The following is a 72,089-nucleotide window of genomic DNA, read 5'->3' on the forward strand; positions in this document are numbered from 1 at the left end:
GGTTCTCTATGGACTTTACTCAACTATGGTTGCCATGGAAAGGATTGAACAATCAAATCAAGATAGATGCTTAGCCCAAATTGAAAAAAATGATCACAAATTATAATGCCCTGAATGAGATAGCATTCTTACAATAAAATTTGGGTTCATACAAAGTGATGGTATTGGATATGGTTCCAAACCATACACCTCAAGATTAAAATTAAGAACCTAAGATGTCAGTACCCAAAAATGAAACCATGACATAGTTCATAGATAGTATGGTGACTAATTTACAATGTTTAGGAGAAGAAGCTGACCCCAGCATCCTCCTTCTTTCGAGATTTTTTTGATTACACAAAGTTAGTCACTCTAAATTTGAATGTTCATCTTGTAAAGAAGCAGTTGCAATGGTATTGACTCACATGATGGAAAACAAGGATACAAAGACCTCAATAGATGAACTCACAGAAAGTCAAAAAAATTGGAACTCATCCCACCTTGTTGAAAAGATTGAAGAAGAAAGTGAAGATCTAAATGTATCATACAGTGATACCTCTTTAGATGGTGGAGGTTTGTCTTCTCCTCCTCTAGGGATGATCAAAGTCCAAAGAAGAAGATGATATGTGAAAGGTAAAGGATGGACTTTAGTAGTCATTCATCCTAAACCTAAAGTTGAGAAAATCAAAGAGCTAATAGAAGGAAATTCAAGATAAGAAAGAAAAACACACACTCCACCTATCTATAGGTTATGAAGGGGACTCATCAAGTCCTACACAAGGAAAGTTACAATGGGTTCCTAAGAAAAAATCATTCAAGGCTCAAGTGAAAGAAAAATTAAGGACAAATAAGCATTAAATTAGAAAACCTAAGGAAAATGCAATTTGGACACTCCACTTTGATGGTACCAGGTGCAAGATGGGAGTCGGTGCTGGTATCAAATTAATCAACCCAAAAAGTAGGTCTTTCTATGCCACATATTGATTGTAATTTAGATGTACCAACAATGGTGTAGAATATGAGGTGTTAATTTGAGGACTCCTCTTTGCACTCAAAAAGGGAGTCACAACTCTTAAAATTGAGGGGGATTCCCAACTAGTCATACGACAAGTAAAATCCATATATTCTTGCAACAACAAAAGATTACTTGCTTACAGGAAAAGGGTATGGGACATATTGGATGACTTTGAGACTTTAAACATCAAATCCATTCCAACGAGAAAGAACATGGTAGCGGATGCTCTTGCCATCTCAGCTAGTGCATTGCAACCAATTGAAAGAACCAAGGTGAAAATATTTTTAGTAGAATTGGTTGTTGTTCCCTCCATTCCTAACAATATCACCAATTTTTAGGTCTTCTAGGATGATCAACATATACTCAAGTTTATTACGTGCAGTCACCATTTTCAAGGACAAAAGGTTGATGATACACCTGATGACAAGCCTTAAAATGATGAGCTTGAGGATGAAGAAAAAATCCTTAATTTGAAAACCAACACCATTCCAAAAGGAATGGTTGAACTTAAATGCATCTTTGATCGTGATGAATTGGCACTCAATAGAAGGGAAACTCAAGAAAAGGGAATTGAAGAATGTGATTCATACAATTTGGGTACTGACGAAGAACCAAAAATGGTACAAATAGGGAAAGCATGTAACTAATAGGAAAATAAGGACATGCTCAAATTACTCATCGAGTATAAGGATGTCATTGCTTGGAGCTATGAAGAGTTAAAGACTTATGATCCTAAGATTATTACACATGACATCCCGTTGAAACTCGATGCAAAACCATTCTGACAAAGACAAAGACTGGTAAATCCTTTTATTGAACCATTGATCATGAAGGAAGTAAAAAAGTTACTAGATGCTAAGATCATATTTCCTATCCACCATTCCACATGGGTGGCCAATTTGGTTCCTGTGTGGAAGAAGTCAAGAGAGATTCATCTTTGTGTTGATTTTTGTAACTTCAATATAGCATCTCAGAAGGATAACTATGCTCTACCCTCACTCGATGAAGTATTGCAAATTGTTAATGGTTCAAAAATGATGTCATTCTTGGATGGTTACTTGGGATATAATCAGGTGATGGTTGATGAAGAAGATGAGCTAAAGATTACTTTCACAACCAAGTGGGGAACTTTTTCTTATAGAAGGATGCCTTTCAGATTGATTAATGTGGGGGCTACATTTCAATGAGCAATGGACGAAGCTTTCAAAGGATTGATAAAAAAGTGTATAGTCATCTACATCGATGACTTGACTATCTTTTCAAAAGATCAAAGTACACATATTGCTGATCTAAGGTAGGTATTCAATAGATGTCATAAATACAACATATCCCTCAATCCCAAGAAATGTTCATTTGGTGTTACTAAAAGCAAACTCCTAGGACATGTCATTTTCAAAGTCAAAATCTCCATTGATCTGGATAGAGTTGAGTCTATTTTGAAGTTAGCACCTCCACATAGTCAGAAGGAATTGAAGTCTTTATTCAAAAAAATAAAATTTGTGCAAAAATTTACAAGTGGATTTGCAGAGATAGTTTATGCCCTCAATGATTTACTCAAAAAGGGAGCTAAGAAAGAATGGGTACCAGAAATAAAGAAATCTTTTGAAGATATTAAGTTTGTCATTTCCACAGCCCTAGTTTGGTATGTCTAGATTATGAGTTACCTTTCAAGATCTATTCCTTTGCTTCCAAACACTCTTGTGCAAGGATCGTGACATAGAAAAGAGAGAAGGAAGATGAATGACCAACTACTTTTATGAGTTGTCCTTTGAAGAATGCAAAGTTAAAATATTCAAACCTTGATAAATAGTCCTTTGCATTGATCAAGGCAGTAAAGAAGTTATGTCACTACATACTCAGAAGTAAGGTGTATGCAATTGTACCTAATCTAGCAGTAAAGAGGCTTTTGATGTAGAATGAACTCGGTGAAAGGAGAGGAAAGTGGATGGCCATAATTCAAGAATTTGATCTCAAGATTAAATCTATGAGATTAGTTAGAGGTCAAGGATTGTTAAAAATGATAGTTGATAACCAAGATAGGAATGAAAAGGATTTCAAGTTTGATGATGAAACAGATGAAGATGATCAAAAGAAGATGGTTGTATCACAAGTTGATATTAACCAAGGTGTGGTAATAGATGTGTGGTACCAAGACATTGTTTATTATCTCTTACAAGACCAATGCCCCAAATGGATGAATAGTTCACAATGCAGGGGACTTAAGATGAAATGTGAGTCTTACATGTTACTTGATAACAAGTTGTATAAAAGAAACTATGAAGGGATCTATCTAAAATGCTTAGGACATGAAGAAGCTAAGGATGTCTTGGAACATTTCCATGACAAGTACGGTATAGGACATGGTTCAACAGAAGCAACAGCTCACATGATTCTAAGATTGGGTTACTTTTGGCCATTGATATTCAAGGATACTTTTGAACATGTGCACTCTTGTCATATATGCCAAACTAGTGCTAAAAAAGAGAGGCACCTAGCAATGCCATTACAATCAATAAATGAGGTGCACCCCTTCACAAAGTGGGGACTAAATTTGATTGGTCTAGTCAATCTACCATCATCAACTAAACATGCATTCATCCTTACGGCTACGGATTATTGTACATGATGGATGGAGGCAGAGACATTCAAAAATTGCACTGCTAAGGTGATGACCAACTCTCTAGAAGAACACATTGTTACTAAATTTGGAATGCCATTCGCCCTTGTGTGTGATAAAAAATATGCTTCCACATCTACATTCTTGACCCAATGGGAATTTGAAAATAAAGTCATTATCAAGTTCTCTTCAAATTACTACCCACAAGGAAATGGGGTAGTGGAATCTACAAACAAAAACTTAATCATAGTAATAAAATGATTGTTAAAGGAGAATCCTAGGGATTGGCATACACAACTAAAATATTCCTTGTGGACAGATCAAGTGAGAGTCAAAAATGCCTTGGGGACTTCTCCATATTTGCTTGTTTACGAACAAGAACTAGTATTCCCACTTAACCTCAAAAATCTAGTTTTGAAATTCATGAGTGGTTATGCTAAGGATGCTGATAAAGTTCAAATCAGATTGATGAATCTCCTGGAAATGGATGAGAAATGAACAGTTGCATTAGAGCATATGGCTAAACATCAAGTAATTTTAAAAATATGGTTCAACAAGAGGGCCACGATCAAATCATTCAAGATTTCTTACCTTGTTCTACTCTAGATAAGGCAAAAGAAAAGCCAGGCATTCATACCAAGTTTCAATGCTTGTAGATAGGCCCTTATCAAGTTGCAAAAATTATAAGAGAAAACACTTTTAGAATCAGTTCCTTACAGAGGGAATTTCTCCACTTGCCCATAAATGGGCAGTTTCTGAAGCATTACTTTGAAGCCTAGAAGATAAAAAAATAAAACAAAAATTAGTTAGATTTCATTTCTGCATTTAGCTTAGATTTTCATTCCTACAAGTGTATTTATTTTTTCAAGTGTGTTTGCTTTCATGTTGTACATTTGCTTTCATTCATGTGTTTCCTTTCAAAGTTGTGTCAATCCTAAAGGGGTAAGGTGTACTTGAGATTATCTCTTAAGATTTCACTAACCACTTCTTGGTTCCATTTTTTAGGAAGAGGTATTTCTTTGTCAAAACATTTAGATGATTATGTGTCTTATACCAACCAAGCAACGGATATTTCTTGTGGAAACAGGGGACTCTCAATTTGGAAATTAGAGACCTATACCACCAAATCAAGACTTTACAAATTTAAAGATTTGATTGTTTTAGGTGTTATTAAATTTAAAGTTGAAGATGACAAGAAATGATCTAAACTCTAACTAGTTCAAAATAGGAGGGGTCTTCTCGAAGGGTTATTGAAGATCATTGTTTGGCATGAAATTTTTCAAAGAGTTCTAAAAGAGGAATGCAAGGGATGTTCATAAGAGATTGAATCCAAGAAAAAACATAGATGTTCTGGCTACACAGTCTAAGCATAGTCAGGATATATAGAACAAAAAAAAAGGGGACAGTGTTAAGTCTAAAGGATTCTAAGATCTAAAAAGGCAAAAGATACATTCTAAAAATGAAGTATCTTGTATTCAAAGTATTGTTCCATCAAAAGTAACATGTTGAATGACATGGAGGGATTATTCAAAAGCCAAGAATTTAAAAGAATGTAGCATCCCACCAAGAGCCCTCGAACTAATTCTCTCATCTGGTCAAGTAATTGATTGATAAAAAGCCTTTGTGGAGATCTCGAACGAATGAGCTAGGAGGAGTGGAAGATTGTTTCAAGTTGTTAGAAAACTTTGATTGACTACATCCTAGCATGTCAAAAGGAAATAAATACACAATGTGCACACTGAGCTAGAAGGTTTTGAGTTCTAATATTTGGATTGAAGAGTCATCTGAAAGATGCTCGAGATGTTCACATTCTCGTTGGTGTTTGACACATGTTAAAGAGATGTTTTCTGATGAAGAAATGCCTTGATCATTTCTTCCTCTCTCTTTTTTGGGGCTATTTGTTATGGTATTCACAATGCATGCCCCATTCCTAGTCAGGAATTGGGACCCCCTACTTTTTTTGACTCTCAAACTCTTGATTCAAGAGTTAGAAGAAGAAAATTTGTCTATAAGTTTGCATCAAAAAAAAAATTGAAAAGTCAAAAGCATAAAAACATTGGAAATTTTGAAAAGGTTGAGATGCAAGTTTTAAAACTCATTAAAAAAAAAAATCCTCTCCCCTCCTCTTACCTATGTGCACGTGCATCAAGGTGTGGCATGCATTTTGTTTTATGCGCAATGAAGGGGAGGGCTATAAAACCCTCCCCCCCTTTTTTCCTTCATTTTCAAAGTGTTTGGAAGAGTGAGCAAGGTAACTCCCCCCCTCTCTCAGTGCCCATCTCCCAGATGCACCAGTGCACAGACCTGGCCATGCATTGGCCATGCGCATAGGTCGCACATGCTAGCTATGCACAGGCCTAGCCATGTGCACACTAGGCTCACCCACGATGAGTCACACACTTAGCTCGCACCCTCATGCATGTGCTTTCCTCAACGCATGCAAGGGGGTTTTTGTCTCCTTAATTTTTTTTAATTTTTTTTTAATTTTAAAAAAAAATAAAAATAATAAATAATAAATAAATAAAATAAAATAATTCAAAACAAAAAATAAATAAGTCCCTAATGGGGACGAGTTTTTTTTACATACGTCATTTTTTGTTATCCAATAACTGATTATATTTTATTTTTCTCGTGATGCGCAGCTAACATAATCAGATGGCATCCACATCTAAAGCACCAGTGAAACCAGTTGTGTTCAACTTCCAAGGCATACCCCCAAAGTTGGGATTACATGATGAGTACATTGAGATCAAAGATACTGACCTCGGACATATAGACTTGGGAGAATTCCTAAAATTTTGCAACAATCCAACCTAAAGGTCACCATTGGTTTCTACTTTGATCTGATCTGGATTAGTGAATGCAGCATCACATCCTATGTTAGTACAATCAACTAAATTGGTCATGACCTTGTCTCAACACTTCATTCCTGATGAAATGGTAGTTAAGAGTGTCACCAGAGAAGTGGTCTTAGATCTGCGACCTGATAACATCAAGAGGGTCTTCCATCTACCCAGAGCCAATTAATTCATCTAACTCTCCTATGAAGCAGCTAAAGGATGGTATAAATATCATCACCAAGAGGCCATCGACATCATACATTCATTGTACTTTATTGAGAAGCCAAATCAGGGAAAGACAATCAGTAAAGTGGATATGACTCAGGGATACATGAAAGATGACATTGGATACTCTATTATTCTCCTAAGCAGAGTCATGGGCTTACCAGCAGTAGGTCATCTTGCTCCATTCATAGTCAACTTCATTGATGCCATCAGACATGCAAAGATACCACTCGATTGCGCCACCACACTTATTGAAAACTTGTGTGATTAGCTGAGGATGGTAAAGGACAAGAAGAAGTTCTATATGACTTCTTATGTGGTGTACCTACTTGCAGCAAGGGCAACGAGCTATCCCAGGTTGTATAAGAAAGGCAGTATGTAGGACCCTAATTCTTGGCCATACATAGTCTATCCTCAATTGGTAAAGAAGAAACTCTCACCGCAAAGCAAAGAGTACGGGATTGTAAATGATGCCTTCATATTTTTCATCATCTAATTCATCGAGGGTGACTATGGGAAGAGATTTTCTAAGGAAGCCAAGGCACAAATCACAAGTCTTGGAGCATATTTCATCCATTTTAGGACATTTACTTATATTCAGGTATGTGATGCATCTATCAATCCAAAGAAGCTCTCGAGGTACCCAAGTGACAAGTTGGTCCTAATGGAAATATCTTGACAGATTGAGTTAGCTTATGAGAGGATCAAAAAACAACAGAGACCTTTTTGGGATTAGCCTTTTGTCATAGGAGCATATCAGGTGAAGAGAAAATAGGATATTTCAACATTTGAATGGGAATGGGAGAACTATCCTCTTGAAGAGTACAACTCTCCTCGACCATATTTTGACAATGTGGGCAAAGTGGAAAACCTAGTTGGGAAGGATTTCCATCATGAGAATGCCATTGAAGATCATTGGATGAATGCCACAAATGACTATGATGTCTACATTAGAGACTATTGTAAGATGACTTTGTATCTAGTAGAAAAGGCTCTCCATTTAACCACCCCTGATGAGATAAGACTATAGGACTCCAAGGAACTACTGGATCCCCTATTCAATATGGATAAATTTGTTGAGAGATCCATTCTAAATTTAGAAGATGATAGAGAAGAAGGAGATGACATTAATCATCAAGCTAGACATGTCATTTGAATGACAAAGAGTTGGATTAAGAAACCCTTTCCACTTGATCCAATTTCAAATATAGTGATCTTCCATGCACATGCTCACCCAGAAAGGGGTAAGGGAAGGAAAGTCACAGTTCTTATTTTCGTGCTCTAGTCTCCTATTAGGCCAGAGACAGTATACCAACTTGATTTCCTAGTAGGATATTATCACCCTCCTAAAAGGAAGGGAAAGAGGAAGAGAACCTCTCCTTAGAGGATTCAAATAGAATAGGTTATAGAACATGTGTCTTCTTGGCAGCATGAACAGAGCTCACAAGAATCCCAAGGTATTGGAGCCTCTCAAATCCAAGATGAACCTCAGTTGCCTCTTATTTTTCCAATCCAACCTAAAGAGGGAGAAATTCTAGAGGCCTCTATTCCTCCTATGCAAGAAGAGTCTGCTTCTCCTGTGGTTTCGAAGAGACAAAAGAGGATTGAGGTTAGGATGAACAAGAGGAAAAGATTCAATAAGAGATTAGTGCCTAATCCATCAGTTCCTAAAACCATTTTGGAGGAAGAAATAGAATTAGATGAGGAGGAGGAACAAGTTTCTCTATAAAGGAGAACTCGATCAAAAAAAGCCACAAAATTGGAGAGAAGGAAGAGTGCCATGAGTACCCTACCACCCACCCAAGTGGAACCTATAGAACTCTCTTCTTTGAAAGATGAAGTATAGTGATGGGTGAATGAGAAAAGGGAGCAAGGTGAATATGTTCTCTCCATCCTAGATTTTGATTTCATGCCAATGAGTATAGAGTTAGTTGAGGATAAAATTAGAGACACCCCTATAGGTGAACCCCAATAGCAAGACTGGATGCAGATGCCACCAGAGACATAGGGTCCTAATCTCACTCCTCCATCTCCACCATAGGTCATGGTGATAGATAAGGGTTTAGTAACACCTCCACCTCCAATTTTAGAAGAGGAACATGTTCAAAAGGAACAATCATTACAAGAGCAACCTGAACCAAGGGCTATCGATGAAGCATCAAAAGAGGCACAGGTAGTAGAATATGAACAACAACCTTATCAGGAAGTTGATGATTAAACTGCAGGATCTATAAAGACCAAGACTACAGAAGAAGAGTCCTCATAGTAGGAGACCCCAAACAAGAGTGATAAAGGGAAGGAGATAGTTGAACACACCCCTTCATCATCTAGAGCCAAGGTTTTAGGGAGACACATCACAAGGTGGTTCTAGAAAGAAATAATGAGAAGTGTCAGGTATCAATTTTGTGCTTTAGAGGATGACATTTGTGATATTGTAGAGATCCTAAACAAGCCTAAGTCTCCATTACATGATACAATGCCATTTGTGTCATCACTTCTGTATGCCTAAAATGTGAGCACACTTCTATGAATCATTATATTCAAGATTACTCAAGAATTTGGTCTCAAATGGTGACTCATAGCTCTCTAGTCATGGAGTGCAAGGGTTTTGCAATGGAGGCCCTCAGTTTGACCTAGTTCATGCCCATGCAAGTACACCATGAAATGAGAGATTCAAAGATCCAAAATGCATGCAAATGAAGATGAAAACTAATCTATATGATAACAATGCAAGAACAATGCAAAATCTAATCTATGAAAGCAAGATCTGATCTTATGAAAGAAAATATGACTCTAAACTAACATGCAAATGCAATGATAAAAGTCCATGATGAAAGTCATGGGTGCAAGAGAGACTGAGACAAGAAGATAGAAGTTCTCCACAAAAAGCTTTATCATTCAAAAACTCCTTCAAAAATTGCTCTCCAAACCTGCAGCATAACAATAACATCATCTGCGTCTAAAATGAGGAGAGGGCTCTCCCTTATAAAGGAAATTATGGAGGTGAGAGGCTTCTCACAACCAATATGAGATAATAGAGTTTGATCCATGTGAGACGAAATTCCACCAATGAGAAAAGAGGAGTGGTTGAGAAGAAAGTGAAAAGATAAGTCCCACTTAGAAATATGTGCATTTAAGTGTAGAAATTAAATAAAAGAATTTATTTTATTTCCCTTTCATCAACAAGAGATATTTAAGTGGGATTTTTATTTAATTAAAAAGGAGCAAGTTCTTTTAATTAAATAGGAGATATTTAATTAAATTAAAAGAGGGGTTTTTCTCTTAATTAATTAAATGCGGATGAATTATTTAATTAAAAGAGAGGTTTCCTTTTAATTAAATGAGGACTTATTTTATTTAATTAAAAGAGGAGATTTTCTTTTAATTAAATAAGACTTAGGATAAAATGATCAACCTTACAAATAAAATAATCGAATTTGATCAAGGAAATTGATTTGAATTGATTTAATTAAATATTGCAAACCATTGATTCAAGAAATTTGATAAATTGATAAATTGAATAATGGGGGCTCATAGTCTAGGCGACCATTTTAGGCTATATACATTTGCCCTTCTTTGACTAATGTGTGATCGATTTGGGAACACATGTAGACAAAGAAAGAAATTGAATCAAAGATTGAAGTTAATAATTATTGCCCCCTCATGATCGAAATCAAAATGAGATAGAGGAGAGACAACAAATTGATAAATTTGATCAAATCAAACAAAAGATAAGGTTTTTGATGAAAGATGAAAGATATAAGAATCATTGAACCAAGGTAGATCATCAAGCATGAAATATTATTCCCCAAAGGTGATTTTAGAAGAAAAGAAGTGGGGGATAAAGAAAATGGAAGATAGGAGTTTGAAAGATATGGAAAGAAAATAGAAAGAAGAAAAGAAAATGCCCCAAAATCAATCAACTGTTTAAGATAGAAATTTTGATTGAGATCATGAAAGAAGATAAGGAAATGAAGATCAAAACATGACCAAAGTTGATTAAAATTCCACAATAAAGATGAAGGGAGAACCCTCTCAAACTCATAATGCAGCCTAAAAATGCAAACTAACATGAAGTCTAATAATGCAAGCTACATGAAAATGCAATGGTGTACTTGAAAAAGAGAAACTATAACATAGGATTTTGTGTTCATCATTCATTAGAGAATGTAAAGAACTTATTTTCATCATTGGGCCATTATTAACAGACATCCAAAAAAAAAAAAAATCACACAATCATCACTAGTCACAAGTGTGACTATGAAGATACCTTTCTCATTTAATTAAATAATTACATTTAATTAATCAAGATAGGCGTATTTATTAAAAGTGATTTAATTTAAGGATTAGTTCCGAAGTTGATGATACGAAGACCAATTTCTAAGATTTTAAGGACTATCTCTAGAATAGAGCTTAATCCCAAGGAATCTAGGTAGAGCACCTAGATACCTAAGATTGAAAGCATTTAGAAGATTATCTCCAGAACGAAGCTTAACCTTCAAGGATCCAGATAGAACACCTAGATACCTAAGATTGAAAGCATTTAGAAGATTATCTCCAGAATGGAGCTTAACCTTCAAGGATCCAGATAGAACACCTAGATACCTGAGATTGAAAGCATTTAGAAGATTATCTCCAGAACAAAGCTTAACCTTCAAGGATCTAGATAGAACACCTAGATACCTGAGATTGAAAGCATTTAGAAGATTATCTCCATAATGGAGCTTAACCTTCAAGGATCCAGATAGAACACCTAGATACCTAAGATTGAAAGTATTTAGAAGATTATCTCCAGAATGGAGCTTAACCTTCAAGGATCCAGATAGAACACCTAGATACCTGAGATTGAAAGCATTTAGAAGATTATCTCCAAAACGGAGCTTAACCTTCAAGGATCCAAATAGAACACCTAGATACCTAATATTGAAAAAATTTAGAAGATTATCTCTAGAACAGAGCTTAACCTTCAAGGATTCAGATAGAACACCTAGATACCTGAGATTGAAAGCATTTAGAAGATTATCTCTAGAACGGAGCTTAACCTTCAAGGATCCAGATAGAACACCTAGATACCTAAGATTGAAAGCATTTAAAAGATTATCTCCAGAATGGAGCTTAACCTTCAAGGATCTAGATAGAACACCTAGATACCTGAGATTGAAAGCATTTAGAATATTATCTCCAAAACGGAGCTTAACCTTCAAGGATCCAGATAGAAAACCTAGATACCTGAGATTGAAAGCATTTAGAAGATTATCTCTAGAATGGAGCTTAACCTTCAAGGATCCAGATAGAACACCTAGATACCTGAGATTGAAAGCATTTAGAAGATTATCTCCAGAATGGAGCTTAACCTTCAAGGATCCAAATAGAACACCTAGGTACCTAAGATTGAAAGCATTTAGATGATTATCTCTAAAACGGAGCTTAACCTTCAAGGATCCAGATAGAACACCTAGATACCTGAGATTGAAAGCATTTACAAGATTATCTCTAGAACGGAGCTTAACCTTCAAGGATCTAGATAGAACACCTAGATACCTGAGATTGCTAAAAGATAACAAAGTCTAATCATGAGTCATAGGATCATCCCTAGAATGAGGCTTGATCCTCAGGAGTCAGAGTTTAGACTATCCCAATACCTGTCCATCGAACTCTGAGAGGAGCTACTATAAGGTTGATCAATTGATGAAAAAAATAAGATAAATAGCAAAGATGCCAGATAGAAGGGAACAAGATGCCCTGAGTGATGAGATGCCCCAAGTGACGAGGACATAAGATAGGAACAAGATGCCCCAAGCAATAAGTATTCAATGATGTAATCATCCTGCCCCCTCAGGAATGAAATCAAAAGATGACACACCAGAAATATGATGTGAAGCAGTATATCAATTTTGAGATTCAACAGAATGTAGAAGAGATCAGAATGATGTAAAGAAAAGATGAGGAGATTAGAACGATTAGAATAAATTGAAGAGATCAAAATGATCTGAAGAAATGTGGAAGTTGATTCGAAGTGATTTTGAGGTCCAAAAGTCCAAGTTTGATTTGAAAAGATTCCAAGAATCACAAAGTATCAAAAGAATTTGGATTGCCCAAAATTCTAAAATGCATTTTTGAGCCACTTAAGTGTGTTAGATTTTGAATTCGATCCCAAAAAAAATAGGTTCTAAGCAACCAAAGTAGCCAAAAGAGTGATTAATCGATCGTTTGTGCAGTCGTGAAGAACATGATACTTTGAAGAGATCAACAATCCCTCATCAAAGAAGGTGAAAGTAGATTCGCAATTGAATCGCATGCTTATACAAGTGAAGTATGCAATGCGAGACTATGTTAAATGCAACCCTAGGTCTGGTTACCAAGCCTCAATATTTAATCATCACCGAATATAAAACAAAGCTTGTAGGTCATACAATTCCCACTGACATTGCAATCATGGAAATATGAATATAACATAACTTATTGGTTTGTCGGGATTAAATGTAAGCATTTGAGGCACAAGTAGCCAGAATGACTAGAACATTTGTCCCTTTTAATGTAGCAAGTTAACATAAGCATCAAAGCATAAATGCTAGGATGACCAGAATGTTGCTTGCATGACAGGCATGCCAAACACACAGGAGATCCCTCTTATGCTAAGCATTTAGTATTCATTCTGTCTGCAACAACCCTTGCATTCGTAACCTAAGACAGAAGTGTGCTAGATATACTCGCAGTGACCCGTACATTCACTTAGTAGGATGAGTATTAGTATTTACTATAGCATGAAGAGTTCACTCCAACAAAAAAGGAGAAGCACCAATGTTATTGACATATTCTGATAAAAGGAGTCGAGGTACACACGGCCATCCAATACGAGATGGAGGCTCTTATAGTGGACACATCTTTTATAAGAGTAGATCAACTTATTGGAACTAAACTGAAAATAGCGAGCAAAGAAAAAGATCATGCCTCTAGTCATTACTTCTCTAGTCAAAGATGACATCATCAAGTTGCTCGAGGAGATATGATAAAGAAAAACAAAGAAAACAAAGAAAATGCTCAGCATATACAAACAAGTACATCAGTTTTGAGTTCAATGTTTTGGGATTGATGTCAAGTACTAATGTCTAGAATACATTCAAAAGAAATCTCTTTAGTAGGGTGACAACAGTAGGCAGACATAGTCAGAATGACTGGTGACTGATGTCAAAGAGGAATCTTCACGATGAAGAACCTAAAGAGGACTGGGTGATAGTAGACAAACACAACCAGAATGACCGATGACTGACGTAATAGAGATCTTCCATAAATGAAGCTGGAGACATGACCTAAGCAATAGTAGGCAAACACAGCTGAAACAACTGGTGACTGTTGCGAAAGAGATTCTATGAGGAGAATCTCAAAAAGTGTGACACTAGCAACAGTAGGCAGACGCAGTTTGAAACAACTAGTGACTGTCACGAAAGAGATTCTATGAGGAGAACCTCGAAAAGAGTGACACTAAGGGGGGATACCCCCGAGCTGGGACAAGACTCAATCCATGGATACATGAGCAGAAAAAGCAGGAAAGCAAAAGCGTGAAAGTGACTATACAGAATAGCTAGAAGATGCACTGCAAGATGGAGCATTGGGAACAAGAGGTGCCTATTTACCAGGTTTTCACCTTCTTGGCAAGATTTTCTTTTTTTGCTACCATGATGCCTGTTTCCAGGTTTTCACCAATGGCACTTTTCTATTTTTCAATTTTTTTTGTATTTTTCTCTTTTTTTGATTTTTTTGTATTTTTTTCTTTTTTTTATTTTTTTCAATTTTTTTGAGATCTTTCAATTTTTTTGGTCTTACCAAGGCACCTATTCCTAGGTTTTTACCAGGGTAACAATTTTTTTCAGGACTTTTTTTCCAATTTTTAGATTTTTCAGAGATTACTAGCTCACAAGAAGAATCACCTTGATTTTGTTCCAGTGTCTAGCAAGGTGTAGGACGAGATGTAGTAGCAAGCTAGTGGATAAGCAGAGATGGAAAGACAAGGAGTATGAAGCGTTGAATGTTACCCTCAAGGAAAGTCTTCACAAGATTACCCAAGCTAGGGAAAAGGATAACAATATAAGCTCATGGTGTAGTGAAGGGTGTCGTGTAGGTAATCCAAGAAAGTGACCATGTCAAGAGATTGCTAAGAACTGAATTTTCTTCTTTCTTTCGTTGATCAAGACCAAAGGGTTAACCGAATAGTATAGCAAAGTTTCTTATGGAGGTTATGAGTGAATGACTTCAGGAATGAGAATGTCTGAAGGATAAGCAAGATCATGATAGGATGTCATGGATGGAAGAATTACGCATGCAATGCCTGTTTACCAGGTTTTCATCATGGTACTTGTCCAAGGTGCCACAAGAAGTGGTTTTCACCATAGGACGGATTTATTTTTCTTTACTTTTGCTACCAAGGTGCCACAAGAAGTGGTTTTCACCAAGGCACTTTTTCTTTTCTTTTTTCTTTTTTTCTTTTTGGTATTTTTAGAGTTTTTGGAAAGAATTCAAGCTTTTCTCAAGTTATATAGCATGCCTATAAGTAAGATAAGATATGATAATCCAAGACCATAGCAAGGTACACTCAAAGATGCTAATAAGGTAATGGAAGGGAAATGATAGGAAAATGAGAGGTAGATGGAGGATAAGGTTGTTGGTTTTGGAAGACTGAAACAAGCAAGGATGGCAAGTAGGCATAAGATTTAGAGAATCTCATGAGGGTGGATGAGATATTAGGCAAGATCAACATTGACACACACCTTGAAGGGTAGTGGAATGATGGAGGAAATATGGATGAAATAGATTGAGGCTTACATATATGAGGTAGCAAAGCCATTTTGGAGAGGGGTGGAGTAGAAGATTTTGAAACCTTTTTAGGAAGATGTTGGAAAGGAGATGGATTGGAAACCTTTGGAAGCTTGAATGTCAACTTTGATTTGTTTTCAATATTCAAGTCCTTCAAAAGAGACTTGGGAATCCATATAGCTTTTGATTTTTCATTAGATGCTTTGGAATGCATTTCTTCAATAACAGATTTAAGAACCCATACTTTCTTCGGTTGAGCTCTTTGAATAGTGGACCTTTGTGGTATCTTTTGCATATTTTCCTTCTTGACATTCACATGTCGATTTAGGGGAGACATAGTGAACTTTTGAGGATGGATTCATGCACTTGTGTTTGAGTTGATCATCCAAATTGCTTCCAAAGGACTTGGGACTTGTGGATGAATGAGGCCAATATGACTGGTTTGGATGGAAAGGTGAATGTGAAGAGTTCAAGTATGTGTATCTTTGTTGATCTTGGGGTAGGGTAGGAAGAACGTGTAATGAGCTAGTAGTGGCAATATGAGATAGAGGAACATAAGGTCCCAATATGGATGGAAGACTTGAATGTTTTAGCTTGGATGGGTAGGGACCAAGGATAGATTTAGAAGATGTGAATTGACCATGAGTAGGGATATCAGCATCTTTAGAGTGAGCAATATGACCAATGTCATTAATAGATTTATGAGTAACTGTTATAGGAACAATACCTTTGATGGGAGTATTTAAAGCTTGATGATAGTTTGGAGGTGAATGTAGCGAGGTAGAATAGGAGAGTGAGGGAACACTTTTCTCTTCAAAATAAATTTTGGGTAACATAGGAAAAGTATGCTTCTCTTGGTCTTTTATAATCTCCTTAAGGATGGTGGAAGGAATATCTTGATCTTGCTTAGTAGAGGTGCATGATATGGGAGATGGAGGACTATGTGGCTCTTGAGATGGAGGCTCAAGATCTTGGAAGACTTGAAAGGGGATGAAGGAATCTTGGTCTTGATCAACACTTGTTTCTTCATCATTTAAGTGGTCCTCTTGACATGAAACCAAATCCAAGGATGAGGGAGTATCTGAATCTATATTCGAATATATTTCTAGAGTCTCCATAATAGGATCTTGAAGGGACAATGGAGAAATAGTTGGATTGGGGATAATAGGAGGAGCAACACATGGAGGTTTTGGATCTTTTCTTTGTGTAGTATGGGAGAGGTTTGTAGCTAAGTCAAGATTAGCTTGAGTTTCCTTTAAAGGTATTCCTTGAGGGTACACATAGTCAACTAGGGGAGTAGTGAATTCTTTTGGTGAGTATGTGTTGGAAATATTGGACAATTTAGAAGGTGGATGTATGTTGGAGGAAGTAGTAGTTGCATTTGAACCATTACTAGACATGGTTTTATGAGGTTGATCCTTCTTGAGAGTAGAATCTTTAGTATATGAGAGCTTAGATTTTTGAATTATGCCATTGTCAAAGAGATCTTGGATCTTGTTTTTCAGCTCCTTACACTGGGAATTTTTATGTAAATTATGTCTATGATAGGCACAATAGTTACTCATAAAGGAAACTCCCACCAAAGTGAGCTTAGGTAAAGTAATGAGTTTTTCTTCGAGAAGTTCTTCCAAGATTAATTCATAAGATTTTTTCAAAGGTGTGAAATCATGCTTTGGTTTAGGTTCCCAAGGTTTGTTCTCAAAGATATTCCTAGATTTCTTGGGTGTATGTGAGGTGTTCTTAGATGTCTTGGATTCAAGATCACAAGAATGTGATTTTTGGTTGTCATAGGAGAAAGGGAAAATTTCTCTCAAAGAGAATTTGTTCGATGATATGTTTTCCTCTTCTTTTAGTCTTTGAAGTTGAGCACTCATTGATTGGATTTGTTGCTTCATGTTTGCAATAAGTAGCTTTTCTTCCTCACTCAGAATATTGGATTTAGCACATTTTTTGTTAGCCATTTTGATGTACTATGTTTCAAGTAGTGACAGCCAAGTTTTAGAACATAAGTCAAGTTGCCACAGTCATAGACAATGACAAAAGAAAAAGCTTAGACTAGGACCACACTAGAACTTAGTCTCAGAAAAGCAAGATAAGAGTGCAATATACTAAGGTACAAATAGTCTTATTTGAAGGCTAGAACAGCCAAAGATTATGACTATCATGACACAGAGTATAACAAGCACTAAAGGACAAGAGCAAGATAATTGAGAGACAAGACTAGTTAAAGTATGGATCGCAAGTCATTAGCTAAGTAGGATGCCACTGTTTAAGACTATTTTTAGATAGAGAATCAGTAAACTGATGCAAGAAATAGACTTGGTACAAAGCACAGATAGCTCTAACAGACTAACTTGATAGTTTAGACTCAAGATTTCACATGAAGATCCTCTAAGAAGCACATGAGAAAGTACACAGGGCCATGCAAAGACTCAAGATAGCATAAAGATTTCACACGAGGATGTGCTATAGGCCATGCAAAGTAGTTCAAGGTTAACTTGGATAGCATAAAGATCTCGCATGGAGATGTGCAACTATTTGCATGAGAACTTGGACAAAGCTACGTGAAGTAGTAAGACAACAAGTATTCGCACAAAAGTTTGCAAACTGTGTGCGAAAATGGAAAGTAGACTGACAACTGAACTAGATTTTGAAAAGACTTTGAAGATTTCAGACAGTTTTGAACAAATTGTTGATTTATTGCAATAACCAAGCAAATAAATAGGCACGTAGAATAGAAAGCAGGTGATTTCAAGCATGTCTAAAAATAATGAGCAAGGGAAAAGCAACCTTGCGCATGAACAATCAAGTGACTTAGTTTGTGCTAATCCCTAAGAGAAAATTGTGTATGTTTTCAGATAGTTTTACAATCATTGCACACATTCCTATCAAATGAAAAAGTTTGGCCTCTCTAAGGTTTTTAGTAATGGTTTGACTCTGCAACTTTTATGACTCACAGGGGTGACTTCCAATCTCGGCACATCGAAATTTTGACACAGTCTGAGAATTTAATCTTCAAGAGCTACTAGGGAGATCTGACAACCCACAATGAACCACACCCATGGATATTTCTTCCACAAGGATATTTATATAGCGGTTGTCACTACCATGGCGAAAATGGCTATTACCGCTTGAGGTTCCGTCAATGTAGTTTTCTCTGTAGAGGGATTGTCTACTATGATTAACCCTCTCTAAAGGTGACTGACTCACAATAGTGTACCAAAAGGGGACTTAGCTTCCAGATCCAAGGTTTTGACACCTTTTCACTTTTAGCCCAATCAAAGTAGACAGATTAATCTGACACGCTAAACTAAGAGTATCTCTTAAAGATCTATGATATCAACTCCTAGTGATCTATCAACCTCTTCGGAGAAAGGATGCCTCAATCAACAAGTTTAAGATTCATCTATCTGTGAGATGCTCAAAGTATCCTCCCCACCTACAAGGAATCCATCGTAGAGAGGAGTTTCACTAGGAACCCTCTCTCTCAAGATCCACAAATAGTTTTCATGAGGCCTAATTACTATGTGTGTACAGATGTTAATTCCCGAAAGAAAATCTATCCAAAAGCAACCAAAGAGCACAAGGTGATACACTTAACACTTTAACTAATGTGAGGTGAATCCAAAGATGTGGAACATTTAACCCCTCACACAAGCCAAAATGAGTCCACAACTCAAGAAACTAGTGAGTTCTAAAAAGCACAAAAGGGTTGCCTAGTGGAACATTTAACGCTTCTATCCTACAGACCCCTCCCCGTTTAACATGGTGTTGAGATTGCAACCACAGGATGGAATGAGGGGCCAGCAGATTAGTGAGTCCAATAATCCAAGATAGCTAATTAGATCTATCACAAGTAACTAAGCCTGCTAAATGGAAACTAATGGAGATCACAACCTAGTATCAAATTATGCATGTGTTGTAAAATGAGAACATGAAAGGAAATACACACACAAGATTGACACAAGAGATGTTCATTTTAGCTCCAAATGAAGTGTTATCAATCAAAGAAAATTACTTGGTAATCCTCGCAATGCATCTTTTCTTTGTTGTACCTTTCGTTTACACTTAATCGCTCGCTCGCAACGAACAAAGCAACAAACTCATGAATGCAATATATGTCAACTCATGCAAAATCAAGGTTAGAACTAAAAATATAATTTTTAAGAGTGATGATAATCAGAAAGTAACCCAAATGAAAGCCCACATTATGCATTGATTCATTGTAAAAATAAAATGCAAACTATTCATTCAATGCCTTTTTTTTTCAATTGATTTTTAACTTAGTCATAAAGATAGGATCTAAATGATATGAATTTGGATCCAAAACTCAAAATATAGAAAAGTAACCCCTATCAAAAATTAGATATATTTCCAAAAATGCAAAAATTTTGAAAAGATCTTTTAATTTGTGCCCTAGGGAGTTGTTTTGTCAAAACAGACCAGTTTTTGAAAATTGAATTATTGACCCATAATATGACCTCTAAAATTGAAACACAAATAACCAACTTTATTTAAAATTCCAAGAGCTTTCTGAAAATATAATTTTTTTCAAAAAATGTGCTGATTTACGCATAGAAATGATTTTTTATGAAAAATGAAGAAAATATCATAAAAGTTCGAAGACGTTTTTAAAAAGTCTAAAAATTGGATCAAATCTTCTTGGATATATCTTCGCCCTAAATAAAAAATTTTAGATCAAAATAAGCATCCGTTTGAAAGATATGAGCAAATCTTTCAAATCCAGGGTTTCTTTGAGTCTACAAACAGATCTGCACAAAAACCAGCAAGCAAAGGTGGGTTGCCCCATGGTGGGTGCCAAAAATGTATGCCTAAAATGTGACCACACTTCTATGAATCATTATATTCAAGATTACTCAAGAATGAGGTCTCAAATGGCAATTCATAGCTCTCTAGTCATGGAGTGCAAGGGTTTTGCAATGGAGGCCCTCAGTTTGACCTACTTCATGCCCATGCAAGTACACCATGAAATGAGAGATTCAAATATCCAAAATGCATGAAAATGGATATGAAAACTAATCTATATAATAACAATGCAAGAACAATGAAAAATATAATCTTATGAAAGCAAATATGACTCTAAACTAACATGAAAATGCAATGATAAAAGCCCATGATGAAAGCCATGGGTGCAAGAGAGAATGAGACAAGAAGATAGAAGTTCTCCACAAAAAGCATTCAAAAACTCTTTCTTCAAAAATTGCTCTCCAAACCTGCAGCATAACAATAACATCATCTGCGTCTAAAATGAGGAGAGGGCTCTCCCTTATAAAGGAAATTATGGAGGTGAGAGGCTTCTCACAACCAATATGGAATAATAGAGTTTGATCCATGTGAGATGAAATTCCACCAATGAGAAAAGAGGAGTTGTTGAGAAGAAAGTGAAAAGATAAATCCCACTTAGAAATATATGCATTTAAGTGTAGAAATTAAATAAAAGAATTTATTTTATTTCCCTTTCATCAACAAGAGATATTTAAGTGGGATTTTTATTTAATGAAAAGGGAGCAAGTTCTTTTAATTAAATAGGAGATATTTAATTAAATTAAAAGAGGGGTTTTTCTCTTAATTAATTAAATGTGGATGAATTATTTAATTAAAAGAGAAGTTTCTTTTTAATTAAATGGGGACTTATTTTATTTAATTAAAAGAGTAGATTTTCTTTTAATTAAATAAGACTTAGGATAAAATGATCAACCTTAGAAATAAAATAATCAAATTTGATCAAGGAAATTGATTTGAATTGATTTAATAAAATATTGCAAACCATTGATTCAAGAAATTTGATAAATTGATAAATTGAATAATGGGGGCTCATAGTCTAGGCGACCATTTTAGGGTGTATACAACTTCCATATAGAACTAGGACTTATTTGCACAAGTGGCTCACCTTCCTAAAGGTATAGATGCAGAATCTATTAGTCTCGAGGACTTTAAAGTGAAAGATATTATGTTGGGAAAGCCTACACGAGATATAGCTCGACAGATGATGACAGTGGGAGTCAAAGACATGCTCAAGAACATGGAATAGGATGAGATTGAAATCAAAACACTTCATAGGCAAGTTTAGATCCTAAAGGGATATCTAGCCAAATTTATTGGTCCTCTCTATCCTCAATGCCTCAAGGAGACTTTGAATACCATTCTTAGAGAAGGGGAAGGTGTACGGCTCAATCTATTTTTAAAAGCTTGTCAGGAATGGTAGGATAGCCTTCAAGATAAAGGTGTCACTATAATCATAGGAAGTTTGAAGTTGTTGCATACTACACAAGAGAATGTTGATAAGATCGTGGCAATTTTGAGGTAGGACTTCAGTATCATGGATGAGGTATGGGCATGGAGCAAAGATTTGCAAACTCTACAAGCCATAAAAGGGAAAAGGTACCTCATTCTGATTGATGTATATACTAGAAAAGAGTTAGACATGATATATTATTAGATAGAGAAGATTGTAGATAGGAATAAAGTGATGGAAACATTGCATGATGAGATACATAGGCTCAAGGACCAAGCCTAAAAGCAAATTTTGAAAGTAGAAAAGTTGTATAGTGATGCATGCTTGGACATTTTTGAAGATGAGGAATGAGAGAAGCTATTTCTAGTTGAGGTAGTAGTGGATAATTTTAAGAAGACTTTAGAGGAAGCATCCAGTGATGAAGAAATTAGACAAGCCTTTGGGATAGAGGAAGCATTGTTTTAGTTGGACACCAAACTTGGAGATTTTGTAGACTCAAATTGAGGTGGATAACTACAGATAGAAGATCAAGGATAAGTATGATGCTTTAGATCTTCAAAATGCTGCTAAATTACTGATATGATAGAGAAATTCAAGGGCAAACATCTAAACATAGCTTTAGGATGAAGATGAACAAAACCCAGATGCCAAAATTTCAATTTTGACACTTAGTAAAATTTTGAGATTTTGACCCAGTCAAGGTCCGTAAAAGTTCTTCATTCTTTTTGTTGATGATTACTCAAGAATTATGATTGTCATTTACTTGAGAGAGAAATCAGAAGAATTTGAGAAGTTCAAATGGTATTTTTCCAGAGTTGAGAAGAAAAAAGGCAAAAGATTGAAATGTTTGAGATCAGATAGAGGTGGTGGATTCATCTCCTATGAATTCAATAACTTTTGCATTGAAAGGAGAATCAAAAGACAAGTATTAGCCCCTAGAACTCCTGAGAAAAATGGAATAGCTAAAAGAAGGAACATATCTATCATGGACTGTGCAAGAACTCTAATGATTGAAAAGAGCATTGCTATCAAATATTGGAAGGAAGCTATCAGCACTGCAATTCATACCTTGAACTAAGTGTAGTTGAAGGACTCATTCAAAACCCCTTATGCATTATGGTATGGCTACAAACCCATTGTAAGTTACCTAAAAGTATTTGGAAGCAAATATTACATTTTGAAAGAATCTAGAAAAGGTAAATTTGATGTGAAGGGTGATGAAGGAATATTTTTGGGTTATTCTTGCAAAAGTAAAGCATATAGATTTTTGAACTTGTCTACTCACAAAGTCATAGCAAGTGCACATGTGAAAGTTGATGAGTTTTCAAAAAAAACTAAAGAAGAAAGCAAAAGGGAACTAGAAGATTATAGGAGATTTGTTTTCATTGAACTTGATATGATGCTAGATATACCTATCAATCAGAAATCTTCTTCTCCTGAATCTTCAATAACTAAGTTGCAGGAAGTTCAATCTAAGCTACAAGAACTCGAGTCACATTCTGATGCTACCGAGCCAATGCTTATCAAGTTTGAAGGACCCGAGCAGTAGATAGATTAGCCAAAACCTAAAGTTGAAATACAAGAGGATGAGACTGCAAAGCATTCAAAAGGCAAGAAACATGTATTAGCTAAGTATGTTAGGAGACATCATGCACCAGATCAAATCATTGGAGACAAATCTGAAGGTACTATGACAAGAAGTAAGTTGAAAGGTACTTGTTTACTTATTGATTTTGAACCTAGAAATGTCAAAGATGCATTAGAAAATGAAAGTTGGATTGAGGCTATGAATGAATAGATAGAGCAAATAGAGAAAAACAATACATGGACTCTTGTACCTAGACCTAAAGATAAAAATGTGATTGGAACTAAGTGGGTATTTAGAAATAAGCTGAATGAAAATGGTAAGGTATCAAGGAATAAAGCTAGACTAGTATGCAAAGGATACTCTCAAGAAGAAGGAACAGACTATGGAGAGACTTTTTCTCTTGTTGCAAGATTGGAAGGTGTCAGGACCCTACTTGCATATGCTACATACAAAGGATTTAAATTTTTATCATATGAATGTCAAGTCAACATTTCTCAATGGTATACTAGATGAAGAATTTTGCATTGAGAAATCTAAAGGTTTTGTTCATCCAAACAAGAAGGACATGGTCTAAAAATTACACAAAGCATTATATGGTCTGAAATAATCCCCTAGAGCATGGTATGAAAGATTTCATAACTATCTTATTCAAATTGGTTTTCAAAGAACTAATGATAACAGTAGCTTTTATATCAAGGAAGGACTAGATAATAAAAAATATTTGGAAAAAATATTTGTGGATGATACTTTGTTCATAGGAAATGATGATCTTTGCAAAAAAAAATTACAGCAAATGAACAAAGAATTCGAAATGTCAATGTTTTGTGAGATCAAATTCTTTGTTGGTCTTCAAATTCAGTAGAGTAAGAATGGCATCTACATCACTCAATCTAAATACGTCAAAGAAATACTAAAAAAGCTTGGTATGGAAAACTGCAAACCAGTTGGAAATCCTATGTGTACTGGATTAAACTTACCAAGGATGATGACTCAAAGGAGGTAGGTCAGACATTGTATAGATCTATGATTGAAAAGTTGCAGTATGTAGTACATACAAGGCCAGATATTACCCTTCTAGTTGGTATTGTAGCAAGATTTTAAGAAAAACCAAAAGAAACTCACATGATGGCAATCAAAAGAATCATGAGATATTTGAAAGGAACTGAAGATTATGGATTATGGTACAAATTTGAAGGTAATCTAAATTTGAAAGTGTTTACTGATGTAGATTGGGTAGGAAACATTAATGACAGGAAGAGTACAAGTGGAGGATCTCTCTTTCTTGGAAAGAGGTTAATTTTTTGGACAAGTAAAAATCAAAATTGTACATCTCAATCCATAGCAAAAGTAGAGTATGTTGTAGCAGCAATAAACTATTCTAATATTGTTTGGTTCAAATAGTTATTGGAAGGTATGAAGGAAGAAATCAAAGAACCTGTTGTTATGTTTTGTGACAATACAAGTGTAATTAACATATCCAAAAATCTAGTGATGCATTCAAAAACAAAGCACATTGCAATAAAGTATCACTTTGTCAAAGACTTGGTGCAGGATAATGAGATCAGATTGGAATATGTTCATACAAAGGAATAGATTGTTGACATATTCACAAAACCTTTACCTAAGGATGCATTTTTGTATCTAAGAAGTAAGTTAGGGGTCATTCCTCTATCTAAAGCTCACTTAAATGAAGTTCTAGTGATTCATCAACAGTTATCAAGTTGAAGATCTTTTTAGTTGATGCAAAATAATCATGGAAATATTGAATATGAATCAATACATAAGGTACATTGCTAGTCATTTGGTTTGTGTTGTCTTTGGCATGTGTTGTCAAAGAGGGGGATTATATTTTCATATCTTTCTGAAATTTGAATTTGTTTATGAAAAGTTTGATGTTTGTATAGAAGCTATGTAATTCCTTCATAGAGAGATATTATTGTACTTAAGGAGGTTGTGGAATGAAATTTAAGAGGGAGAAGCATTCTATCAGAAAAAGACTTTTTTTCAAATTTCATTCTGTTATGACATGTTGTGTTGCCATCAATGCCAAAGAGGAAGATTGTTGGATACAATTGTTCAATTGTGCATTGTCTTTGATGTTACAAAAATATCATATTAGTTATTAGTCAAAGTCTACTAAGCTTAAAAGGTTAGCAAAGTGAATTACAGATTCTACTGAGCATTTTTAGAGGTTACTCTATGAAGACAGTTTCTACTGAGCTCACTCAGGCGTTGAAGGCTTCTGTAGTAGAAATCAATTTCTACCAAGCTAGCAAGGTTAGCAAAGGAAAGTTAGTTCTTACCAAGTTCACTTGGTCTCTAAAGGATTTTGCAAAGTTTGCAGTGTTTATCAAGCTTCACGTGGTTAACTCTGGAAATCATTTTCTAGAGTAGTGTTTACCGAGAAAGGTCAGCCAATGAAGGATTTCATTGTTTTGGGAAATAAATTTTTTTTTTTAATGTAATATTTGTAGCTAACTGATATATGGTTTATTGGTAAATGTAACTTGTAAATAAGCCGACTTGATAATTTTTAATGTATAAATAAAAGGTCAAGTTGTGTTTTCAAATGTATCGATGGATGTATGAATGAGGGAGAATGTAAGTGAGTTGATTGTGAAGAAGAAGTGTGAGCAGATTTTGAAGAAGGATTAGATATCCTTGAGGAGTAGTAGAGTTGTATTCAATTAGTAAGGATCTATTGAAGCAGAGCAAAGATCTATACTAGCAAAGTTCAGTTGCATCTCATTCAAGTCACTTATTGTTACTTTCTCACCATTATAGCAGTAATTCCTAAATCTCTTAATAGAGTTGGTCTAATAGCCATTTTGTAAATCCTCTAACAAGGTGGAAAGTTCTACTAATTTTTTCTAAAGTCCTCTAGCAAGGCCACTCCTAAAAAGGTGATTAAATCCTCTAACCAGATCACATCTAACAGTGTGTTTTGTAACCTTTAACAAGGTTGGCTCCTAACAAGGCTCACTTCATAAAAGTGAAAATTGGTAGCTAGTTACTTGGCGGTTTTTCCCATATTGGGTTTCCATGTTAAATCTAGTGTCTCTTGTGTTCATGTTATTTACTTTTGCATGCATGTTAATAATTGTGAATGGTTAAACAAGTTAATCTACCGAGTTACAGCATTTCTTTGTATGGCTACTGAGTCACAGTAGTAACTAGTTATTTAAGACATCTAAGGGATCTATAAATTATTTTTGTGATAACTGATTTACCCCCTCTCTTAGTTACTCCATCTATAATTCCAACAAGTTACATCTAGTAGATGTTTACATTTTGGAGGATCTACTACTAATTTACAATTCTATGTTGACTCATATTTGGTAGGAGATTTAGATACCAGACAAAGTATTATAGGATGTTTATTTACTATTGGTGGGATAGTTTTAAGTTGGAATTCTCAATTCATAAGGTGATGATATGGATTCAATTCTTCATAGAGACAAAGTATGTTTCTGTTATAGAGGAATCCAAGGACATGATATGGCTTCAATTATTGATAGAAAAGTTTTGGCACCCATAGATGGAAAATTATCTATTATAGATAGCTAGAGTGACATTCATCTTGTCAAGAATTCTTCTCTATATTCAAAGACAAAACACATACATTTGTCGTACCATTTCATTCAGTCAATTTTGGATGATAGACATATAAAGATACAAAAGATACTTATAGATGATGATCCAAAAAAAAAAATTACAAATGTAGTGACAAGTGAGAAGCTAAACTTCTCTTAAGCTTTAGTTGGTCTTATAGAGTGAACAAAATAAAGAATAGTAGAGCCTAGGGTGTCTTTACATTCTAGTGGAACTATAGGTTTATCAATTCTATGATTAATCTCTATGTGGGAGGTTATTGATATGGAGTTTGATCACTCTCCAAGCAGGAGATTGTTGCTATGTAGAGCCTAATCAAAATCAGAGATTAATTTTTCCCCACTTTGGCATAGTTTCCTCCAATTTTTCCTATGATTATTTGGGAGGATCACCCCAATGCTAGAGGTCAAGGGACCCCCTTGTAGGGTTCATAGGTAACACCCAAGGTGGGGTCCTCAGGTCATGCCCCATATGTTAGATAACTGAGAGGGGGAGGGTGAATTAGTTATGTCTAGTTGTTATCATACAATCCCTTCAAAAAATCCTAGTACTAAAAAAACTTCATACACATCAATAATTAACACTCAATGATATCATTAATTAACTTTGTCAACCAATTTATTCCAAACTATTAACTTACTATTCTTTTCTTTACCAAGTATCAATAAACTTTTTAGTTATTAGCTAGTGTTTACTTAGTTATTACTGAAATTCAGTAAGTTATAAAACATGTAAAATAACTTGCAACACAAATAAGATTCACACATTTGACACCATAATTTTAACATAGAAACTTTGTTAAGGGGAAAACCACCCAGGATGGGAAACCCAAAAATATGCATTCTTATGAAGTGAGATCTACTAGGAAAGAACATTGTTAAAGGTTGCATACACATTGTTAATCTGACCTTGTTAGAGGATTTCACCAAAAGATCATATAGACCTTATCACTCCTTGTTGCTAACTAAAGAGTGGCTTGATTTAAAGGACTTATTAAAACCACTAATTGATGTTACCATATAGGATTTCATAGACGTCTAGTGTTGGAAACTACAATTCAAACAATTCATATATTTTCATTAATTCAAACCTATTGGTAAGATAGGGTAACAAATCTATAGGAGAGACATTTTACTTATAGTGTAGAGTGTCATATCATTTGATTGATGAAGAGGATTTGAAAAGAAGAGATCACAAGATGACCTAGTGAAATGTTGAGTTGAGATGTTTTAAGTATCATGGAAATATAATGGAACTTGATAAGTTAGTCCTTGACAATATAATGTTTTTTTCAATCAATATATGAAGTAAAGAAGATCAAGCTAAGAGTTGAAAAAATTCATAAGGATAAGCTTGAATGAGTATTTTTATTGCATAGTTAATAAAGGAGATGAAGTAGAAGATTAAGGAACTTAAGTAGAAGCCAAACAAAATAGTACAATTTGATTGTTAGTTATGATCGAGTGTAGTAATGGCCAAGTAAGCATGTTGATACAAAGTGAGAAACTATAGTGATTGCCAACTTACATAATGATGACTAAGCTAAAGAAGACAATGATTTCCAATTAACAACAAAAGTTATAGTTTGATAAAGATTTGATTTTGAGTCTAACACGGTAGGAATTTTGAATTAGTCAAACCATGTGGAAGATAAGGATTAATGAGTTGGGATATTTAACACATGAGGAGAGTTTGTTACATGATCAAAGGCAAGGATTTGATCAGAAGTTTCTAGAAGAAGAAGGAGAACAAAAAGGTGGAAGGATTTGATGAATCTGACCTAACCCTAAGATCAACGGTGATGTTTAAGAGAGAAAAATCAAATTTACCTATTTGAGGAGACACGTAGAATGAATTTTAAGGTTAGCTCATTGAAATCTTAGGTAGAAGCTATGAAGAGGAGAATAACAGAGGTGAAGTGTGATTTCTTAAGGAGATGCCAAGAAGATTAGTGATGGAGATGTTAATGAAGGCCAGACAATGAACCAACATGTGAGAAAATGGAGATGTGAATTTCCAAAGTGAGTTGTACTTTATAGATCAAACCTACTAGTACATTCTAACTATTTTATTAATCCAAAATCCTTTAATCAAGGTTCACCTAATAGTCATTTTGTAAATCCTTTTATTATGTGGCATGCTAATGGAAAGTTCTAAATTCCTCTAACAAGGTCACTCCTAATAGGGTGATTAAATCCTTTAATAGGGTTACATTTAACAATGTGGTGTATAACCTTTAACAATTTTAGCTCTTAACCAAGCTCACATTAGAAGAGTGAAAAATTGGTAGCATGTTACTTGGTGGTTTTTTCCAAATTGGGTTTCCATGTTAAATCCTAGTGTCAAAGTTATATATTTCATATGTGGATGTTATTATTTTGAAATATATATTTATAATAGTTTATTTATTGGGAGTCATCACATATAGAGATAGAGAGTTAAGATATTACATGAAATGTTAAATTTTTGATGATATGCTATAGAGATTGAATGGATATTTGAGATTATTTAAATTGTTTGAAGTGATCAAAAGTTGAATTTGTATATATGGACTTGAGGATTACTGATTTACCCCCCCCTGCCTCTCATTTATTCTAAATCATTATTGTTGATTTAAGAGATTTGATGTTTTTTAGGAATGTTTGAAGGGGCTCAAGCCAAAGATCAAGATGTACAAGAAAGAGGTGCCTAAGATGAACAAGGAGAACTTCCCAACATGGAAAAGGGTAATGAGATTTCATTTATATGAAATTGAAGACTCTACATCTTATTACTTGGATAATGAATACATCAAGGTTCCTAGACCTGTGGCAATTAAAAAAGTGAAAGAGAAGTTGGAGGACAACCAAATGATGATTGAAATTTTAACAACCCTCATTTATGTAGAGTTTGATGATGTGAAGGAATGCACTACTGCTAAGAAAATGTGGAACAAGTTGGAAAAAATCCATGATGGAGACAAGAATATGTTGAGATCTAAGGAAAAAATATTAAGAGGATAGTTTGATGACATGATAATGTAGGGAGGTGAGAATATTGCATGGTATTATAGCCGAATCAAAGAAGTGGTGAATGCTATTAGAGGAGCTAGAGGACATATAACTAATAAGACTATGATAAGTAAGGTATTGAGGACTTTAATCCCTATCTATGTAATTAGAGTATCTATAATTCAAGAACTAAGATGTACACCTAGTAAAGATCTAACTTTGGATAGTCTTATTGGTAGATTTGCCACATTCGAATTATCATATTTTGATAATTACTCCCATGCTAATGTTGAATCTACATTCAAAGAACAGCTAACCCTTCATGGATCTATGAAAAAGAAGAAAAAAAGTATATAGAAAGTGATAGTGCTTCTGATGATGACCTTGATGAACTTGAAGCATTGTTGGCAAGAAGACTTCTTAGAGGAAAAGACAAATACAAAGGTAAACTTTCTATTATCTATTTTACATGTAACAAAGTTGGTCATATTGTAGCTAGATGCCCTAACAAAGATAAAAAGATGAAAGGAAATATTTCAAGTACAAAGGAAGGAGAGATGATAGAAGAAATAGAGACAAAAGAGACTACAAAGACAAAGGTAAGAAATATATCTATATTGCTGAAGAGGATGGTTCTAAAAGTAATTTTGATAATGATGATGAAGACATTGTTTATGTTGTAATAAAAGATTATTCTGATGAAGATGGAAAAAATGCATTGATCTTACATGTGAGGAATAATGATAGATGGATAATTTATAGTGGTTGATCACATCATATGACTAGTGATACAAGTAAGTTTGATAAACTAGAACATTATAATGGAAGTAGTGTTATGTTTGGTAATGATGCACCATGTTATGTGAAGGGTAAAGGATCAATTAAATTGAATGAAAAGATCAAGTGTGGTAATGCATATTGGGTTGATGGTTTCAAGTATAACTTGTTGACTATGTCATATTTGATAAGTTCAAGCTACAAAGTTGATTTCTAGAAGAAGAAGACAAATATCTATGATGTTATTAGTGAACTAGTTGGAAGTGGAGAGAAAATAAGAGGTAACTTGTTCTATCTAGACCTATCTAATGATACTTGTCTATTTTCACAATGTGAAGATGTGTGGTTATGACATAAGAAGCTATGTCATGTGAACTTTGATAACTTGGTAAGTATTAGTAAAATTAAAGAGTTAGAGGGTTACCAAGACTAAGAAAACCTGATAAAGTGATGTGCAAACAATGTCAAATGGGTAAAATGACAAAGTCCAGTTTCAAGAGCAAGGCATATTCTTGTGATGAGATTTTGGACTTGGTTCATACTAAATTATGTGGTCCTACTAGAATTCTGTCATGTCCCCTTTTCAAATAATTAAAAAATAATAATCTTTGCTAAGGCAGGCAAGCCCAAGAAAGTGAAGTTTCAAAAAAAGGGGGTTAATCTTTGGAAACCGTTGGACTAATAAATGAAAATTATTATTAAAATATGTTTCATTAACCTCTCTTGGACGTGAGTTATGGTTATGCCCTCTTTTAAGGGGTTTGGAGGCATTTTGGGTGGATGGAGAACTTGATTTTTGCTCATTCTTTGTTATTCTTCAGAGGCTGCCAAACTTGTGGAGAAGGAGACCCAAGAACGGGAGTTTGTAAGTTTCCAGGGAGACCCAAAAATGGGAGTTTGCAAGTTTCTAGGAAGGCTAAGGATGGTATTTTGAAGCCATTCCATGTGCATGCTCATACAGAGTTTTCCTTTGTGTTGAATAGTGCAGATTTGTGAGTTTTCGGGTGTGTTTTTGGTATGAGTTTGGTGTTTCCAATTGAGTATTTCATATTAGTTTGGGTTGCTGCTGTATTTCAGACTTTAAGGTGTTAAAATATAGCTGAATATATTTATCTGGATGTGATTAAACTTTCAAGATAGATTATTAGTGTTTTTGCGGTGTTTTCGGGCATTTTTGTGTTAATTTCGGGAGCCCGATGAGCATAGTTTTTGTCCTACATTTGTGAACTGTTGTGTACAGGCTATACGGATCTAGAAATTTCATTTTGTAAGCTATTATGCTGCTGAAATTTCTGTAAAAATGTCCATTTTCAGATTTATTAATAATTTGTGAAGTTGTGAAGCTTTTGGCACTATTTTCAGCATACCCGATTTGGGGTTTCTTGAGAAATTTGGTGGATCTTTGTGATATTAGTTGTTTGATCTTAAAGATCTGATTAGAGGTTGTAAATATCATACAAAATCAGAAAAGGGACATTTCAATGGTATTAGAGCCATGATCTTGCCAGCCTGAGGGTTTGTAGAAGTTGCATGTCAGTTTTGACAACTAACCAGATCTTGCATTTCAGTTTTTAGAACTACTCAAATCTTGCATGTCATAATTTATGGTTGCATGTTGCTTCTAATCAGCTACATGTAAAAATTTATGGTTGCATGCTACTTCTAATCATTTGCATGTTGGTTCTTGGTGAATTTGGTGGTTGCATGTTGCTTCTAATCAGTTGCATGTCAAAATCTATGGTTGCATGCTACTTCTAATCATTTGCATGTTAGTTCTTGGTGTTTGAAAAAGTTATATCCTATTGGGGTTACACTCTACTTTATCTAGAATGGACAGGTATAGTACAGAGTCTCAGAGGACACGATCTTGGACAATTGATATCCAGAGTCAAAACAATAGAAAGGATGGTTATTTAGACATTCGAGATGAACTTATGAAAATAAGCCATGACATGTCTGAACAGTTGATTGAGCACCACCGTATAATGAATGACATGTTGTCCAACCCATCTAAGGTGGATAAGTTAACTGGATTTCTATTTGGAAGATTTTCTCACAGGGCAGATGACACAATTACCAAGAACTTGCATGAAGAGTTTGAGAAACTAGCTGATAGCTAGGTAGAGGTCTCAGATTCTACTCTTCCACAGGAGGTGGTGGGAAAGTATATTACATAGATTGATAGTAATGGTCAACTTGATACTCAAATTGAGACAATTGTTTACAGGTCGTCAAAGGGTGATGCCATAGGTATTCAGGATGGTATAGTTACAACAGGCAGTGACTATAGTGTAGTGGGTTCAGATGATGATTATGAGGATGTTATTGTGCAGGATGGTGAGATACCTGGTAGAGATGAGCAAACATTGAGAATTCATGATTTTGCTAAGAAAGAGTACCAGGCATAGTTAGATGCTTCACCACATGAGGTTGAGGCTAGTAGTACTTCACATGATTTGTCCAACTAGCTGAAGGTGAACAAAGATAGTATTATGACTTCATTATCTCATCATGATAGGTATGTGGAGTTAGTTGGTATTGGTCATATTACTCAAGTGAGGAGTTTGCTTGAGTTACCAGTTGATTCTAGTTTATGGATATAGACTCAAGATTGTTATATTGGCATTTGGGATTCAGTTGACTGGAGATCTTTAACACTTTTTGGTACCAGTGTTTGTTTGGGTGCTATCATGGATTTGATTAGCAGATTACATGGTGTTGTCTTTTCTTGTGCCAGTATCTTGTCTGATGTTGGTATTAGTTTTTATACACTGATGTTGGGCTTTGTTCATATATCCAGTCGACCATATTTGCTGGAATGTGTTGATGATCTTTCATATTTGGCAGTGTGTACAGATGAGTCCCAGGATCATATTGGCATTGATGACATCCAGGAGGCTATAGTGGGCAGTTTTGAAAACTTAGTTTCCTTGGCTGCAGAGGAGTTGGACAGTAGTGCTAATGTTTTTGATACTCCGTATGTTGATATGAGCTTTAGATTTGATTCATAGGATATGGATTGTAATACTCTAGAGACTAGTGACATTGATTATACTCCTTTAGACAGTGCATCAGAGGAGGTTTGTAGGAGACAGTCAAGCCAGTGCCATCATGTGTCTAATCAGTTCAGAGTTAGTGACCGAGATATTGCTATCACTTGCCAACATTTTGATGTTGCTCGTCAGTTGTTAGCAGTTTATGGATGGGGTTCTCCTACTAGTGATGAGCAGGAAGGAAGTTATCTTTCCTTGACAGAGATCCACTCTTTATGGGAGGCTATTCGAATTTTGAGACAAAATTATATGTAGTTGGTAGCTGACAAAGATTATCTTATGGAGTGGGGTAGTACAGCATATGTTGTATTTTTGGCCAAGGAAGATGAGGTGAGTGATCTTACTGAGCAGCTTGAGGTGACTTCTAAGATTCTTGAGAGTACACAGTTGGCTTTCAAGGAGTCACAGTTTCATTTGGCTAAGGTGACCATGGAGTTAGAGTGACTATAGTCTTTATCTGATTCTATACAGTCACAAGCTATGGTGTTTGGTGATTCGAGGATGTCCATGGCTGAGATTGTCAGAGATAGTGGAGATGGGGATGTATCCATCCTTGATACTAACATTGGCATATCAGGTTCATTCCCACTAGAGTCAAGTTTAGTTGAGTTGGGTATTGTAGCAGATTATTGTATGCCTGACAGGGTGGTGGCCTCTAGTACTGAAGGCACGGAGACTAGAGATGTATCAAAGATCATGTGTGATGTTGGTGAGTCGGCAGTTGGCATGGTTCCTGCTAGTAATGCTACTCCCTTGGTGATATCTTCAGAGGTAGTAGTTAGTTCCAACATGGTTAATGATCAATTGCAGTTAGTTTCATCTGGATTAAAGTCTGAGCCACTGACTGAGATTGGTGCATTCTATCGGCATTACACTATGAGGTACACTCATCAATTTACCTTTGATGACCATGTTGATGAGATGATGATACAAAGATGTACTTTGGTTCCTAGTGCTTGTCATCAGTTATGGGATAGTTTGACACCTCAGGATGAGGGTTGTGATGGGCATGACATGGTGATAGGTTCTATAGTTGACAGCTTGATAATACATGACTTAGAGTAGGAGTTTCAGAGTGATGCTTCAGCGGGTGTTGTTATTGATTCTACTCCTTTGGCTATGACATCTCCTGACTTAGCTGGTGATCAGTCACAGTGGGTTGTATCACTTGTTCATGGTGAGTTTTGGACTAAGGTTGGTTTTTTTTATCAACATTATATTGCAAGGTATGTACATCAGTTAGCATTTGATCCTTGTGTTGAGGAGTTGATGGCAGGAAAATTTGGTTTGGGTTCCAATTCTTGCTATTTATCTTGTGATGGCTTTTCACCATCAGGGTTGCATGGTAGTTATGGTTATGAGATAGTGGTCGGTGATCTACAGAGTTGTGTTGACTATAGGCATTGTATAGTCTGTGGATTCTCCATACTTGGTACAGTTTCATTCGGGAGCATTCACCATTGTTGCAAAGTTGGATTGTACATTCCGTATAGGCTAGTGGAATGCATTGATGGTATTTATTGTGTTGGTAGTCCACTTTACTTGGGTTTTGATGTTCTAAGAGTTTGTGTCTCATGGGTTTCTGACTATGGAAATTGTGATTTTGGAGTTTGGTGGAGCTATAATTGTTCGTTTGATTATGGATTCCTCTTGGTCATATTGCAGAGGATATTACAGGAGCCTATGTTAATTGGTAGTAGTATAGTTCATGACTACATTTGGGATCCAGGTGGATTGATTGGTTTATTGTTCAGCCATTGCTTGAGGACAAGAAATTTTTGGGAGGGGAGCACTTGTCATGTCCCCTTTTCAAATAATTAAAAAATAATAATCTTTGCTAAGGCAGGCAAGCCCAAGAAAGTGAAGTTTCAGAAAAAGGGGGTTAATCTTTGGAAACCGTTGGACTAATAAATGAAAATTATTATTAAAATATGTTTCATTAACCTCTCTTGGATGTGAGTTATGGTTATGCCCTCTTTTAATGGGTTTGGAGGCATTTTGGTTGGATGGAGAACTTGATTTTTGCTCATTCTTTGTTATTCTTCAGAGGCTGCCAAACCTTTGGAGAAGGAGACCCAAGAACAGGAGTTTGCAGGTTTCCAGGGAGACCAAAGAATGGGAGTTTTCAGGTTTCTAGGAAGGCTAAGGACAGGATTTTGAAGCCATTCCATGTGCATGCTCATACAGAGTTTGCCTTTGTGCTGAACAGTGCAGATTTGTGGGTTTTCGAGTGTGTTTTTGGTATGAGTTTGGTGTTTCCAATTGAGTATTTCATATCAGTTTGGGTTGCTGCTGTATTTCAGACTTTAACGTGTTAAAATAGAGCTAAATATATGTATTGGGACATGATTAAACTTTTGAGATAGATTATTAGTGTTTTTTTAGTGTTTTCGGGCATTTTTGTGTTAATTTTGGGAGCTCGATGAGCATAGTTTTTGTCCTACATTTGTGAACTATTGTGTACAGGATATACATATTTGGAAATTTCATTTTGTAAGCTATTATGCTGCTGAAATTTTTTTTTAAATGTCCATTTTCAGATTTATTAATAATTTGTGAAGTTGTGAAGCTTTTGGCACTATTTTCAGCATACCCGATTTGGGGTTTCTTGAGAAATTTGGTGGATCTTTGTGATATTAGTTGTTTGATCTTAAAGATCTGATTAGAGGTTGGAAATATCATACAAAACCATAAAAGGGACATTTCAAATTCAAATCTATTATGGTGATAAATACTTTATTATGTTTATGGATGATTTTTCAAGAACGATGATTGTGATATTTCTAAAGCAGAAATCTGATGTATTTCAAATGTTTAAGTGGTATCTTACAAGAGTGGATAAATAAATAGATAAGAGTCTAAAATGTGTGAGATCATACAAAGGTGGTGAATTCATTTTAGATGAGTTTAACATATTTTTCAATGATAAAGGAATCAAGAGACAAATGAGTGCACCAAAAACACAACAAAAAAATGGTGTAGCTAAGAGAAGGAACATATCAATTATGGATTGTGCAAGAACACTAATGATGGAAAAGAATTTTTCACAGAAGTATTGGAGAGAGTCAGTTAGCATTGTAGTATAGACTCTAAACTAAGTTCAAGTGAAGAAAGAAACAAATAAGATACCTTTTAAACTTTGGTATGGATATGCACCAAATATGAATTATTTTAAAGTATTTGGAAGAAAATGTAAGAATTTTCCTTAGGGAAAAATACCCAAGACCAAGAAGCTCAACAACTAGCACAAAATAGACCAATATAGTATGATCAAAATAACAATATAAAATTCAATTGATGTACAAGTACACTAGGAGAGCCTAAATATAAAGGCCTCTGGAATGCTTCTAGAATGACTAGGAGTTAGCAATATGACAAACCTCATAACTAAGCACATGTCCACCAAGAGTGGATTATCCTCCATTAAGCACAAGAGCTAGTGTGATGATGAGAAGATACGCCTACATAGGTGTGTCATGTAAAATTATATTATAGACACCATGTGCTTAATTAGAGTGCAAACCATTGTGTTGTCTACATGACAACTCAATTAACTATGCAAACTCTAGTGTTGTAGACACCATGTACTAAACTAGAGTTGCTTACTCCTATGTTGTCAACATGATAATTCATATGAGTACGCAAACTCCTAGGTGTCTAACCTAATAAATAATACAATAATGAATTTATCTAAGTAAACTTACATAAAGTGTAAATAATTATTATTTACACTAACTTAGGGGAATGCACTTAAGCTCACAAAAGCTATGATGAAATGCATAATGGGTCCCAGCTACTAGGCCATGTTAGGTACCCAAGTACAAATGCAATGCTAAAATGCAATGAAATCTCTCTATTAATGGAGAAAGAGAGAAAACCTCATGGGAAAAACCCTCCTCCAAAAAGAGAGATATGTACAATATAGAAGAGAAGGATCATGTGACCCCTCTAGTGAAAAATCCCTCACCCCCAAGAGATCTCACAAATGAAGATACTTGACCTCTGTGAAGGGCATGGTGAAGATGTCAGCTACTTGTTGCTCTATAGGACAATATTTTTATGCAATGACCTACTCATGAATTAGCTCTCAGATGTAGTTCATATGAACCTTAATGTGTTTGGTGTGCTGATATTGCACTAGATGTTTTGAGATTTCAATAGCAATCTAATTATTACAATGGATGATTGTGGGTCTAGATAGATCAAAACCAAACTCCTTCAAAAAATTTTGTAGCCAAATAGCTTTTTTCACCATAGTCACAGCTCCTTGATACTCAGCCTTAGTCGATGAAAGAGAAATGATGTTCTACATTTTACTTTTCCAACAAATGGGGCTAGAACCAAGATGAAACATATATCCTAAAGTAGACTTGTGAGAATCAAGGTCCCCTACATAGTCTGATTCTGTATAACCCACTAACTAAAGTCGTGTACTCAATGCATAGTGTATCCCATGTGTATGTGTACCCTAGATATAGTGCAAGATTCATTTGGCTGCCTTCCAATGAAGTTCATGTGGCTCTTGCATGAAGCAAGAAACCATGTCAACTAAAAATGAGATGTCAAGGCATATATGTGTTAAGTAGATGAGGCTTCCAACCAAATATCTTTACAAAGTCACATCAACAAGTGGAGTGGAACACTTTGTTTCTAACTTAACACCTATAAGAAATGGAATAGGTGCATCCTTGAAGTCACTCATGCAAAATTGAGCAAGTAAATCAAGAGCATAGTTGGATTGTGATAATGTGATCCCTGATGAAGACTGATGTATCTCGATACCAACAAAATAGCGTAGTAGACCCAAGTCTATCATTAAAAACCTATCCTATAAAGTAACCTTGACACTATCAATAATGGATGTTGTGCTCCTTGTAATGATCAAGTCATCAACATAAAGGACAAGAAGAAAATGAGAATCATCCCTTTGAAGAATGTAGACATTCAGATCAAAATGACATCTAGTGAACCCTGCTGAGAGAAGGAAAGAATCCATCTTGGCATACCAAGCTCTTGGAGCTTGTTTAAGTCCATAGATAGACTTCTTCAATTTGCAAAGAAATGTAGCATCCTTTATGAATCCCTATGTTTTCTCCATATAAATATCCTCATGTAGATCACCATTCAAGAATGTTCTTTTCACATCCATCTGATGAAAAACCCATCTCTGAGTTGCTGCTATAGCTAGTGTCAAATGAATGGAATTCATTTTTTGCAATGGTTAAAAGGTCTAAGTGTAATCAATGCCAAGTACCTGCGAGAAATCCTTTGCAACAAGTTGAGCCTTATGTTCATCAACACTTCCATCTATTGCAAACTTGATCCAATATATCCACTTACACTAAACCAATTTTCTTCCCTTAGGAAGAGAGACTATGTCCCATGTATCATTTCTCATAATAGAGTTATATTATTCCTCTATTGCTCTATCCCATTCTAGAATACCTTATGCTTCTTTGAATGATTAAGGATCAGAAGCAACTACAATATAAGCATGTGGGAGTGAGTTGTGTTGTGATCTTGTCCTCCTAGTATCTGAAGGATTCCCTGCCAATGGTCCTATTGCATACAATGTCTACTTAGCCCATCTAGGTGTATTGGAAGAAGATGTAGTAGGAGTATCCTCAACCTCTGTTAGATGATGCCTCTATTTGGGTCATAGATGCACATCCTCAAGTCACTGTTATCACTTTCACTCTCTTCAATAAAGGAGGAAGAAGGAGGAGTTGAAGAAGTAAAGCTTGGACAACTTTCTTCAAAATGTACACTCCTCTCATAGAATATGTCATGTATCTCTAGATCCATCAAATTGTAGGCTTTATGTGAGTCTGTATATCCAACAAAGATGTAAGGTTTTCTTTGAGCACTCAATGCCTTGCATTTCTATGGAGGTATTCATGCCCATGCTAGACAACCAAAGACTCTAAAGTTCTTAACCAAAGTTTTCTTGCCAGTCCATGCTTCAAAAGGAGTTACTCCATCCAAATCCTTATGAGGACTCTGATTATGGATATAGTTAGCACAATTCATTGCTTTAGCCCAAAAGACTTGATCAAGAGACTTGTTTAGTAGCATGCAAGTGGTCATCTCCTTGAGATTTCTATTTTTCCTTTTAGCAACACCATTCTACTATGGCATGTATGGTACTAAATGTTGAAGGTTAATTCCCTCTTGAGTGCAAAAGTCTATTAGTCTTGAGTTCACATACTCCCCCCATTATTTGTTTGAAGAAATTTGATGGCTTTTTTTTATTGCTTTTCCACTTGAGCCTTGAAGCTAAGAAATTTTTTAAACACTTCACTCTTATGAGCTAGGAAGAAAACCTAAGTAAAGTGAGAGTAGTCATCTATGAAAGTGAGTGCATAGTGAGACTTGCTAAATGATGGCACTGGAAATGGGCCTTCCACATTACTATGAACCAATTCAAGAACACATTATTCTCTCCAAGACTTCCCCCTTTCATATAATTTTTTTGGATGTTTCCCAAATGAGAAACCTAAAAAAACACCTTTTGAAAACTAGACTTGAGGTAGACCTTAAACCATTTTCTTGTTGCTAAGCTACTGAAGATATTTGTAGTTGAGATGTCCAAATCTCTCATGCCATAGTTTTCTTTCTACATTTGGATGTAGTAACAAGGCTTGTGCATTTGATTTAGGCACAAAGGAAGAGAAAGTGTAAAGCCTTGAATCATGATTGGCTTCTCCTATTGCAGTCATAGAGTCATCCTTGATGCTTTTCACTACTACTGAGTCTAGAAGAAATTCAACCTTATTTCCACCTCCATAGTGAGTCATTTGGTAGACTAAAATAATGTTGGATGTAATATTAGGAACATATAAAACATACTTTAATGCTCCATTGTCCATCTCAACTTCACCTTTACCTTCAACTTTCACTTTAGTATCATCCCCTACAAAGATGTGTGGTACCTCTGAATGTGTTATGGAAGAAAAATCTCTCTTTGACGCACTCATATAATCTATGGCACTTGAATCAATGATCCATTCTCCCTAACTAACAGTGTTTGTGAGTAAAGCATGCCCTTTACCCTTAGAATTTGAAGATGAAGATCCTTTCTCTTTATAACATTAGGGAGCGGAACATTGTGTTTCTTCATGATGTTCTTCAACTCATCAATCTGCTTATGATAACACTGATGTTCATCATAACCCATCTTTTTACAATAGGCACATTTCTTCTTTGCCTAATTAGTGTCCCCCTTTTTGTTGGTATTTGAGGAAGACTTTCCCTATTGTTGATTGTTTTTTATAAGATAAACATGATTTGAAGGGGCCCTAAAACCCTTTGCATTTCAAGAATTTTCAATGGAGCTCAACTAAACAAAACTATAGATGAAAGAAAGAACGGGTCACCAAATAGAACATAGTGACCAGAGTGGCATCGCAAATAACATAGTACTAATCTACCACACAAAGATGTTTTGAAGGGATCCTGAAACCCAAAAAGAGACAACAAAGGTGAAACAAGTCACCAAACAAAAGGTGACCAAAGTGGCAATGTATTGAACAAGACAACAATAGCCACATAAATAGGTTTTATCAAACTCCTGAAACCCCATAAAGAAAAAAAATGCCAATAACAAAAGGCCAAAAGAGCCAGGGGTCTACTGGCCGAAATCTAGGAGAGTTAGACTTTCCCTTTTGAACCCTTCTTGTGAGACCCCAGTGCCATATCAAAAGAGGGAGTGGATGATTTTACCTTTTTTCCTTTTACTATAGTCCATCCATCCTCCACCAAACTTGCAACCTTCTGCCAAATTAAATCTGCACCATTACAACTAGAACCTAAAACTCCAAAAGCTAGGGAAGAGGATGTGACAACAGAGACCAGAGATGGAATAGTGGCACCCTGCAAAGGAACCAAAGAAGGATCTTCCTTGGAAATAGAAGGAGCCAAAATTGAATCCATTTGCAAGATGTTAGGAGAAGGCACCAAAGCTAACTGGCCCCCCATAAAACCAAGAGGAAGAATAGGGCAGGGGCAGGAGCAGGAGAGGGAAAAGGGTCCTGGCCTACAATAGGGCCAAGAGGAATGTCTAGTACTATGGCAGGAGAAGGAACAAGAACCTCCTGAAACAAAGGCATTGAAGAAACATCAGTTGATGAAACATCCAAAGATATAGCTGCTGAATCTAGAGGTGCATCACTAGACTTAGCCAATGAATAGTGTTTGGAAGAGGCCCCTGACCATGAGGAAGATGGTCACCTAGTTTTAGTCTTCACAGCAGAACAGTGAGCTACAATGTGACCAGTCTTATGAAATTTTCTACAGCAAAAAGGAATACCTTCATAATCCAATGATTAGGTCCAAGAGCCCCTCAAAGAATCCAAATAGACCATATCAAGAAGGCCCTTAGAAATATCCATCTCTACAAGAAATCTAACATATGTAGAATGAAGGAGATCTGAAGTATTTGGGTCCACATATAGAAAATCACCAATAGCAGCCCCAATAGCTTCATAAACTGAATCTAGCCAAAGATGCATTGGAAGATTCGATAACCAAACCTAGATCGGAACATTATTAAACAATTCAGTAAGCAGATCAAAATCCATATGCCATAGTTTGGCCATAAGAGGAAATCCATCCTCCCATGAGAAATTGTGGTTGCACAAAATAGTCTTCTTGTCTTTTACAGAACTAAACTTAACTATGAAAAAACCTTTAGCCACCAGAAAGATATGGACCTCACTATCTAAGATGGGCTCTGAATTCTTATAAATCCAAGCCTAAAGATTAGAAAGAGAGGGCCAAAAACCCCAAAATCTAAAGATAGCAGCAAAAGAAGAAAGCCCATCTACCATACCTAAAATATTATCGACTATTTCAGAATCTAAGAGAACCCATATAGGGTTTGAAACACATATAGGGGAAGCTTCACAAGGATGAGAAGGCCCAAAAAGAATAGCATGAGCTCCATGAAGACCCACCTCAAATGCATCCACATCGGCATAAGAGGTAGATCTACCCCTAGAAGGCATTGAAGAAGCTGACCCAATGCCAGCAACAGTGGTAGGAAGCATTCCCACACTAAGACCCTGCAACCAAAGCCAACTACCAATAGCCAGCAGAAGGAGGCACAAAGCACTACAAAATGAACCCGAATGACCAACAACCAACATTAGCAAACCATCTCTAATCAAAGATTTAGAGTAGATCTGACATAAGATTTTGAAGCTGAAGCCGAAGCCAAAATTGAATCCATGTGCAAAGGCCAGAACTAAGCCAAGGGCTAGAGCTAAAGTTGGAGCCAAGCGCAAGGAGCTAGGTAGAAAAAAAAGAGGAAAGCCATAAGCCAGGGGTCAAAGCCAAAGTCGAAGCTAGGTGCACATAGCTAGGTGGGCTGAAGCCAAGTGCATGGAGCCAAGCAAGAGAAAAAATGCTAGGAGCCAAGCACGCTGAACCCAGGCGCACGAAGCCAAGTGGGAGAAAAATTCAAAATATCAAAATTTTCATCCCTATTGTTGATTGTTATGTGTCCTCTTGTTTTTTATTCTTCCACTTCTTCTTTTTTCCCTTTCCTTTGCTTGAACTTTGACCAACTAAATTTTGAGAACCCTCATTATTTGCCACTAATGTCTTAGACTATGAAGACTATAGAATCCCCATTGTTGTCAACTTAGTTTTTTCATCATCTAATAGCTAAGCATAATCATCAAAAGTTATTTTCTTATAGGAAGCTCCTAAGGTAGTCTTTGTGGTGTTGAAAAAAGAGACAAATGTGAAGTACTTGGATGGCATCTTATTATGAATGAGATAAATCAACCTGTCATCTTTAATAGTACTACCAAAATCATCTAGTTTTGTTCTTAACTCATTCACCTTAATGATAAAATCTTGTATAGAATAAAAGTTCTTAGGATCTAGGGAGATAAGCTCATCTTCAATTTTGTAAATATCCTCTTTAATGACCTTACCATATAGGTTTTTAAGGGAATCCCAAGTTTCCTTGGATGTATCATACTTCATGATCTGATAGAGGATCTTGTCTTCAACCCCTAACCTAAGAGCACTTACGGTTTTCCTATCTACCTAAATCCAAGCATTGATATCACTTTTAGATACTTGATCACTCGTTGGTTTAGGAAAGGAACCATCTACATATTGAGAAACTTCCTCATGCATCAATTCATGCCATTCTTTAATAGACCATGTGGCTTAGTTATGTGGTATTAATTTTGGAACCTTAAGATTTCCCATGATGCAAGAAATGAAAGATAACAGCAAGAAAAAAGAACACAACACCAAGAGACACCTCCTTCCCCATTCACTCAATCAAGAAATGCCCCCCCGCCCAAATGAAATATTTTGGCACTTTATACTTAGTGCAATTACAATAGCCACTTGCCAATTTTGGCCTTAGTGGTCTTTTGATTTGCTATCTACAACCTCCTCTTGGAGTTCAAATCTAGAACTTTATAATGTAGCTCAAAAATACAACAATTCTAAAGTTTTATCAAAGCATTACAATGCAAAAAATGACCTATTTCTAAAAGTGGTATTTTTGTCCATAAAATCCTATACTCTAATTGTGGATCTAGAAAGTAGATGAAAAAATATTCACTTTCAAAAAAAATGGAACCTAATTTGGAGTCCAGATGAGCCCGTATGGAGCAATTGAAGTTGCAAAATGTAGGATTGGATAGGTATAGTCACAAAAAACTACAATTTCTAACATCCATCTAACAAAACTAGAAAATAATAGCCCCACTAAAAATTTTAGGAAATTCTAGCCAAAATCAAAAAAAGTTGCACCTGATTTGGACTCTGGATGACTGAGATATGGCCTCTCAAAGTCGAACTATCAAATCAAAACTGAATCTAGAGAGGGGTCTAATTAGAAAACTAGAAGGTTAAATTTGATGTCCAAATGGTCATCATGGTAGTGCAATATGGCCTATGGATGATGGTCAAATGGCTTTCAAATTTAATGTAGTGATTTGATGATGTCAACAAAAAAGATGCCCTCCCTAATGACATGGTAGGTGACATAATTATTGATGTCAGCTATACTTATGGGTGTACAAATGCTAACTTGGTAGATCCATGTGTCTGCTAATGTGTCAAGGTGACATGTCTAAAAGTTGATGTGGCATGTCGAGTCACCATGTGACTAGGTGTTGAGGCAGATCATGAGTTGGCAACGCGTGTCAAATAGATGATTGGGGCGCGTGGTGGCTGAACTATCACCGCTATCCACGTGGAGGGGTGTATTGAGCAGCACTAGTGGGAGCTTTTAATGGACTAGTGTCAGAGTTTTTTTTAAAACACAGTGGTTGAGGTAAATTTGTCAATGGGAAGGTGCAATTGGCTAGTGGATGTAAAAGTCTGGTGGGTGGGGTGAGACATTTAGTCCTACATGTACCCAATTTAAAGGCAAAAGGGCTTTTAAAAGCTAGAACCCACACACATGAACTCTACTATGAAGCCACTATGATATGAATCATCGGTCTGTGGTCTAAGATGTCAGATTTGTAAAGTGGTATTGTAAAAATGTGATGAAAGCCATCAGTATTGAGGAGCTTGTTGGATTTCAGTTGTAGTGGCCAAACTATGTGTTGAATGCCGCTAAATATGTTGTGTTGCAGTGTGATATGGAATATGTTGAATCTATGATGGAATATTACTGGTGTAAATAAGTATTTACTTATTACACTTACTTAAGTTTACTTAGGTTAATGCATTATTTTATTATTTATTTTAGGTGAGACACTTAGGATTTTGTGTACTTTCATGAGTTATGCAACTCTAATTATCCACATGGTGTCTACAACATAGGAGTTTGCATCATTCTCTGAGTTGTAACATTGGCAACACAGTTATTCGCACTCCTAATTTAGCACATGTTGTCTACACCACTAATTTGCATGCTACTCCATTGTAGGCTTATCCTCACATCATTGCACTTAATTTTGTGCTTAATGGAGGATATCCCATATCTGGTGGACATGTGCCTAGTTGTATGACTTATCATGTTGCTGACTTCTATGCACTCTAGAAGCTCTCCTAAGTCCTTTATATACATGCACTCCTAGTGTATTCTCAAGCTGGTATATTGAATGAATATCACCATTCTGATCATGCTCTCTCTCTTAGTCTACTATGTGCTTGTGTTGAGTTCTTTATTTCTTGGGTGAATTCTAGCCTAAGCCAAATTCTTATAAATATTCATCGTGGGGGATGGGATTTGACCATCTAGTTCCTACAAAAAAATTCTCTACAAGCTTCATAGGCCTAAAAAAATTCCAAAAATATAATCCAAAAAATACAATAAATCTAGAGAAAATAATATGATAGATCTAAAACAATTAAATCATAGATCTAATAGATCATACCGAATTTGCAAATTAGGCCTTCAGGTGTTGGTTTACAAAAAACAATTTGCCTCAATTTTGACTATTTCCAAATATAAGCAAATTTATAATCAAAATTCACTAAATCAATGCTCTGGATGCAATGGTGAGGTTTTCTCTGGCTCTAGATGCTCCTAATAGTTGCAGATACTCTGGATCTAAATTGAGGTCCTTAAAGAGATGAAGCAAGAATGGTCTCCAATGGAAATGAAATGACGCTCCTATGGCTCTGATACCATGTAAGAATTTGCCTTAGGGAAAATTCACCCAATACCAAGAAGCTCAACAACTAGCACAAAATAGACCAATAGAGTATGATCATAATAACAATATGAAATTTAATTAATGTACAATTACACTAGGAGAGCTTGAATATAAAGGCCTCTAGAATGACTAGGAGTTAGCAATGTGATAAGCCTCACAACTAAGAAAATGTCCACCAAGAGTGGATTATCCTCCATTCAGCACAGGAGTTAGTGCGATGATGAGAGGATAAGCCTACATAGGTGTGTCACATAAAATTATGTTTTAGACACCATGTGCTTAATTAGAGTGCAAAGAACTATGTTGTCTACATGACAACATGGTTAATTATACAACCTCTAGTGTTGTAGACACCATGTGCTAAATTAGAGTTGCTTACTCCTGCATTTTCAACATGACAACTCATATGAGTATGCAAACTCCTAGGTGTCTAACCTAATAAATAATAAAATAATACATTTATCTAAGTAAACTTAAGTAAAGTGTAAATAATAATTATTTACACTAATAGAAAATGATACACATTGAAAGATGCAAGACAAGGTAAAATTGATGGAAAAAGTGATAAAGGAATATTTCTAGGCTATTCTACTAATAGTAAATATTATAAGTGTTTGAATTCTAACACCATCAAAATTGTGGAAAGTGAAAATGTTAGAGTTGAGGAATTTGCAGAGAAAAATGAAGAAGAGTGCAAGAAAGAACCTAAAGGTTATAGAAAGTTTCTCTATATCTATGAAGGTGAACCTCGCACCTTATCTAAACTAGAAAAAGTGGTTGTTGAGCCTCTGCAACTAGGCACTGATAAGGTTATGTAGAAGAACTCTACCATGCATCAATAGTCTATTGAGCATTAGGCTATAGGATCTAAGTCATAGACTATGACTGCTAACTAACTAAGAAAGAAAGTTGAGTTGCAGCTAGAAAGAATAGAAGATGTTGAACATGTATAATTTAGTGAACAACAACAAGAGGAACCAAGATCTGAACCTATATTGGAAAATTATTTGAGAAGACATCATGTACCGAAAAAAAATTATTGGAGATGAATATTTAGGAGTCATGACCAGAAGAATATTGAAGAATGTCATATATGTATCAAAGATTCTTTGGAAAATAAAAATTGGATCAAGGCAATGAATGAATAAATTGAGAAAATTGAGAAAAACTAGACATGGACATTGCTACCCAGACTAAAATATAGGAATGTGATTGGTACTATGTGGGTGTTCACAAATAAGCTGAATGAGAAATGTGAAGTCACAAGGAATAGGGAAAGACTAGTTTGTAAAGGATATGCACAAGAGGAAGGGGTTGACAATGATGAAAATTTTCCCCACTTGCAAGTTTAGGAGGAGTAAGAACTTTTCTTTCATATGCTACTTACAATTCAAAGTGTACCAAATGGATGTAAAATTTACATTTTTTAATGGAATTATAGAGGAAGAAATTTACATTGAACAACCTAAAATATTTGTTGATCCAAACAAAAGGAATATGGTATGTAAGTTACACAAAGATTTATATGGTTTAAAGAAAGCCCATAGAGCATTGTAGTAAAGGTTACACAATTACTTGGTAAAAAATGTTTTTTCAAGAAATAATGACAATAGAAATTTATATATGATAAGTGAAGATGAAAACAAGATATTGTTAGCAAAAATTTTTGTTCATGACATCATAATTGGAGAAAATGATTCATTGAGCAAGTCATTTTCAAATCAAATGAAAAGGAGTTTATAATGTCAATGTTTGGAGAGATTAAATTCTTTGTTGGTTTTTAAGTTTATCAAATGAACAAAGATATTTTTATTACTCAATCAAACTATACCAAAGAAAACTTGAAGTCTTTGGTATGGAATATTCAAGACTAGTTGGAACACTAATAGTGATTGGACATAAATTGTCAAAGAATGATGATTCTATTGATGTGAATCAGACACTATACATGTTGATGATTGGGAAACTACAATATGTTGTATATAGAAGACTTGAAATTGCATTAACTAGTGGAATTATTTCTATATGCTCAACTAATCCCATAGATAATCATATGATGGAAGTAAAAAGGATGTTGAGATACCTAAAAGGAACAAAAGATAATGGCCTATGGTAGAAAAGAAGTGACAAATTTGAACTAAAAGTTTACATAGATGTTGATTAAGCAAGAAATGTTAATGATAGAAAGAACACAAGTGGAGGATCTTTATTCTTAGGTAGAAGATTGATTTCATCGAAAAGTAAGAAGCAAAATTGTATTTCAAAATCTACAATAGAGTCTAAATATGTTGCTATAGTAGTGCATTTTTCAAACATTATATGGATCAAGCAATTATTGAAAGGTATGAAGGAGTAAATCACTAAACCTTTTGTAATTTATTGTGATAATACAAGTACTATAAGCATATTAGTGAACCCTATGATACATACAAAGACTAGGCAAATTGAGATCAAGTATCATTACTTGAGAGATATAGTACAAGAGAAAGAAATGAGACTAGAATATGTGAACAAAAGGAACACTTGGCTAACATATTCACTAAGGTACTACCTAAAAATTCTTTGGAGTATCTAAAAGGAAAATTAGGGGTCATCCCCCTACCTAAATAAAATTGAGAAGAGATGTTACATTGCATCAAATGTTGTATAATTAAAATATCTTATAGATTGATCCAAGAGGTCACACTTAAGGAGCTGCCTAAACCTATGAAAAGGAAAAGGAAAGACACTGACATATCAATAGTTGAAGCTACAAGGAATTCATACTGAGATGAAATTTCTATATCCGTCAAAGTAGTGACATGATGATGTGGTATTGTATTTCTTTCTAATTTTTGTTAAAGAGGGAGAAGTGTACATGTGAGTTACCATAAAAGGATGTATAAAAAGAAGGGGAGTATTACTGAGTTATCATACAACATTGATCATAGAACACATGAGTAAGATCAGGGAGAAGTAAGATCATGGAGAATGATTTTTTCATGAGGTTGAAAAATGTTATGTTGAAGTTACTATAGTGAAAGAGTGTGTACTAAAATTATAAAGGGAGCATCCTGAGATTGATTGAATGAGAATTAGAATGAAACTAAAAAAGAGAAAAAAATCAAACATAATGGGAGAAAATAGTAAATAGTATTGAAGCTTTTTGGATTGCATGGTAACGACTGAAGTATATGTGATACTTCCATCAATTCAAAAGAGGGAGATTGTTGGAGACTATAGTTGGAAAAATTGTTATGTCATCATTGATATCAAAGCTATTGGTAAGACGGGGTGTTAAAAAACTTGTAGGATAGATATTTTACAAATAGTGTAGAGTATCATATCATTTGATTGATGAAGAAGATTTGAAAAGAAGAGATCACGAGATGATCTAGTGAAGATTTGAGTTGAGATGTGTTAAGTATCATGGAAACATAATGGGAACTTAATAAGTTAGTCCTTGAAAAGATAATATGTTGTTTAATCACCACACAAAGTAAATAAGATAGTTGGACGAAGCTAAGAGTCGAAACAAGTCATAAGGATAAGCTTGATTGAGTTTTAGTATTGCATGGTCAATGAAGGAGTTGAAGAAGATGATTAATGAACTTAAGTAAAAGAAAAACAAAATAGTTCAAGATGAGTGCTAGTTATGACCCAACGTATTAATCGTTGAGTGAGCATAATGATACTGAGTGAGAATGTATGGTGATTGTAGAGTTACACAGTGATAACCAAGCTAAACAACACAATGACTATTGAGTGATAACAAAAATTAAAGTTTCACTTTTGTTGATAGATGCAAATAGGTTGTTGGGGTTTTTGAGGGAAACTATTGAATAAATAATGGACGGGTCAATCTTTTTGAGATTTGCCACAACTTTAAAAAAATTCAAATTTCTCTCAATTCCTTTAATTTTAATCCTAATATGGAGGATTATATGGTATTGGGTATAGAACCAAGTGGTAAATTCAAGGTATCTTCTATGCTTAGATCTCATTTAAATGGAAATCCTCCCCCATGGGATAAATCTTGAAAGAAGGGTCTTATACCTAAAATTAATATATTCTTCTAGATTGCTCTTCAAAACAAAATTTTAACTTTGGGTAATATTTAAAAAGGGGTATTTCTATTATGAATAAATGTAGTTTATTTAAGATGGAAGTTGAATATATTAACCATCTTTTGATTAACTATATTTTTAGCCAGAATGTATGGGGAATTCTCCTCTAGTACTGGAATATATTGTGGGTTCAACCTAGTAATCTTGTGGAGTGTTCCAAAATTGTAAGTGTCCTATTAGAAATCCTAATATTTGTTTCCTATAGAGTATTTATCTCCCTCACCTATTCTGGGGTATTTGGAAAGAAAGAAATGACATTTTTTTTAGAAACAAAGAAACTCCCGAGTAGGTTGTGGGCCAAAAAATTCTTCGGGCTATTAAAGAAAACTTCATCACCCAAAATAAAAATATTTATGTTTTGACAATATGTAACTCTCCAAAAATTAAAGGAATTAAAATGATGGAACATAATGATAGTAGAGAGGGTATCATATTAAATTCTCCTCCTATGGGATGGCTAAAAGGTAAGTTTGATGGATTTGCTAAAGGAAATCCTAGAAGAGTTGGATGTTGTGGAGTTTTGAGGGACCATAATAGCATAGTGATGGATGTCATGGTGATCCTTATTGGTCACTTGAAAAGCTATAGAGTAGAAGACATTTCTTCTCTTTATACTATTAGAATGGCAATGGAAACTAGTATCAGAAATTATGGCTAGAATGGGATTTCTTAAATATTATTAATATGTTGAATAATAGAAATATGGTGATGTGGAATATTGAAAGGAGTATCCTATTAATTAAAAATTTGATCAATAAGTTTGATAATTTTATAATATCTCATAATTATCAAGTGGGGAACAAAGTGGCTGATTGGATTTCCAACAAAGCAGTGAATACGAATAGTAAGCTGACGTGGATTGACAACCTTATCAATGAAGGGGAGTTAAAGATAATCATTAATTATGACATGACTAATGCATTCGAAGGAAAGATTATTTGAGATTTTGAGGATTAATATGGAAAGTGGTGGCATTAATAAATGGTATTATCATTTTTCAAGGGAGTACCTCTTCATAATTGCCAATAGGATAGGGCATGTATTCTAGGCGAAAAAATTCTTTGAGTTAGAAGGAAACTCTTATTCTATGATTTTTATTATTTGTTGCAAAGTTATCAAAGCTTGGTGCATCATGGGTGGTGAGTTGAGGAAGTAGGAGCCATCTAACTATAAAGAATGGAAAGAAAAATGTGTGGTGTGGGAAATTATTCAAAAGGGTAAGGTGAAAGCATATATTTAGAAATTGCATGAAACCACATATTACTAACTATTTCTTCAAGAATTGATCTAGGGAGAGGGTTTCTCTTCATGGTGTTATGGTAGACTTGACTGAGGAGTTGATTTCTAAAATCTTGGTCTTCCCATGGAGGGTATGAAATTCAAGAAGGAATACAATATATCTAATGCTTCTTTCAAGAAGTTTCCCAAAAATGAAGAGGAAGAAAAGAAGCTAGTGAAGGAAGGGGATTTCAATGAGCTAGATTAGATTAAGATAATTTGGCAAGACTTTTATCTTGTGTTCATGAGTACTTTATTTTAGATGGGAGGTCAAAAGGGGTTCATAAATTCCATTTCTTTCTGAACCACTTTTGGTATAAGGATAGGTTATCTTATCCCTTTTATTTTAAGTATTTTATTCTTAATAGCCTCCATGCCCATAGAAAGAAAGATAGTAGGCGTGTTCTTCATGAAGGTCTTATTTTGTTAATTGAAGATTATAATAGAAAGAATCTCATGAAAATTTCACCTGTTGTGGATAAGAAGAGGAAATCTTTTTAAAAAGAGCATCTAGATAAAATGAGAGCCAAAAAAATAAAAAGCCATAATGTGAAAACTGAGGAGGGTCACAGTGATATTGTAAAGGGTAATAAGAAGGAGAATAATGCTAAAAATACTCAAAAGGTTAATAAGGATGCAATAGATTCTCAGAGCAAATAAGAAGAGGAGGGTAAGAAACAGACTGGTGATATTAGTTGCAAATTTGATGGGTGGTCTGGTAGTCAAGGAGCTTCTTTGGCTAAAGATGATGGGGAAAGCAGTAATGATGGGTCCTAGAAAATGGTGATTAAGTCTCATTATGAACCTTCAAGACAAAATGAGGGTAAAAGTATCACAACTCAAGGTGAAGGGCCAACCCAGATGGAGACTCAAGAGGTGAAGCTCTTGGCTGATTTAGGAAAGGAAAATCCTACTGGCAAAAATTCCCTTCTGATTAACAATCAAAATTTGAATAAGGAAAACCAGGAGGAAAAGACTAACTAGAGGAATTTAAACAAGGACAATCAGTTAAAGTTGGATAAGACCCATGATGCTACCTTTAATCCTAAGAATTTATTTGAAGATAAGGCCAAGGAAGATGAGAATAATAAGGGGAAGTTTACTTTCCTCCACAAGGCTAAATTGAAATATGGTGCTTCTCTCTAGGTTAATTCTTGTCTCTACAATGAGATTATTATTCTCAAGAAAAAAAATGGGGGAGTTTCAAAATAATTTGGATGAAGAAAGAGCAAAAAGAATATAGCTAGAGAACTAGGTGGGTAATATCCCTAAAAAGCTAAAGTCCTATGAAATGGAGTTGTGTCAACTTGTTAAGAATAGTGATCAAAGTATGGATAGGATTACTTCAAGTTTGTGTGCAACTGATGCAAGAATCAGTAGAAGAAGCAACGAGTAAATCATCTCCCCTATTGCAGTTCAGTTGATTGGTGACCCTAGTAAGAAAACTAGACAAAGTACAAGGAAAGCTTCTATTACTACTCTTGTTTTGGTAGTGGAGGACATCCTTCAAGGGACTATGGCTTCTGGTAATGAGGTGGACAAAGCACTAGCTTACTTGTTGGCTCTAGTTGCTAGATTGATTACTAGTCTTGGTTCACTGTATGTCTGTTTCCTTTTTTTAGTTTTTGTTTTTTTGATATTTTGTTAGATTCCAAGTCCTTATAATACACATTTTTGAACTTTGACCATTTATTTGGCAAGTTCCAAGTCCTTTTAAAACTTGGTATTTTATTGCTATTTTAAATATTTAGGTTCTAGGTCCTTGTATAATTTTGGGTACTTTTAATGTTTATTCATTTTTTGTTGTTGTAAGGGGTTTCAAGTCCCCTCAAAACCTTATTTTATCTTAATCTAAAACAAAAGTTATAGTTTGATAAAGATTTTATTTTGAGGTCAACATAGTCTAAATTTTGAATGAGTCAAAGTGCATGGAAGTTAAGGATTGATGAGTTAGCATATTTAATGCATGTGGAGAGTTTGTTAGATGATCAAAGGAAAGGATTTGATCAGAAGTTTGTAGAAGAAGAAAGAGAATGAAAAGGTGGAAGGATTCAATGAATCTGACCTAACCCTAAGATCAATGATGATGTTTAAGTAGGAAAATATCAAAATTACCTAGAATAAATTTTAACATTGGTTTATTATTCATTAGCGATCTTAAGGAGAATTTGCGAAGAGGAGAAAAATAGATATGAAGTATGAAGAATTTGAGAACTATGATTTCTTGAGGAGATGCCAAGAAGATTAGTGATGGAGATGTGAATAAAGGCCACTAAAAATTTCAATGTGATTCGTACTTTATAGATCAAACCCACTATTACATTCTAACCATTGTATTAGTCCAAAACCTTGCAATCAAGATTGACCTAAAAGTCATTTTGTAAATCCTTTAATCAAGGTAACATTCTAATGGAATGTTCTAAAGGGTGATTAAATCCTTTAACAAGGTGAAATTTAATAGTGTGCTATATAACCTTTAACATGGTTGGCTCTTAACTGAGCTCACTTCAAAAAAGTGAAAAATTGGTAGCATGTTACTTGGTGGTTTTTCCCAAATTGGGTTTCCACGTTAAATCCTGGTGTCAAAATGTTATTTCATATGTGGATGTAATTTTTTGCCATGCTATGTTTTACAGTAGTTAATTTATTGGAATTCTAAACATATAGAGATAGAGAGTTAAGATATTGCATGAAATGTTAAATTGTTGATGATATGTTATAGAGAACAAATAGATATTTAAGATTATTTAAGTTGTTTGAAGTGATTAAAATTTGAATTGGTACATTTGGACCTTAGGATAACTTATTCACTCCCCCTCTTAGTTATTCTAAATCATTATAATAGTTAGATCCACTCGGTTCTACCAAGATTTTTTACTATAATGGTTAAAAAGTAATAGTATAAATGATATGTTAAGAATAGAAAATACCTTTTCTTGTTAAGATATCTTTTTTGTTCCTATTATTGTCTGATCTCTCTTGGATACCCTTTCACTCTATACTTTTGACTGGCTAATTAACACCTTCTCTTTCTCCTTCCACTACTCGGTTCTCTAGGCTCAACTATCTTCTTTTATCTTCATCAACTTCTCTTTCACAATAACTTTATCATTACTTGATCAACTTCCAATCATCAACATAATGAATTCATCTATGAACCAAAAACCTAAAAATATCTTGAAATCCTCCTTAAATAGTCATCTCCAAGCTTCCAAATTCTTCCATCTTTTTCCATTTAATCACATTTGTTGATCTTAGGCTCATGCCAAATTTCTAGATTCAAAACTTCATACAATGAATCAATTAAACTTCATTTAATGAGCTTTAGAGAGGAGAATGACCCCTAACTTATCTTTGAGATACAAAAATACATCCTTAGGTAATGGTTTACTAAATATGTCTGCAATTTGTTCTTTAGTATACACATATTCCAATCTTACCTCTTTATCTTTTACCAATTCTCTCAAAAAATAATATTTTATAGCAATGTGCTTGGTTTTGGTATGCATCACAGGATTCTTTGATATATTAATTGACTAGTGTTATCACAGAAGATAACCATTGGATCCTTGATTTCTACCTTCATACCTACCAACTGTTGTTTGAACCAAACAACATTAGAACAATTAATTGTTGTTGCCACATATTTTTCCTCTATTGTGGACTGAGAAATACAATTCTACTTCTTTCTTGTCCAAGATACTAGTCTTTTACCAAGAAAGAATGCTCCACCACTGGTGCTCTTTCTGTCATCAACACTTCTTGCCCAATCAGCATCTATGAATTATTTCAAATCCAAATTTCCTCCTTTCTTGTACCATAATCCATATTCTTTAGTACCTTTTAGATACCTCATGATTCTCTTGATTTCCATCATGTGAATTTCTTTGGGATTTGCTAAGAATCTTGCTACCATACCAACTACTAATGCAATATCAAGCATTGTATGCACTACATATTGTAATTTTCCAATTATTGATCTGTATATGGTTTGATCTGCCTCTTTGGAATCATCATTTTTGGAAAGCTTATGTCCAGTAAACCTAGGTGTTCCAACTGGTCTTGAATCTTCCATTACAAAATTCTTTAGTATCTCCTTGATATATTTGGATTGAGTAATATAGATGCCATCTTTCTTCTATTGGATCTGCAATCCAACAGAGAATTTTATTTATCCAAACATGGACATCTCAAATTCTTTACTTAGCTCTTTTAAAAATGCCTTGCATAAGTCATCATTTCCTGTAAATAAAGTGTCATCCACAAATATTTATGCCAACACAATCTTCGTGTATGGTCCTTCTTTGATATATAGACTATTGTTATCATTTGTTCTTTGAAAATTAACCTTTATCAAGTAGTTATAAAGTCTTTCATACCAAGCTTTGGGAGCTTTCCTGAGACCATATAATTCTTTGTGTAATTTGCAAACCATATCCCTTTTTCTTAAACCCTTCAAGTTGTTCTATGTAGACTTCCTCATTAAGAATTCCATTCAAGAATACAGATTTTACATCCATTTGATAAACTTTAAATCTTATGTGTTGCATATGCTAGTAAAGTTCTAACACCTTCTAATCTTGCAATAGGAGAAAAAGTTTCACCATAATCATTACCTTCTTCTTGAGAATAACCTTTATACACTAACCTTTCTTTATTTCTTGAAACTTTTCCATCTTCATTTAGCTTATTTCTAAAAACCCAAGTACATTTTTATCCTTGGGTCTAGGAACAAGATTCCAAGTCTTATTCCTCTCTATTTGTTCTATTTATTCAGCCATAGCTTCAATCCAACTTTCATTATCCAAATCATCTTTAACATTTCTAGGTTCAAATTCAGCAAGCAAACATGTACCTTTCAATTTGTGTCTTGTCTTTCTTCCATCTAATTTGTCTTCAATGATCTGATCAAGTGCATGTTGCCTTTTAACATATCTTGCTAATACAGGTATTTTGGATTTAGAACATGTTCCACTAACTTCTTCATGATCTTCTATATCTAGCTTTGGTCCCACTTTCTATGACTTGGGTCCATCATACTCACTTCGCTCTAGAAAAAGCTCGATAGCTTCTGATTGTGACTTGAGTGCTTAAGGCTATGACTTGAGTTGCACTGGTTGTAAATTGGTAGCTTTTCAAGATTATGGAAACTCAAGAGGTGAGGCCTCCTAACTTCCAAATAGATTTGGAAATGTATCAAGTTTATAGTAAACAAACCTTTTGTAATCCTCAAGTTCTTTGTTGCTTTCTTCTTCACTCTTTTCTAAAAATTCATCAATTCTCACATGTGCACTTTCTATGATTTTATGATTGGATAAATTCTGACATTTATATGCTTTACTTCTATAGGAATATCGTAGGAATATGCCTTCATCACATTTGACATCAAATTTAACTTTCCTAGATTCTTTCAAGATATAACATTTGCTACCAAATATTTTCAAGTAACTTACTTTAAGTTTATAGCCATACCATAGTTCATAAGGAGTTTGATTTGAGTATTTCTACAGCTGTACTTTATTCAAGGTATGTACTGTAGGACTGATTTCTTCCTTCCAATATTTGATTGCAACATTCTTTTCTATCATCAAGGTTCTTGCACAATCCATGATGGATCTATTCCTTCTTTCAGCTATACCATTTTGTTGTGGTGTACTAGGGGCTGATACTTGTCTCTTAATTCCTTTTTTAATACAAAATTCATTGAACTCATTTGAAATGAATTCATCATCTTTGTCTGATCTCAAACATTTCAGCTTCTTTCTAGTTTCTTTCTCTACTCTTGCTAGATACCACTTAAATTTTTGAAAAGCTTTAGATTTTTCTTTTAGATGCATTAAAGTCATCATTCTAGAATAGTCATCAACAAATAGAATAAAAAAATTGTCTTTGCTATATATTTCTATTCCAATTGGTCCACAAAGGTCTATATCAACCAACTCCAAGACTTCTTCTAAATTATAGTCTTATCTTTTGAAACTAGTCTTTCATATCTTTCCAATTTGACAATTTTTGCATAGATCCATATCAGGTTTCCTCAAACTAGGAATACCTCTTGCTCTTTATTTCTTGCTTATCTTGATTAGATTATCAAAGTTTACACAACATAACCTTTTATTCCATAATAAGATTTCTTCTACTCAAGCAATAAAACATGAACTTTCACTAAGATCTAGGTAGAATAGGTTACTTTTTGTTTGTTTACCAAACCCAACCATATTTCCTTTTCCATCTAGTAGTTTGGCCTTCTCATGAATTCTACCTTGAATCCAATGTTATTCAACTATGCCACACTCAGTAGATTATTCTTTAGTCCTTCAACCCAATAAGTACTATGACATCTAAGTTCATTAGTTACTGAGGTACAACCTTTTCCCTTTATGCAACAAGGTTCAATGTTTCCAAATCTCACACTACCACCATCATAATGTTCCATATGTTCAAATTTTCTTTTATCACCAGTCATATGATGTGAGCAGCCACTATCAATAATCCATGTATCATTATCACTAACATTAGAGATAAGTGTCATTTTATCTCCTTGGTCATTAGATTCATCTTTTACAAAAATATATACCATTTCATCATCTTCACTACTATCTAAATCTTTATCTTAAAAACAAGATTTATTACCCTTTTCCTTTTAGACCTTGAAATTCTTGAAATCCTTCTTGCCTTTGTACTTGTGCTTATTTTCATCTTTTTCTTCTCTAATGTGTCCAACTTCTTCACAAGAGAAACATATTAAAGGAATTGTACCTTTATACTCTCCTTTACCTTTGGGATACCTTCTTACAAGAAATGCTTGAATGGCTTCAAGATCACTTTTAGAACTATCTTCCTCTTCACTTTTAGATTGTTTTCTTTTAAAACTTTTAGCTTTCTTTTTGAGTGATATCTTGGCTTCAAATGTAGACTCAATATTGCTAGATCTAGGAGTATAATTATCATAGTTATCTAGTTCAAATGTTTTCAATCTTCCCACTAGAGCATCCAAAGTTATCTTGTTATTTGGATCACATCTCATTTCTTGAATAGAAGACACTTTAATTGAATAGATAGGAAGAAGGATTCTAAGTACCTGGCTTACCACTATTACATCTTTAATTATTCCTCTAGAGGCTTTGATAGCACTAGCATTGGCTTTGATTATTTCAACCTATTTTGCAATGTTTTCATCCTCTCTCATTTTCATCTAATTGAACTGGTCTCTCAAGCTTTAAGCCTTGCCTCTCTTTATGTTGTCATCACCTCCATAGATATCCTTTAGTTTGGTCCACATTTCATGAGTAGTATCACATCCTTTGACTTCATAAAATTCAACATAGTTGAGAGTTGATGCTATGTCAATCATCATGATATTATAATTTTTCTTTTCAGCAATTTCTTCTATAGTCGTTGTACCAATAGGGGCTTTGTAATAAGTGTTTAAGTATTTCAAACCTAAATCATTAATGGTTTCTAGATGCAACTTCATAAGGTATTTTCATGCTACAAAGTTGTCTCTATTCAACTTAGGAATCTCTCTTCTATAAGACATCATGATCTTTAGATGAGGTCCTTGAAACCTTTTCTACAAGCACCAAGAAACTTTGATATGAATTGTTGGAAATATAAGAGGAGTAACTAAGAGAGTAGGGGTTAATCAGCTAAAAAATAAATCCCATATTCCTTAGATGTTAATATAGATCAAAACATAAACTTTGATTAAATTATTTTTTTTTGTTACTCGGCAAACACACATGCACTTGATTTACACTAGCAAATGTTGTAACTCGACAGATGCTGAGAATCAACTTTAACTTTGCAAAAACTAAATATACTAATATTACTATGATTAACTTTATATTTAACTTCTTTGCATACACATAAAAGAAAAATTATGAACACAAATGACACCAATATTTAACGTGGAAATTGAATTTGGGAAAAACCACCAATTGCAACTAGTAACTGATTTTCCCTCTTCTAAAGTGAGTCCTATTAGGAGCCAACCCTGTTAAAGTTACAAAACACACTATTAGGTGTGACCCTATTAGAGGATTTGATCACCCTATTAGGAGTGGCCTTGTTACAGGTCTTTAAGACACTTCAAATGGAAATGGCACCTTGTTAGAGGATTTACAAATAGTTGTTAAGTCAACTCTGTTAAGAGATTTAGATCACTACTACAATGGTTAGAAAGTAACAATGAAATGACTTAATTTCTAATGTAACTTAATTTTTGATTATAAATCTCAAATATGGCTTCTATACTTGATCCTTTTTTATCAAATATATCTTTGCATCTCAACAAGGATATTCTACTTATCCTTCCAATTTGCTTCCTCTAAGCATCTTTGAATCTTTTGTTATGTTCCTCTCATTCAATTCTCAAATTGACCTTATATTTATATCTTATACATTGTCAAGTTGGCTTGAATATGACTTAGAATACTTAATATTGATCTTATCAATTGACTAGAACCAACAATCAAATCAATTGAACTCAATATGCCAAAATAAGGAAATCCTTTATTAGCAAACCCTACTTGATAGACACTAACTAAAAAATGATTGCATATTCACAAATTTCCTTTGGTAACTAAGTGAGATCGATTAACACTGGTTCCATCAAACATTTCTTTCATTAATTGAGTGAGCTCAGTTTACACTCAACTTTTGCAAACTTTCCTTTGATGCCTAAGTGAACTTAATAGACACTAAACTTGGAAAACTTTGGAATGCTCGGCAGACATAGGAAATTGTTTTCATCACTCGAGTGAGCTTGGCATACACTGATTGGAAATGATATGACATTTTGTGTAACATCAAAGATAATACACAATTAATCAATTATTTTCAACACATCCTTATTTATCTTCAATCTCCATCATCAAATGCTTATTAAATTTTTCAAGCAATTGATTTTGTAACAAACTTTGACTCATGTTTTAGACCATCTTAAGCTTTCCAAATTTCCATCAAAAGTCGGCCTTAGATTCAAATTCTCCAAAATTGTTCTTCCAACTATTACTTGGTAAACACAGCATTTACTCGGGTAATATATAACTTAGTTATTACTGATTCACTCAAGCAATACTTTGTTTCTCTTTTACTTTTCCAATCACTCTAGCAATACTGCAATCATTGAGTGAATACAGTCTCCCTTTGTTAACCTTTCCACTCAATTAAGTTGTGTTCTTCAATACATTGCAATAATATATGATTTTAAGACAATCACTGAGTTAGTATAATGGCTATCCAACTAAAACTTTGACATATAATATAACAATTGATACGACTCTTTTAGATACATTCATAGAATTACCTATTACATTATAGTTGAGGTTAACACTAGGTGTTTCTCTTTTGTGATATAGGGAAAAGTTGAGGGGTAGTGCCCCCAAGGCCAAAAATGAATTTACTATTGTCAAAGGTATTAAGAGTTTAAAAACATATTAGTCAACATATTCTAGCCCTAATTTTGTAAGTGACATAAGTCTTGTATAAAATGACTTAGGACTAGGGAATTTTCTGATGTATGATTATTCCATTAGCTTCGTATAGTAGGATTGAGTTGGAAGGGATTGAAAATTGTAATTAGGTTGAAATCATAGGATAATAATATTGGACTTGTTTTTTTGGTGGGTGTAGCCTAGCAATTGGGTGAACCACATTAAATCTTAGCATTTTCTATTCTCTTACATGTTCTTTATTCCCTTGTGATATTGGTTATATTTGCATGTAATTATTATTTCTATCTGTCTAATCCTAACAAGAGCAACATGTTTTTTCATTAAAATAAGTTTTTTAAATCTAAGAACTATATAAAAATCAAAAGGACAATAAACACAATAGATGATCAAGTTGGTATTACATCTAAAGGTATGCCTACTTTTTCCTTTGTGTATCATCCTAATTGTAAATACACTACTTTATCATAACCTTTATATGTGGTGATGTCAAATTTGATTAATGCTAACATAATTAAGATTCCTCTAATCCATCATATTGAAACTACTAAATCAATGCCTAATTCATTTTATCAAAAAAAATCTTTCAATATCATCATCAACTTGACCTTGATACTCAAAAGTATTATGCTTTGAAAAAATTATTCAAGACCTTATTGATTCCAATGCTATATCTGTTAATGTTGAGGTTAATAGTTTGAATAAATATTTTGCACTTTTTAATTAGAACATCCAAATTTACACTAACCCTTTACCTTCACACTCAAAAAAAGTATTAATCAATCGTTTTCTCCTATTACTAATATGACTTATGATAAAAAGGAAAAAGAAGCTAATCATGTGGTTAATCATGTTTAATCTCAACCTCAACCATTAAATTTGTCTCCACATGAACCTACACCTTTACTTTATATCACCCTTGATGATCCTAAGATGCTTAAAGAACCTAATGGTCATCTTTATATCACTTCTAGGGTTTCACATATTCCTTCATGTTGTGTTTTGATTTAACCTCCTTCTATGAATGTAATATTTAAAGGAGCATCTTTTAAATAAATGATTACATAAGGATACCTATGAAACATCTTCCATTTTGATTCAAACTTGCAATGGTTTCCTTTATCATCCTAAAGGTTCTATGTCTCTTCCTTGTGATCTTTTATGATAAATTGTGGATACTTCCTTTTTTTTCCATTAACTCTTTTGATAAATTTCAAGTTATGTTTAGTATCCAATAGATTTCTTCCATAGAATTTTTAGTTTCTCCTATCCATAAATTAATCAAATATTTCTGCAATAGAGAAATTTTGACTATTGATCATTCTCTTTATAAAACTTCTCATCCTCAAGATTATTCTAAAATAGAATTCTTTTGGCCTTATCTCCTTTAGAAACCACCTACTCATCTCATCCATCTTTATTGATCCTATTATGATACAAAGTATAAAAGATTGTTTAGATTATCCTTCCTAAGGTTTATCCTCCTATAGCTATCTTACCTACTCCACCTATTTATCCTTTTCATAGCACTCCTCAACCAATAACATTTCCCTCTTTGGAAACTATGTTACTTGATCCTAATCCTTCAATTTTATCTTTTAATACTATTCATAATCAACATGATCATTAGTGTTGAAAGAACCATCATGATAAGGCTAAGGATCACACTCTATCTTCTCAAAGTGCATCCTCTAATCACCATTTTTCTTCCTTTGATCAACACATTCTTGAGGATTTGTAGGAAGTTAATCATAGTAATAACATACAAAAATAATACACAATGATTCTATTTTTTTATTAGATTCTATTGTGATTAATCCATAAGATACTCTTGATAATGATGTTATTTATAATAATGATATTGTACATGTTACTGATGATGAATAATGGAATAATGATATGGTTTATGATTTTCATAACATACTCTCTAAACAATTGATACTTACTCCTAGTATTGAGCACAATGACTCCCACCATAATCCTTTCTTGGATCTTATTATTCCTATTGTTTGGATGTTGTTCCTCTTGCATTTTCCCACCTTTTCTTGATGATGTAGACTGAGATGGGGAGGCAAAATTGGAACTCTTGAAGTGGACTTTTCTAGCATAATAGTCTTTTTGTATTTGAGTTGTGTTCCCCTCATTCCATGTTCTTTGTCATATATTTTTCTAGATTGCTTTAGATAATCCTTTTTGTTTCATTGGTGCAAGGTGATAAAGTAATCAAAAATGTTCTATATGTGATATTATTTATCCATGCGCACTTGTATATTCTTCTTGGATGCTTGTGATATGGTAGCATTAATTATTTTTAGTATGTATGTTGCTAGTCCAAAAGGACTCTTCTTTGTATCTCTTACATTATTTTTTCTACATAGTGTTGTAGTTATACTTACTTTAGTGAATGGTAAATTTCATACATGATATTATATTACATAGTATCATATTATCACATTTAACCCAAAGTTAGTATATCCAATTTTCTCTCTCTTATTTGGCATGTTTTTGTTTACCTTGAAGTGTTCTCTCTTCAAGGTATTTAATAGAGGAAACTTTCTAGTGGATTGCATGTATACCTAAATAAATTTATTGATACCATTGAGGCATTTGCAATTTGTTTAATGTGGAGGCATACACTCTTCTCACACACACACATTGATGGTTGCATAATTTTTATCTTCTTGGATCTCTCTATCAAACTATTAATAGTCTAGAGGGCTTGAACACTGTAGCTCTTCTTGGATCCATTTATCAAAATCTCAACAATTTAAGGGGCTTGATCCTAATTTTTCTTTTTGGATTACTAATTAATAGTTTGATAGGCATGATCCTTTATTTTGATCCCTCTTTTTATTACTAAAATTCTAGGAAGCCTAATTATTTCTTTTGATCCTTCTTTGGACTATTAATAGTTTGAGAAGCCTAGTCTTATTTGCAATCCTTTAAGATCACACATCCTTATGCCTAGATCATTTTTATTCCCCTTTTTCTATGGATTTCCCTTGAGGATGAATTTTTTTTATGAATTGACTAGCATTCCTTCTATATTATTTAATATCATCTTTTGCAACAACATGTTGTTTCTTGAATTTCACAATAAGAAATACATACCTTATTAGGAAATTCAAAGACTATTTTTCTCTTGTTATTGAAATCTCCCTTGTTATGATTTTGGATATGATGAAGAATCATGTATATTCGGGTCTTGATAGTTTCTTTGTCTCCTTATTAATGATGAGATTGGCTCTTGCTTTTGATTTACTCTACCATGAGTGTGAGGTAACTCATAGTTCTACTAAAGTGGTGGCTAAATTTACCATCTTAAAATGAAATTAAAAAAACATTTAATACCTTTGACCTCCCATCCCTTAGTGATTTTATAGATCATGGATACTTTTTTCTTAATTATCTCTTTCTACTTCTCAATTCCTTTTCTTTCAATTGCATTTGTATGGTAACCCCTTCTTTGAATAACCCTACTATAGGTCAACCTAGTTGACTTGTATACCTATAGGTTACCTAAGTTGACCTATATCTTGGAAATTTTTGGTCCTAAGGCTAATTTTTTCTCTAGGTTTCAAATTTTAAAATAAGGTGACCTCTTAATCTTTCTTTATTTTTGTGCCCAAAAACTAATATAAAAGGAAGCTTGGGCACCTCATTTTTACATAATAACACACTCCAAAAGGATGAATAAACGATATTAAGAAACTTCAAGCACTCAAGAAATAATATCTCTCAAGTCATTTCAAGTTTTCATAGGGAATTCAAGGTATTTTCAAAGATTCAAGGATCCTTTTTGAGCATTTCCTCTTCAAGATCTATTGTTTTGTTGGCCATAGAGGGAGGAAATATACATTATAGAATTCATCTTTACCTTTCTTTAGTGAAAATTTACATCCATGACCCCATGATTTAATTTTTATAGAGCCATTTAAAGTATGGAGATTCCTTACACCCTTCATTTCAAATTCAACATCTACAACATTTAATCATAGTAAAATCCTTATTGAGAAGTGTCTCATCAAGCAAGGTGAGTATTTACATTTTTCTTTCTTCTTTACATTCTATAAATTTCATTTTCTTTTAAGATTAAATCTCAAACATGATCTTAACCAAGGGAAGCTCCTCCCCCCTACCAAAATCAATTTATCTTGTGTGTAGGAGCATGGTATCAAAATTATGAATTCGGATTTGGAAATTATCAAATACAAACTCTGAGGAAAAAATTGGATCAAATTTGTTACAATTATCTAAGAACATGTCCAACATTATGTAAACCTAGTGGTAGGTTTTATTTTGGTTGATGTGAACCTAGAGGCCTAGGGTTTTTGGATTTTTTTGATGTTTTTGTCCTCATCATGGATCCACAGTTGGAATCTCAATAACACTTTTACATCCATAATTTTTAGAGTAGGAAAGCATCTTCCTTTGCATATTTTATGCTGAATTTTCCACCCTTATTTTTATCTCTTAGCCTAAACCTATTTCTATATCTTAATTGGGTTGATTCTATACATTTATCTCCTATATCTATCTTATTGTTGTCATTTAATCAATTGGTCTAATTTACACTCACATTGTACATCTTAAAGTTAATTAAAATTTCATGAAAGATATTTTTGTGCTTACTTCCTTAGTAAAAGTTGGGTTTACTATTGACATCCTTTTATCCTACTTGGGTTTTGCTAATCTAACTTGAGTTATATTGAGAGTTATGTTTGGAAGTCTCTATTTTTGTTGTATTGAATGGCTTAGAGTGAAAGTATGTTGCTAATGAAATTCTCATCTAGTATTCATTGTTAAATTCATTATGTTAATGATATTGTGTGAATTTTTTTTAATGGTTATTAATTTTTATCTAATTATTTAAAAATAAATTATTTTATTATTTGTTGTATAATGTCCTCAAGGGTTCCTTGCTAGGTCTTGATAAATATTTTTAGTAATATATGTCAATAACTTAGTTATATCATTCTATAAGAGTATAACATGCACCACAACCTTTTCTAATATTAGCTATCAGATTTCCTTTACAAGAAAGGCTACTATTACATTTTTGTGTCCATTGTTACATTCAATACATCTTGCATTTTTTAAAGCAAGATATTCTTTACATGATTATTTAGTGTTTATTTTGGTTATATAAGGATCCTATAGGTGTGGTACAATAAAAAAATTGATTTAAAAAATGGAAACATAGGAATTAAGAATCCTAAAATGAAGTAAAGGGCCTCTTAAATCAATAGTTGATACCTATTTATATAACAAAGGCTTTTGAAATTTTGTTTTGTTTTCCTCATACACCTGCAAACTAAGGGAAATATGAAGCAAAACCCAACACTGCAAAAGGGAAGTTAAGGAAATTGATCTTTTCAATTCCAATTCTAAGGTAACTAGATCTAAGAAGATTAGAGCCCACCACCTAATAAAATAACACTAATTCAAGAAAATGTCCAAAAATATAGAAATAATCAAACATCTAAGGAGAAATAACAAACTCAATTGGTTTAGGATTTCAAGTAATCTATACTTTGAAAAGAGTATAATCTTCAAAGGAAAAAGACTTGAGTAAAGAACAAAGGGAGAGCAAAAGAAAGTATTACATCAAATCAACCTACTTGTATTTAGTGTCGTAAATAGGAAACAATTTGAATAAATGTTGGCATAGTTGAAATACAACTAATAGACATGACACAAATAGAGAATTATGTTATAGATGTTACCAGTATGGACTTAGAACATAAGAATAAAAATTTCTTGTCAATGTAAAAAGAATAGAGAAATATTGTCGTTGTAGACACCTAAAAACCTTTAGAAAATAAAGTATTTTTATTTTCTGAAAAATTCCTGATGACATCATCATTTATTAATTAATTAATTATTTAATTTATTTATTTATTTTTATGCCATTAAATCCCTTTATCTTAATTAAAATATTTAATTAAGGAATCCCTCCCAAAAATGTTTAAATCTTATTTAAACATTATTTCCTTATTTATTAATTATTTAATTAATAAATTGACCAAAAAATCCAAAATAAATAAAAAATTTATTTTTTGCCCAAAACTTGGCCAATTTCCTTAAGATCACTAACCTCTTCCAAAATCTTCTAATCTTTCTTTAATTTTGATTAAAGGCTAATCCCATCATTTCCTACCCCTAATCCCAACTCAAAATATTTAATTAAGATTAAATATTAATCCTCATGTTTATTAAAAAAGTTTTAATAAATATCTCCTCAACCCAAACCCTTGAAATAAATAAAACTTTGTTTATTTCCTAAAAATCTAATTTATCCTCATCCTAAGAAGTTCTAGACTCTTCTAGAAAGTCTTCATCCTCATCCTAGGAAGTTCTAGATTATTCTAGAAAGTCTTTATCCTCATCCAAAGTCTAGACTCTTCTAGAAGATGTCTTTAAACCTAATCCTAATCCCCTCCTAACCTTGTCACATTCTCTAAACATGGGTTAAGACTTACTAACCCAAGCCAAAGTTAACAAATATCTCCTCCTTCACCCACCCTCATTAAATGCCATCCACTTGCCTATCCCTAAGCTAATCCTAAACCATCCTAATCCATCCTCTAATCATTTGCACAATCCTAAGTAAGCTTAAAACCTTCCTAATCAAGCCCAAGTCGAAATTTCTCTCATCTCCCTCAAAATATCTCAACCATAAAACTTTATGAAGCCCACTAGGCCATAAATGACTCTTCCAAAGCCCTTTTATTGCTCTTACAAGCCATTATGAGGGTCTTTATGAAGATTTTATCTCTTGAGCCTCTTTTGTTGACTCATCCTTCCCCTTTCCTCCATCCTCTCACCCTGTGACATGTGTCACTCCCTGATTGGTTGTAAGGAAGCACAATCCATGTGCTCTCTTCTCATACAATCTGAGCCCTCCATGAGCTTTTTCCCATCCTTGCATCTCAGCCCTCAATCCCTCAAGCCTCTTGCCTATAAATTGGATCCTTCCCCTTTGCAAAATAACACAATCCATGAAGTAAATTCATAATGCCATTTTAAGAAGCCATTTTACATCAAAACCATACACTCACACCCAAATTCCAACTCCATTTGAAGCCCTTTTTGAAGCATAAAGCTTGAGCATACATCCTATCTATTTAGACAAAGCTACTCAACAAGAGAGCTTCTCATTGAGAGAGCCCATTAATGGCTCATATTCTCAATTGAGAGCTCATCTTATTCTATCTTGAAGTTTATGAATTTTGTTTAGTTTGTAGAAGCTTTATTTAAATTTGGTTTCTATTAGCATACTAACAATGCTCATATACAGTCGCTACTATAACATGTATGGTCATAATGAAAGATACTATGAATTGAGTACTAGATTTCATTATTCATCTCCTATGAATTGGAGACAAGTCTTCTTTTCCTATAGAAATGATAGGCACATTGCATCATAGTGAAAAGGGTGGATACATCAAAAGAAACAAATAAGACCATAAAGAAATGTAAGGAAGACATGCTATAAATTTCATAAAGAAAGACATATAGTCAAGAACTATTGGGCAAGACAAAAACCAAAAAAATAAAAAAATGGTGACAAAGGAAAAGACAAGGACATTGTTACCGAGAAAGGCAACCAGGAATTTTCCAAGATATGGATCAAGAAGAGATCAAGGAACACTAGGGTAAATATTGGAGAAGCAATAGGTTCATCGATAAGTGGTGATTCCTTCCAATCAAGTTAAGTAAAAGTAATCGTTAAAAGGGGTGAGCAAAGCAAGTCTATTTTTTCACCAGTCTCCTCAGTTGAACTAATAAGTCATGATTAGTGACTCAAAAGGAAGAGGATGCATCACACCCAAAAGTGGAAGACATGTTGTCATCAAAATCTGACTGTTGGTTCAATACTTAGAAGGCATTTATTTTATAAAGGAAGAGGTAGGTAAGAGACAAGGTTACTATTAGGAATGAAATGTTTCCTATTTTGTTAAATCTATAAATAGCATCTTGGTTAAAAAAAGTTAATTTTACGATCTTAAGATTAATATAGCTTTTTCTTGTGAAACCCTAACTACCAAGAGCTCTTCTATGAGTGTATTTGTGTGAGAAGCTATTAGTTATTATGAAACCCTAGGATTTACTAGGGAAATAGATCAATAAAAAAAATTATCAAGTACAACTTGCAATGGCCCAATACAATAACTTGTTCAATGTTGAACTAGTCGATGGGTAGGATCTAGAATCACATGTCTATGAACCAATATTGTTGAGTGGTGACAAGAAGAGTATGAATGGAGTCCTATCCTCAGTCCCAAGCAATATGATATTATTGGAAGATGTTGGAAAATATACTTAGACTAGAATAGTTGAAATGAGAAATTTGTTGATAAGAAATCTATATGAGGATATCTGTGCAAAAGGAACAAGAAAAGATGATCGATGGAAACCATAACCCTAACTCATGCAATGGATGTTTCAAACTTCTTTAAAATGGAATGGGTTAGATTCATGCTCACATGAGTACACAATGAGTACATGTTTCTGGATAAGCCATACAAGATCAAGAAAGAAGTGATCAAGAGGGTAGGGAAAAGTTGACCACCAATATGCACACAATAGAAGAAGTGACTAAAATGACTAGATGCCATGCAAATGGTAGGATGTGCACCCTAAAAGATATTCTAGACAAGAATTTGCACTTTTCTACAAGGGTGATTTCTCATAGACTTTACCAGTCTAGTCAACCAAACAATGTACCAACAAGAGTAGTTTATAGAATACACCAACTAATGATAAAGAAAAAAAACCTAGATCTTAACGGCTAGTTACATGGAAAAATGATGGAGAGTCTTAAGAATATTAAGATGGACAATGAAAAATACTAATACAAATTTGGTACTATATTGGTATGCACATTTTTCTACTCCAAAGGTGAGTACCCTAAATACAAGGAATTTAGTGGAAATCAAGGAGTAGATTCACAGCTTATATAATAGGCATGCACAACAGGTCAGGCAAAAAAGGCCTAAAAATATTGAAATTTACTTCAATAAATTTCAAACAAACATGCAAGTAAGGAAAATGATACGTATAAATATGGTAAATGACTATTTAAAAGCATTTTCTTCTTAGGAAGCATAGATCATGGCATAGTGCAAGCAATCATGTAAGGAAACTTGACACCAAAAGTAACCTTTTCCACATAACCTATAATAGATCTAAAATAAATATGCAATTATATCCACATGCAAGAGAATAGACAACACACCCAAAAAATTGTGACACAAGATATATTAGAAGAAACCCTGATTGAGGGGGAAAAAAAAACCATCAATCACCATGTATTATTCAGCAAAAAATCATTTTAATACAGCCATGGAATTCTTCAAAGTTGTTGGTCTTTTAAACCTACAGGTTTCAAAAACCCAATGATGAGAACAAAATACATCTATGGGTATTTGATTCCCATGTTCAACATACCTATTCAAACATGCAACTATAAGGCTATACTCCTACTTCAGGCTCTGCAAAACCTAGGCTGGTGAACCTCAAATTCACTCATATGGTACCAGCTTCAAAGCATTCAACTGAATCTAAATAAAGCATATTGAAAACCCTAATTCTTCTATTGCTTATGTAAATAATCATTGACATGAAATAGCTAATAATGTGACTCATGAACTTAATAAACTAAGTGACAGAAACTCTTTTCAGCTCTTCAACAAAAAGGGAAAAGATATTGATTATAAGATTGATTTTAGCATAACCAAGACATGAAAAACAAGACACGTAGATCCTATAGCTGATTAGTGCCTTATCTATTGGTAAATTCCACAAATTACTAAAACACATCCTTGAAAATCATTGATACATCTCATATATCAAGACCCTTGATCTATCCTATCACTTTGTGAATTAGACATCTGCATCAAGACTAAACCTCATACTCAACCTATCCTTCTATGAAAAATTGTAACCCTATTAAATATAAAGCATTTACTTGACTCTTTGTTCCAATAGCAAAATATATTGAGATGTATAACTTTAAGGAGTTGCAACTGGGTTTTAGCTCTTTCTTTAGAAACCATAAAACATTACAGACAACACAAATAGGAGACAAGAATCAAACTAAAGAAAAAACTTAATTGTTGTATTTTATTTATTTTCTTGAAATAAATACATGAGGATATATGAAATTAACTCATAAAATAGTTATGTAGACAAGAACTATTCAAAATGATGTTGGAACTCACAAATACATGAGGATGCATGAAATTAACTCCATTAATGATGTTCAAATATAGAGAGAAATGTTGGCCATGAATGGTGGGATCACAGCTGGAGCTCTGCTCAATAGTCTAGAAATAGCCAACCATCAACAACCCTAGAGAAAGAGAGGAGAAGAGAATATAAAGAATGGAAGAAATCTTGGCTCTGCTATGCTATTTCCATTTGTCCACTTGAAAAACCTCCATCTACTGATGAAAAACTTCTCTCTACTCTCTTCTTGTAACTAAAAATTAGATCTTTATCATTGTTGTTGAAGAATGCTTAAAATATCTTCAAAATTAGGGAATCGCCAACTACAAAACATCCCAGATCTAATATTAAAATAAGGCCCAAAACACCCACCAAATGGCCTTAGAGGCAAAATGAAATTCTTAAAAGAATTTTTCCCCAAATTGAGAGCTATCAAACTCCTTCATTTTCTCCTCAACTGATTTCAATGCTCAATGATAATAAAAAACACTAATTCTATTGAGAATGCCCCAGAATTTACAAAACTACCAATAACTTCTACCATTAAAGACCTGCACATATTTTGACTACGTATTTGGAAAGTTTGTTTTCTCCTATTTCTAATGGTATATTT

The sequence above is a fragment of the Cupressus sempervirens genome, chromosome 6 (assembly GCF_028749045.1).
Source record: "Cupressus sempervirens isolate cs-2001-9-10 chromosome 6, ASM2874904v1, whole genome shotgun sequence".
In the NCBI taxonomy this organism is placed as follows: domain Eukaryota; kingdom Viridiplantae; phylum Streptophyta; class Pinopsida; order Cupressales; family Cupressaceae; genus Cupressus; species Cupressus sempervirens.